Source organism: Quercus suber, unplaced genomic scaffold (assembly GCF_002906115.3).
Source record: "Quercus suber isolate HL8 unplaced genomic scaffold, Cork oak 2.0 scaffold_303, whole genome shotgun sequence".
NCBI lineage: Eukaryota > Viridiplantae > Streptophyta > Magnoliopsida > Fagales > Fagaceae > Quercus > Quercus suber.
The window spans coordinates 29652-101740 of record NW_027069759.1 but is presented as its reverse complement, the minus strand read 5'-3'; the positions used below and the strand labels follow the sequence as shown (position 1 = coordinate 101740).

The 72089-nt window shown below is 32.2% G+C and overlaps 3 protein-coding genes and 2 pseudogenes across 3 annotated transcripts in view; 2 read left to right on the top strand and 3 right to left on the bottom strand.

Moving 5' to 3' along the window:
- LOC111989611 (zinc finger CCCH domain-containing protein 22) overlaps positions 1-7994 on the top strand; it is a 19911-nt gene extending 11917 nt beyond the window's left edge. Inside the window, 7 exon segments of the mRNA XM_065782458.1 lie at positions 5653-5832; positions 5920-6017; positions 6228-6485; positions 6584-6719; positions 6907-7114; positions 7239-7285; positions 7401-7994. Of these exon segments, the coding sequence (XP_065638530.1) occupies positions 5653-5832; positions 5920-6017; positions 6228-6485; positions 6584-6719; positions 6907-7099 (865 nt within the window). The 3' untranslated portion in view covers positions 7100-7114; positions 7239-7285; positions 7401-7994.
- Positions 7995-14606: 6612 nt separating this feature from the next.
- LOC112015737 (glucan endo-1,3-beta-glucosidase) lies at positions 14607-17428 on the bottom strand. Its single transcript, XM_065782463.1, has 2 exons — positions 17310-17428; positions 14607-15761 (listed from the first exon to the last, which is right to left on the bottom strand). The coding sequence occupies exons 1-2, from the start codon at positions 17398-17400 to the stop codon at positions 14815-14817; spliced, it is 1038 nt and encodes a 345-aa protein (XP_065638535.1). The 5' UTR covers positions 17401-17428; the 3' UTR covers positions 14607-14814.
- A 15690-nt stretch (positions 17429-33118) lies between these two features.
- Positions 33119-34146, bottom strand: LOC112015582 (glucan endo-1,3-beta-glucosidase-like; annotated as a pseudogene).
- Positions 34147-43194: 9048 nt separating this feature from the next.
- LOC112001456 (glucan endo-1,3-beta-glucosidase-like) lies at positions 43195-53327 on the bottom strand (annotated as a pseudogene).
- A 7388-nt stretch (positions 53328-60715) lies between these two features.
- Positions 60716-62665, top strand: LOC112012546 (UDP-glycosyltransferase 43). Its single transcript, XM_024044920.2, has one exon. It carries the CDS (start codon positions 60842-60844, stop codon positions 62267-62269), a length of 1428 nt encoding a protein of 475 aa, XP_023900688.2. The 5' UTR covers positions 60716-60841; the 3' UTR covers positions 62270-62665.
- Positions 62666-72089: the final 9424 nt, after the last annotated feature.

Here is a 72089-nt window from a genome sequence, read left to right as displayed (position 1 = left end):
CCTTTCAATCTTTAACCTCATTCAAATATCAATATGCATATAGATGTTTTTATTTATTTTTTGGTTTATGGGTTTTGGTGTGTGTCCCTTGGTATGGGAGTAAAGATTATGCTTACTACTTTATTTTGCTGTGTTTAGTATTGGCCCCTCAGCAGTGAATATGTACCATCCAATAGTGGCAGAACCACCTTATGTGTTGTAAAATGTCCCAAAATTTAAATTCTTATTTCATAACATGTGCACTTTAACTTTTTTATTGAATTGGCCCTAAATAAAAATTTTGAGTTCCCCACAAACTTGAACTGACTCAAAAGCTCAATGTTAATGGACCCCATAGAATATTTAGCTACTTGGTCTAGCGGCCCCCCTTAACAAAATTTTTGAAAGAAAGATTAATTTGTTCTCAGAGATATGTTTCTTTTATATACATTAATGAGTAATGAATTTGATTTAAGGATGTATGTTAAATAGCATAAATTTTTTCTTCTTTATTTTTCAATTTGTTTGTCGACACTTGATTGAGACTCCAAATACTAAGTTCATTATGGTGCTTGAAGGATTAATTTAATATGGGAGATTTAATGTTATAAAATAACAGTGATTGAAAGGAAAATGGAATTTTTTTTTTAAAAAAAAAAACATTAAATTTGTTAAGAACTCTACTGCGGAGATGGTAATGGATGAGTTTGGAACTCTACATAACTTTGACTAGGGATGTCAATTTCCTTGTTGGTACAAGCTTAGCAACTACACAATTTTTGTATATTAATTAGGAGTTTAGTAAGATAATTGATTTTCTTCAATCTTGTGTCTGTTTTAAGTTTTTTTGAACTAGCGAATTGCTTCGGCAAGAGTGTTAGCGATTAGAGTCCTTGATGCAAGTCAAACTCAATCGTAATATGTCCATCTTCCACCAAGTCAAGGCACACAAAAAAAGTTCACCAAACATGTGTATTATTGAATCATTGATACAGTGAAGTCACTGTTGGTGGTTGTGGAGATCAATTTGTTTTTTAGAGCAGAAAATCCTCTTCTTCTTTTTCTTATTTTTCTTTTTTTAATGTAGAATCCAGATTATTCAAGTACAAAAGTTTTTCCATACAATTGAAATTGCTTACTTAAAGGGATTCAATTCGTTGCCGATGCCTTTGCTTATCGAGTAGACAAGCACCTGAACCACAATGAAAATATGTGGTGGATTACTATATAATTAGATATATTTGGGTGTTTGAGATAAAGACTGTATTAAACCCTAATGAAGTTAGGGTGTCAACATCGACCCTCATTTTTATGTGATATAGCTGGCCACCTCAATACAATTAGGAGGGTCTTATTGTTCCTGATTTAATTTGTTTTAGCAATACACTATACTACAAGTTTTATTATGTCAAGTGCAATGTCCAAATCAACCTATCACATGAAGGTCAAGAATCTATTAATCTGCAAGTGATAGATACCTTTGTTTGTGATAGTGAGCAATCTTATTGTTGTCACGTAGTCATTGTCACAAATACCTCTAGTCTATAAGACCTAAACCATAAGATCTTTAGAAACGTTGTTGTTATTAATGTATTACGGTTGGTGTCAAATATTCCTTCATGAGTGATTTTTCACATAAAATTTGATCAAACAATGATCCCCTCAATTTTAAATAAAACGGATAAAGAATTCATTTTACTATTAATATTGTATTTCTAGATGAAGCTTCATCTCTATTAATTATACGATTTTTATCATTCTTGTATTAAATTAAGTTCCTTCTCAAGTTATATTTTGATATTTGTGCCCTAGATTATGACCTGGGGAAATATTTACATAAACATGAAATTGAAAATTTGATAGCAAATTCCTAATAAAATTGTAACCCACAAATATGTCGTTGAGATAAAAGTGTTTGCTATTTTGAGTCATCAATTTTACCCATCCAACCTTACCTCCATGTAAAAAGAATGATGCTATAAAGCTACCTTCGTGATTATTACACTAAATTATATTTGCTAAAGCGCTGAAGTATTTAGATTTGTTAGATTTGAAGTTTTTACTAATGCACCAGAAAAAGGTAGAGGTGAGTTTCCTATGGTAAAGGATATAGTTGGAGCACAATAATGGCTAGGATTCTTAATTAAACCATAATTTCTTCTCTTTATAGTAGAGCCCTTCCAATCATCATGACAAATTCATTATTAGGACAAAATGATCATTGTGATAAAAAGGTTTAAGGGAAGAGAATAATATAAGTGAAACCCTTATATAATCATTGGAGGCACATAAAGAACCTGAACATTTTACTTTGTAGAAAGTATTGGTTGAGTAATCGCAAAGATATTGATGCAGTGCAGTAAACTCTGGTCCAATTAGCGAATTTGACCCTAATGGAGTGAGATCATCTAGAGCTCTTAACATAGAGTTTTTAAAATCTTATCCATCAATTTTAAAATTAGCGAATTTGATTTTACTTAGTCATCGATATTTTAAAATAAATACTAAAGTTGTAATAATCAACATTTGTTTAAAATTTCAAATGTGATATGTGATCAAATGTGACATATTTGCTTCAAAATTAATGAATAAAATTTTGCTATTTTAGAAATTCCATAGTGGAGTTACCAAATAATTTAAATGATATTAATTTAATCATAATAACTTATGCTTTGTTAAAAATATTAAAATAATAGTAAAATGATTAAATTTATTAGTATTTTATAACCATTTAAAATTTTTAAAATAAATGTTCTCAAATTTTTTTAAAAAATAAATGGTAATTTCTCAAAATAGATAGTATTGAGTCCGATCATATCTCTTCTTTAACCCTCTAACTCAACCAAATCTATTATTTAAAATGTTAAACAACTCTTAAATTTTTTTTTTAAAGTTTAAATAAAACACTCAAAATGGACAAGTTATCAAGTTATGCCCATTAAAAATTCAAAGCATCTTGTATATCATCTTCTCACGTAAATATGAATCTTTAAGTTAAACCCGAGATTGAGGAAAGTGTAAATGTAATTAATTTTTACAATAAATAATTAATTATAAAAGAAGATGATGCCCTTTGAGCGAAATAAGGAAGTCAAGGGGTCTCATTGGAAGGAACTGAATTTCAATTATTATTATTTTTCTTGGTACGGGATAAGAGGGACATCTTGACCAAACACTCAAATTGACTACGATTCCCTTCTCTGATGCGTACATCCACATCAAATCTACACCATCCGATTTTTACCTTTTACACAACTCACAAGCATCAAAGGGTCAAAAAGTTGGAAAACACACGAGAGTTGAAACTCGTTAGCAACACCATTTGGTTCTGTATTGTTCCAAAAAATCTAAAATAGATTACATCACAGTGTACTGGGGAAGAAAACTTATAACAGTTAAGAGAACGTGCAGTATTTTAGTAGCTAAAAAGTTGCGACTGCTTTTTATCACACGCGCTGTTCCCAAAGTTAAAAATAATATTATTTTATATGTTACTCATTCTGACACAGTATTATACGGTATCTTTCTTTTACATATATACAATACATTATTTTATGTGTATTTCTAAGATTCCTTTTATGCTTTTTTTTTTTTAAAAAGTAAATTACCCAACAGGCTGTTTAGACTTTAGACTTGGCACGTGTAAAGATGAAAATCTTATGATTAAGTGTATATTACAACTTACTCACATAGTTTAAAATTTGACACTTTACTTATTTAAAATTTACCAAAATTTAAATTATTTACCTGCGGTTTGAAATTTCATGATGCAAATGTTCTGATGGATAGATTTTTTTTTTAATAAATCTTATTTGATTTTATATTTTATATTTCTTGTGTTTTTGGATAAGAGAGACATAAAAGTATATCAAAATTACATATTTAGTTTTGTTTTTAACAGAGGTGAGTTATAAAAATCTAATTGAATTAACCTCAAGTGGGTAAAGTGTCAAATTTCAAATAACAGATAGGTAATTTAAATTTCGGCCAAACCACAAATAGATAAATTGTAATTTTCTCTATGTTTAGTTTGCCATACTATTGGTCTATAAAATTTTCTAAATATTTCGTAGTCTAATCAAAAGTAAGGGCACAAATTTCTTATATAAAAATAAAAAGTATTATTACTTTTTACTTGAAAGGCAGGGAGAGATATATCAAAGGGTTATTTGTCATTATCTCTAAAACTATAGGGTAGTTGTAAATTGTAATGTACATTTTAAATTTTTAAATCTTATGGTCAAAATTTTAATTCAAAAATAACTTATGATACACACCCACTTTTCAAATTAGAATATAAATTAGTAGTAGTATAAAAAAAAATGTGGGTATATAATTTCCTAATGTTCTATCAGTCTATACAACATGATATAAGGAGCTTCTCCTTATTTTTTCTTTCTTAAAAAGTTAAATCAATAGTTATAAACAATATAAAAGGAGGGTTTGAACCATGATCCTAAATTGTCACACAGAAGGCTAAATAGGCTTTTAAAAATGAGAGTGAATGATAAAGTAGCGTGGTCCATTTTCAATGGAGTATATATTAGATATGTAAAAGTAAAAAATGAGAAACTTTTTCCTTCACCGTACATAAAACTTTTTAGATTATCACTAATTAAAATGAGCAATTTTGAACCCACAAGCTTGTCTTTAACTCATCTTCTCCCCCTATTTATGGTTTTTTTTCTCTTGAGAGTAAGCTGTTTATGTATTATTAAGCCATATAATTGAACTCCATTATGTCCACTTATCAAAAAGAGTAGATATTACGACCAAGGAGTTAGCAAGCCACCTGTTGTGTACAGTCTACCTCAAACATGGAAATGGATTTGATTCCTGCTATTTTTGTTATCATTAATTTGTTGGGTGTGCCTTAGAATTCTTTATTATATCAAAAACCGCAAAACAAAAAAAACAAAAATATATATATATATATATATTTATATTAAACATATTCTAATCTTTACACACTTTTTCATAGATAAGGATATAGAAAGGCACAAATAATACAATATTTAAAGGATACTCTACTAAGCTAGGCAAAAAAAAAAAGAAAAAAAAAAACAATTACACAAGTGAAATAGATTATAAACATTAATTTATTAAGTCTTAGGCTACACCAATAGTAGGCTCTATCAATAAGGCCACAGGTTGGGGCGTCTTCATTTTTGTGTCTAAATCCATAGGTTTGTGTAATTCGAGGCTTATATCTTGTGTTCACACCAATAGCTGACTGTAAAGTTTTTAGCAAGTAGCATTCTCTGTCCATTTACTTTTTGCAGGAGAAGTTCACAGCTTGTTGGTTGTGATGTTTTTACATGTTTGCCTCTCAAGAATAGACTTGTATGGAAGTACTCCCTCAGCTGACTGTACATATTGGACAACCCTTTTCACTTGATCGAGTGTTCTTTGTATTTATGCTCTTCTTGAAGAATGCTATGAGCAAAAGCACTCAAAATTACTTCTGAGGATTGTCAGGAATGGGACCCATTCTTTAGCAATTGAAAGAATGGTTTTGAAAATGGCTAAGAAAAAATATTTTTGTTTATGTATATCAAGTTATTAAGCTAAATGGATGAATGTATGTGTTTTTTTTAAGATGCATGGCTGCATGCATTATTTTAAGTCAAATCAAGGAAATTAATTATAATTTTTCTTCATCTCTCTGTGAAGCAATTTTGGACCAGTTCAAGATGTAAGGATTCCATACCAGCAGAAGCGAATGTTTGGATTTGTTACATTTGTCTACCCAGATACTGTGAAGCTCATTTTGGCCAAAGGGAATCCTCATTTTATATGTGATTCACGTGTGCTTGTCAAGCCTTACAAGGAGAAAGGAAAAGTTCCGGATAAGTATGGGAATTTTTTGCTCTTTTTCTATCTATATACTTGTCTTGTCCACTCCTTGTTTAGATGTTATAGATTTTTGATGGAATGCAGGAGGCAACATCAACAACAGCAACTGGAGAGGGGAGAATTTGCTCCTTGTTTGAGCCCATCTGGGCTCGACGCTAGAGAGCCCTATGACCTCCATGTTGGTAAGCTGACAGCATGCACGCTAGACTGTTTCCTTTATCCTTTCTCTTTTTCTTTTCCTAGGTTCTTGAAGTGAGTGGTAGTACTGAAAAGAAAAGGCTTAAAATGGATTCTATTCTGTTCATTATGCATTTTGAACTTTTTCTTATTTGTAGTTCATGAATCAGGCATTGCTTGAAAATTAATCCATTGAGTCTGAAATATTTTTGTAGGAGCTAGAATGCTCTATAATACTCAAGAGATGTTATTGAGGAGAAAATTGGAGGAGCAAGTTGAACTACAGCAGGCCATTGAACTCCAAGGAAGGAGAATGATGAATCTGCAGCTTCCAGACTTGAATGATTGTACGCACCATCACCATCGCAGTCTGTCTGTTGGTTCTCCAGTTCCCTTACCCCCTCAGCCTGATGCTCACATCAATCAAAATGTCACAATTCCATCCGATAGCAGCACTCAAGAAATTGCAGAAGGTAAGCTGTGGACTGGTAGCCAAATGATATTAACTGTGGCTTTATAATTCCAGAAGACGTGGAAGGTTGGTAGCAATTGATGCTTTATGCTGTTACAGGCCACACTGACAATCCTGCTGCAGCTGCTGAGCATCTCCTTAAGCAGGAGGTGAATCCAGCTTGTCTTGACAACAATAGCAGTGGCAACAGCAAGGAGGAGAGTTTCAATCCAGAAGAGTTTGATAACCAGAAAAGGTATGGAGCTTTATAGTCACATAAAGAGAAAGGCTAGCCATGATAGCAAACACCACACTTTTGATTTTATTTGAGTTGAATGGAGTGCTTTAGTTTTTTATTTTTTGGTTCTAGCTAATTCATCTTTGTAATTTTGGGTTCTTCTCATTCTCTGGCCTTATGTTCTTATTTCTGTTTTCCCTTATAGTCATGGGAGCAATGTAGAGCAGGTCCTTCCTGATAGCTTTTTGCCTTCTCCTACAAAATCAGCGGGAGTTCTCTCTGACTTCTCTGCTGCTACGGTGGAGGTTAATGAGAGCGCTGCATTCTCAACCACTCAATCTTCAGAATACAACTCTTTACTGCCCACCACTTCTGCCTGTGACAAGGCTTTGCAATAATTTCTGAATGTTAAGGTGCTTCTCAATTAAAACTATTTTTCTCCTGCTATTGCCCGTAAGAGTGTAAGGTGGTTGATTCAATTTGAGATATATATTTTTGCCTTAGGTTTTTTATTGGCTTGAAGCTTTTGCCATGTAGGTTTTATAATAAGGGTCAACATGGCAGCAGGGATAGACTTTGCTAGGGTAAGAGATTCCTTTGTTTCTTGAATGCTATCATATAAAAAAGCTACAATTTGCAGATTTATAGTCAAAACTGTTTCTTTATGATCGGGATATTCATGTTTGTTTATCTATGCAGAGAAGTAGAGAAGCATATAGAAGGAAGAAATTTCTCTAAATGTATAGCAGAATTATACCTACAACAAAAGAGTAGATCCATAGAGAATATCTCAACCAGGTCACCACCATCAGCAGCAATACATACTACTAACAGCAAATACATATTCCATACATAAAGACAGATGAATTGATTTGAGAGTAGAGTAGGATGTTTTCTCTTTTCTACTTTTGTACCTTCTCTGTAGGTGTGTTTCTGAACCACACAGACTAGAGCAGAACAAAGGATTGTAACTTGTCTTACAATGCCATCTGCACCTTTCTTTCTTTGTAGTAGAATTGGATTTTGTGCTAAGAGAATCAAACCTATATGTACAAGCTAAATGTTTAGCACACAAAAGAAGTTTAGAGGAGCCTAAACAAAGTGTTTATTAAATGGACATACATGGAAGCTGGTTTTTTTTTTAGCTCCACTGTCACCGCTAAGCCTCAGTCCCAAAATGTTGGGTTTGTTCATGGCTCAACAAACTAATTAAGGTCGCTTACTTGATTTGTTTTCCTTTTTTTTATTTGAAATTTCTACTAATGTTATTTTAGGTTCTACATCTTCAAACTATGATTGATGATTTGTACTGATTTGAGCCTGAGAAATGAGATACACATTGACCTCAAGGGGAATGTTACATGTCTAAGCTGGGAGAAGCAATGTCACACGTTTGAGCCTGAAGTGAGGTCACATGTATGGACCTCAAGGTTCCTTGCTACATGTCTGAGCTTAAAAGAAGTGAGGTAACATGTTTGGACCTCAAGGGGAAGGCTACACGTCTAAAGCTTGGAAGAAGCCAGATTACACTTGGGGATCTCAACAGGAAGGCTACACGAGCCTGAAGAAATTCATTCTTGAACCCTTGTATTGATTGTCGATCGACTTGACTAATTTGTTTAAAGAAGTCGCTCATCTATTTGCTTAGAAAAATCATCTATCTATCAAGAAAACCATCATTCAGGAATTTCATCTAGAGATCAATCATTTTCTATTTATAAAGAAATTTATTAAAAGATTCATCATTATCTACCTTGATCAACCCATTTCTATTTTTTGTTTTAATTTTTGGTTCTTTTGATCCTAACAAATTTTATTCTATTCTTTGAAATTTCTTGAGTTCGTATGAATTTTAGATCTCAATTCTCATGTAATTTTGATTTTTTCCTTGAATTTATGGGTTTTTTAATTTCTCCCTAAATGTCATATTTCTCTTTATGACCCTATATTTGCATTATTTTGTTTTTGAAATTTCTAAATTACTTAATATTTTTGATATGTTGAATTTTCATTAATTCTTAAGTTTTCTTGAGTCTTTCTAAAGTTCTCATGACAAGTTTTGGTCACTTCGGTGAATAATATACGCATCAACCACACTTGATCAAGTCCAAAACTCACCAGGATGAAACCGTTAACACGAATTTAGGTGAGACAACTCGCATTGTGAGTAGAAGAGAGAAGTTCATCATGTGAATCCTTGATTTATTTTGCATGTAGGCTTATTTTGCAAGTCGATTCATTCTTGAATTTTTTATCTTTTCATTTTTTTTATTACTTTTATTTGAATTTCCTCTTCTTAAAAAAAAATAAAAAAAAATTGTCTTCTCATCATTTCAAGTGACTTATCTTATTATCAACATGGTTCCCCCATATTTTAATTATTTTGCCCCTTTTCAATTATTGTTTTTTATTGTGTTTTCAATTATTAACTTTTTACATTTTTTTTAGATACACTTATCAGTTAGGGGTGAAAATGTATTTTTCTCCATCCAATCAAAATTCACATTATTATTATTATTATGACTTTTTGTGTATTTTCTCTTCTTTTGGGTGTTTCGTCTATGGAACTCTTTGTCTCATATTGTTTTTTAGGCCCACATGTTGGGGAAGGGCAGCTCTTGTCACATGGGTGCTGACATTAAATTAATAAATGTTATCTGTGTATCACTTTCCTTTCCCTTTCAACATATTGAAATCTTCTTTTTTTTTGTATCTTTGTTTTATGGATTCTAGAGCCCCTTCATATTCATATTCTGACAGATTTTAAATTATGGTTGTTCTACATGGAGCCCATTTGCTATTGCTCAGGTGGCTTTAACTGTAAAAACTTTTTAAATTTTGACCCTCCACAAATTGATGGGTTAAATAGTTAATACTGCACTTATGGGATAGAGGAATAGAACTAGAAGTTCTTAGATCTTACCCTTTTAGAGCCTAGAAATTTTTAGATATTTTCGGAGTAGATTTAAGGTAAAATTTATTCATTAAATTTATGATGTAATCTATTATGAATATGAGAGAAGAGAGTATTATTTCACCGTACATAAAAAATACGTAAGTATTTTCCTATGCCACATCCTATAATTGATTCAAGAAAGGATTTTTTTTTTTTTTTGGAAGTGTTACCCCCTTATACCTTTGTCAAGGTTTTCTTGACATCTATGGCATATTGAAGATTTTCTAAGATCTGGCCTGCAAAATAAGGATTGCTTGAAAGCTTTCATGTTGTGCAACTCTCTAACTTGGTGTAATTTTTCTCTTCAAGTAAATAAGATCAAGTTATTATTGGGCTGTGTGTGTCTTTTTGCAACATGTTGAAGCACATGGTCGACCACTTTCGAATGGTACATCACTAAAAATTATCAATGTACAAACTCTTTTGGCTTCTGCTAAAGCGTTGACCCCCTTTGTGTTTGTGTTGTTACATCTCTCCATAGTTGTTACTTGTTAGTTAAAATCAGTGTATCTCATATCACATACCATATTCATATCATCAAATAGTTTTGTAGAAATGGTTTTGTTTCTAGTAGTGAGTTTGCCTTTTTAATTTATTTGTTAATGCACAGTTTTTAATGTTTCATTTTTTTTTTAAGTTATTATTGGGCTGTGTGTGTCTTTTTGCAACATGTTGAAGCACATGGTCGACCACTTTCGAATGGTACATCACTAAAAATTATCAATGTACAAACTCTTTTGGCTTCTGCTAAAGCGTTGACCCCCTTTGTGTTTGTGTTGTTACATCTCTCCATAGTTGTTACTTGTTAGTTAAAATCAGTGTATCTCATATCACATACCATATTCATATCATCAAATAGTTTTGTAGAAATGGTTTTGTTTCTAGTAGTGAGTTTGCCTTTTTAATTTATTTGTTAATGCACAGTTTTTAATGTTTCATTTTTTTTTTCTAAGTATAATATTAGTGTTTTTACTAACTTTCAATAAACAATCTTTTAACTAAAAGATAATCCAAAGGCACACTAAAAAGATTGAAATCATTTGGGTGAATAGTCTTTGGATTTTATGAATCTTTCCTGTTTATTAATGATGTTTAAACACCATAAAACGTATTTTCATATACTTTTTTATCTACACATATTTTCACAAAATTTAAATAATGTTACTAAAAATCTCTTATCAAACGGGTCTTACTTAATTGTAAACTAGTGATTGTGTATGTTGTGTGAATTGTGATTCGTTTGAAATCGTCCATTTGTTTAGCACTGTACAATTACTGAACTTTTTGTTTAACTATACGTAAGTCGAAGTAAAAAAACAGAAAGAAGAGACACCTTTGTTTTTTTTTCCCTTTTTCTCGGGCATTTCAATTTTTTAAGATTTCTATACATCTTCTACAGTTTTATGCCAAATATATAGCTTTCCGAAAGCTCTCTTCTTTTGTCTCTTTTCACCATTGCCTTTTATGTTTTTTGTTAGTTTCCTCATCCAATATATATATATATATATATAAAACCACAGTTTTGTTTTTGTTTTTCGAGAGAGAAAGAGAGAGAGAGAGAGAGTCCTCTTTGCAATTAAAGGTAGGATGTTTCTCTATAAATTTTATATTTTATACTTTTTTCATTATTATCTCTATATCTTTGTTCTTCATTTATGTGGTTTTGTTGAGACTTCAGATTGGCCATTTCATTTCTCTCTGTCTTAAACTTTATTGGACAATTTTTTTCCCCTTAAAAAAAATGTATGCTAGTTTTAGATAGTTTCTATTTTGGCAAGTTGATGAGAAAGAAGAATATATATACAAGCATTATTTATCACATGCCATAATTTTTTTTTTAGAGAAGATGCTATCATTTATTTGAAACAAAAGTTGAATTTATCTACTTTGTAGTATCTTAAAAATTATATGATAATTTACTAAATGATGGATATTTCAAATATGTTTTGTAAAGTTGTGATTTACAACTATGTTTTATATTAGCTTTATTTCATGACAAAAAATGTTGTATTTGCTTTAATTTTGTTCCTTGCATTTTGTGGGATTTTATTGTATTGGATTTAGTATTAAGTTGGTGAAGAATCGAGCATGAATTGAAGAACAAGTGGATTTCGCAAGAAGCTAACCTGCGAAAGAGCCACATGAGAAGAACATGCTGGAAGTTGAAAAGTCATGCCAGCCTTGAGGATTTCGCGAGTGTCTCGCGGGTAAGGTCTTCTCGCGAGATACCCGTGAAACTCTTTGCCTGTAGGATTTTTAAATGTGAGTTTCTTACCTTTCACCCATACTATATATACCCTCATTACCCACAACAGTATAAAGGAAGTCATTCAGAGCGAAAAATCCTAAATAGGTTTTCTACAATACATACACACACACACACACACACACACCAATCTTTTATAGAGAGAGAGAGAGAGAGAGAGAGAGAGAGCTACTTATCCTTAGTGAGAAATCATTCTAGCCTCTTCTCCTTCTCTCTCCCATTGTCATACCTTGAGAGGAGATTTGTACCCAAATATAACCCATACTCAATTTGAGTGTAGAGAGTATTTTGGAGCTTAATTAGAAGTTTTGGGGATTTGCCAAAAGAAGCCGGTGAGGCTTGGCGGATGCAATCTAGCGTATTGCAGGATTTGGAAAGTTAGAGAAGACATGATTCCGAGAATTCCGTTGGTAGCAGGAGTTTGGAGGGCTCAAGTATATTGGGTAGACTAGACTTGGAGGATTTTTTATTATTCGTGTACTCCAACTTTATTCTCTAGTATATCGATTTACCGCTTGGAGGGCGGTGGAGAGGTTTTTCACCGAGTTCTTTAGTTTCCTCTTCGATAACATGTCTTGGCTTTATCTTGTGGTTACATCTCTCTTCCCTTACTCTTGTGCTTTACATTTATTGTTTGTTGTTCATGTTTTTGCACTAGAGTAGTTATTGGTTTACTGCGCTTCATTTACTCTTTTCCCGCACTTAGATAAGTTAAAGTAAAAGTAATTAAGCCGTAACTTTTAATTTGGGATCTAAACAAGTTCTTGTGTTTTCACACAATTTCAAGCTTTCATACTTCATTTGACTTATTATTTATTAACTAGGTGCAGAACCATGCAATGCATGAGAATAAATAATAATTTTGTATTGCAATATAATGTATAAATTTTTCTCTAAATTTTTTTGAAAATAATTTGTTCTCCCTAAAAATTAAATAATTTTTATTCAGTCTATTTTGGTCCATTCGGATCACTTTGGTTCATTTTGGTCCACTTCGATCTATTTTTGTGCACTTACATAATGGAAAAAGACATGTTTGGGTTGAAAAAAATTTAATCTAAATCCAAATTTATTAAAAAATATATATAAGTCTCAAACTCGTAATATTTAAAATTTTAAGCATAGCATTTATAGTTGCTGCACTTTTGTTGAGCCACATTAATGTAGCATTTTAGTTCACTTTGATATGGCTAAATTTAAGCAAAAGTCTTTCTAAACATAAATGTTATGAATATATAAATGTAATCTTTATGACAGTTATTCATTTGTTTTAATGTTATTATTTTTAAATGAATTCCATTGAGATTGAATATATATTTAAGCAAAATAAATAAATATATACATATATGTATGTATGTATAATTTTTATATATAGACTAGTAGAGTCATGCTTAAGGCTTATTTGTTTAGAAAAAAAGGGTGGGGAATATTCGGCAAAAAATGGGAAAATGGCCCATAACCAATTGATTATGACTATAGTTAAGAACCTAATTCTGCTAAGGCATTGAGAGAATATAGAGCTCAAGTGAGTCACCAAAAATATTTAACGAGGCCTAGAGCAAGTATTTCATGATTATGGCATTTGCAACCAGCATTGTTATTTGCATAACCAAAAACTATTTAGGGGAAATGGATCTTTATTCCCTCATTATTCATGCAAAGGAAAGAATATGTTATTCTCTCATCGAATGTCCCAAAGGCCAGCTATTAATCATTGCTTCGATTGTGGTTTACTGATAATTCAATTTAAAAGTTTATTTAGCGGTTAACAAATTAGAGACGTCTGGGGGGGGGGGGGAAGGGAAAATGGGTTATAACCAATTGATTATGACTATAGTGAAGACCCTTATTCTGCTAAGGCATTAAGAGAATATAGGGCACAAGTGAGTCACCAAAAATATGTAACGAGGCCTAGAGCAAGTATTTCAGGATTATGGCCATTGCAGCCAGCATTGTTTTTCATGCAAAGTAAAGAATATGTTATTCTCTCATCGAATGTCCCAAAGGCCAGCTTTTAATCATTGCTTCGATTGTGGTTTACCGATAATTCAATTTAAAAGTTTATTTAGCGGTGAACAAATAGAGACGTCCACAGTGGAAGATCAAATAAAGCATTAGGTTTAAAGAAATAATCCAATCTGTAACCATGAATACTGAAAAGAGGCTTAATAAGGGTTCAAGATCAGATATTAATACTAGAACATCCCCTATAGATTTTGGACAGACCATATTGACAGAGTAGCCAGCAGTATAATTCTGTTTATGTATCCTTGACGACCACAGTGAGTCAGTTACAAAAGCCGCTATCAATTAGGTAAACATGGTGTGTCTACTGTAACGTTATAACTAAATTGGTTTAGAAAGAATGTGTACGTGTCTGATATATTGATATAAGGTTCTGCAACCTATTTTCTTGAACCTTGGAAGGCCATTTTACTCTTCTTTTTTTGGATAATTCCATAATTGAGGGAGGGGGATTTGAACCTAGATATTTTCGTTGGAAATATTAGGAGATACCAGCAGAGCTACATGACTTTTGATTAGAAAGTCCTTTTTTGTTAATGCTAAACAAATTAATTGTGTATAATTACTGTAAAACAAAACTTGAGATCAATGCTATATAATATGACAGTGCATGTAACTATAGAAACAAATGAAAAGGAATTGAAATAAAGAAACTAGAGACAGTTTATAAGCATGTTAATTAAGACAATTTGAATTACATTTTATAGCATTAGCACCAATAGTTTATAAATACTACCAAAATATGGCATCATCAACTTATTCTAACACAAATAATCCCATGTTATACTTGCCGGGTTAACGAAGGGACAAGATTATTTTCAAACAAAAACTGTATAAATTTTACCAAAAAAAAAACAATTACTCTTCTAATTGAATCTGATTTGGTATTTTGGCTGTTTATCAGGGTGGAAGAGACCAAAATGTCGCTCAGTTTCTTCAGGGCCTTTGTTGTTTTCATCAAACATAGCAAACAAATGAGTTTGTATAGCTTGTCCAGGCCTCTTTGGAGTCCCACTGTTCACATGATTGATCAAATTCTGGTAGTACGTGGCAGCATTATCAATTGTTGCAGCAGCATGACCCTCAGATGGCCAACCACTCTCTGATACAACAACCTTCACATTGGAACCACCTGATTTCTCAAGGGCAGAATAGAGAGCATCCAAGATTGCATCAAAGAGATTTTGGTATCCATACTCACCATCTTGTACCACAACCCCTGGTGATCTTAATAAGGCATAGTCTAAACTGATGCTTTGTGAGTTGCCAATGTAGCTAAAGTATGGGTACACATTGGCAAGAAGTGGTGCCCCATTGTTTGCTAGGAAGGAAATGACTGAGGCCATGTATGAACTTGCACTGTCACTGAATGAGCCCGCTGATGGAGGGTATGCATTGCCCAACAGTGACATATCTATTGATGTTGAAACCTTAATTTGGTCTTGTAAATTGGCTGAGACAATTGCATTGTGAATGTTCTGCATGGCTGGTACAACATATTGGGCCCTTCCATCATTAGGCTTTATTTCATTCCCAACAGCAATGTACCTATATGTGACATCTGGGTAGTTCAGTACATTTTGCCGGACCCAATCATTTGCAGTTGCAGCATCAGAAAGGGCTTGAAGTTTATCATTAGTGACATCCAGGATCAGTTCTATGTTGGATCCTCTAAGGGCCTCCAAGATTGCTGGATTTGGACCATAAATTCGCATTTTTCCTATGCCATTTGTTCGAAAAAGATTTATAACTTCCTGTTCAGGTGGTAAATTGTCTCCTATTTGTCCATAGCAAACACCTATAGGTTGTGCACCTGCATCAAATTGAATCAAGATCTTTTAGTTTTCAACAACAGGACAAAATTCATATTTTTAGTTTTCAAAGACAAGATAAAATTCATATAATTTACACTGCTAGAATTTTGGTTAAAATCTAATAAAGTTTGGAATGCTTAAAGTTAAATAGTAAGGTGAGGTGCCCAAATTTTGGTAAGTTAAAGAACTTATTGCAGTCTTTTATTCTCACCTACTCAAAATTCAAGAGGGTAGTTTCTTTTTACAATAATGATTACCTAATTAATATATTGGTTTTCCCTAAGAACAGGCAAAATGTAATATATGTTGGGTACGTGAATATGGATAATTGTGCCTTTTTTATTATTATTAAAACATGAGTTATTTGTTTATTTATTTATTATTATTATTATTTTTTATTTTTTTTTTATGTAAGAAACTTGAGTTGTCTTAATATGTACAATCTCATCCTAATCCGACATGTTTACAAAAGAAACTCCATGAACCTATTTTTTTTTTCTTTGAAGCCAACTCCATGAACCTATTAAAATACTTAAAACAGATAAAACAAATTCTAGTTAAAGACCAACATTCGTTCGACTTAAACCCTACAACGTTACCAAATGGGTAAGGTACGAGTCAAAGGTTTTTCAAATTATACCTTAAACCCAACTTGTGTAGTTTATACTTTATAGTTTAAATAATAATATAATATATGTATTTTTTTAAATATGTTAGCTTGATATTTATTTTATAGTTTGATACTCAGTTTTGATAAAATTAGAATATTATGTTCAATTGTGTGAATCATAATCATTTATTGAATAATAAGCTTTAATAATTAAATGAAAGTTTTATTTCTATTTTGGTAGATGAAATTAGAAGAATTAATGCTAAGTTAAAAATTTGGCAGGACACACTAGAATCTAAAGACTTTAAATTATGTAGGACTCAAGGATATGACATGTAGACTTAGCAAAAGTAAAAAAAAAAAAAAGAAAAAGAAAAAGAAAAAAAAAGTAGTGGTAAGGCTCAATGGCCAAGAGATACTAAAGAGAGAAAGCTTTTGATATCTTGAATTAATAATTCATAAAGATTGAGAGATTGAAAAGGGTGTGATCCTAGAATACATATTAGGTCCAAGAGAAAATTTTGTAAAACTTTCATAAGACTAACTATGCACATTAAGAAGCAACATATTTATAAAATGAGCAAGGCTAAAATGAAAATGTTTGATTGATAAGTGAAAATGCATGGAAATATACTACCAAATATGAGGATCTTCCTTTAAAAAAGGGCTTGTTAATTAAAAAAGTAGCAGAGAGTATGATTTGGATAGAATAAAAAAGTCGAAAAAGAATGCATATGATTGACCTTAACTAATATGTTGAGGATTCATAACTGACTCTAAAAATTTGGGGCTAAGATTTGTATGTTGATATATTAAGCGTGACAAACTAGTGTCAACCAAATACGTCCCATGCATACTGCTAATTTAGCTACATGAGATGATGATAAATGTGTACGTACATTGATAAAAACAAATAAATAAGGCCCAATAAACATACCTATTTTTTCTAGGGAGGACATGAACAACCCAAGAAGCATGAATGTAGCAAGTATTAAAAATTTATTATTCATCTCAAAGAAATAGGCCATTGGGGATAGGAAGCAAAAACTACAATGAATTTTCTTGCCCTTTGGATATCTCTGCCTTGTGAACTCCGACTATATAGGGAAAGGGAAAGAGGGTCAACCAGTCAAGTACTCCCATGTGCATGCATTGGAATAAGTCTAAGTCAGAATTATGAAGTTCAGAAAGTCATATGGTCTTTATATGAGCTATAATCGATCTATTGCCCAGTAGTTACGTAATTCTAGGAGGTGGGAAGAATAATGAGTAGATTCTAGAAATACTTTGACATTTGAATATTATATCTTATATTTATTCTGTAATTTAGTAGTAATTAAAAAAAATCGATAGACATATTTGTATACAGAATTTTTTTTTTCTACTAAATTGTATGTTATAAATTTGACCAAACCTTAATCTCAATTATTGGGATCTAGTATGCAATAACTAATCTTTTATACGACGTCATAGGTTGAAACTCCCAAATATATATATATATATATATTTTGAGAGTTTCATGTTTATTTTAGAGAGTTTCAACCTTTCGTTCCTGATAATAGTTTTTTATCATCAGGCCAAGACACCAATTAGTTTTTGGTATATGCGAAAATTGAATCTCAGATTTCTTATTCAATCATCGGAGACTTTATTAGTTAAGCTAACTGGAACTTACAAATAATCTTATATAATGCTAGACAACTTGTTAGAATCCCCATAACAATTTTGATGCATGATTTTTGCTACGTGTGTGTGTAAAAAAAAAAAAAAAAAAAAAAAAAAAAACTATGACATAGTTGTAATGTTCCTGTTAAACTTATAAATAAATAACATCCTCTCATGACCATTGGTAATAAACATTTTATCTATGCGGTTAACAAAAGGTTAAATCTCTATTAAGCTTTTTTTTTTTTTTTTTTTTTAAATGTTGATTTTTATTCCTGTTAATTTAGCAGGAATTCTAAGGATATAAATTAAAGTTTTATTACTAATAGGTAATGAGAAACATATATTGTTAAATTTTGATATTTTAGGGAAAAATTACACCATTTTCTAGGAAAAAAAGTGAAACCAACCCAATTACTTTTTTTTATTTTTTATTTTTTATTTATAAGAAGGGTACATTCAATATTAATTACCATATGTGGGTTCTAGTTAGCTCAACTGGTAAAGTCTCTGATGGTTGTATAAGAGATTTGGGGTTCAATCCCCGCCTACACCAAAAACTGATTGGTCTCTTGGTCTAATGATAAAGAGCTATCATCAGGAGCGGACGCTATAGGTTGAAAATCTCTCCAAAAAAAAAATATTAATTACCATATAGCTGCCTAGCTGAGCATTGTTTTCCTTTTTAATTGATACATTTTGTGAGCCCGCCTATAGAAGTGGAGGTAAAATTAGGAATATAAGCATTAAAATCAGGTCAACTACCGAAATAATTCTAGTAGGTCAACTAACAAGACTTACCTAGACATCAGAACAAGCAAACCCAATTACACGTTGTTGTAATGGAATCGTTTATGTTTGTTTTGTTTATTTATTTTTTAAATATGATAGGATTTAAACCTATTAGGTTATTAGCTTCATTCTGTTTGTTCATTTAGACCCCTTAAACCAGATTGTTTTAACCTAATATATTAATCAAGTGATTACTTAAATTAATTATCAGATCTAGGTTAAACACAAATAAATCATATCATATAAAGATGCGGAAAAGGAAACAACACACAATATGATAACCCAGGAAAACTAATGAAACAAACCGTTTCAAGGTAAAAACCTGGAGAGGATTTAATCTAACTATCTTCAAGGTAAACCAAATCCACTATAAGAGAATTGAAATTTTTACAATCAGATTTAACCATAAATTTATTGCTACCTCCAGTAGTAACTTACTAACACGACCACGTGCAAGCTCTAAATCCATGAATTCCTTCTCGTTTTGGATTTACAGCAATATAAGCACCCTTGCTTGTGACTTTGAGATCCTATTCAAAGGTTTCAAATCACCATCACTAATTAATCTTGTATGTTACAACTTCTACAACATTGGATATTGAGGTTCTTTAAGTAATATTGTCGGTAGAAGACTTTAGAGAGGTTTGGGTACAAAAACCCTAGATATACAATTAGAGGCACAAGATGCACTCTTTTCTCTCTAAACCCCCCCTCTAGTGTTAGCTTATAATGTCCTTTAAATATTGGAAAAAACAAATTGCGATTTGGGCTTCAAACGGATATGTTATAGGCTTTTTACGTTTGTTGATTTTCGCTAATTTGCAACTTCCGATCGATTGAAAAATTTTCTTGATTGATTGAACCAGTCTGATTTTGACTTTTTGAACCTGCAGCTTGTATGTTCTTTGAATTTTGACTTGAAGCACTTTGAGCATTGTCTAATATGACTTCATAGACTCTAAGATCTATATTTAGACAAGTTTATATTCACGATTTGCCAATTATTCTAAACTTTTAGAACCTAACAATCTTTCCCTTTGGTAATCTGTGACAAAAATTACATACAATATGAAACGCTCAAATAAAAGAATAACCCAATTACAATAATATGCCCAATTACATCAGAAATTCCAATCTAATACTTCTAACTCAAAAGTTGCTAGAAAGGTAGAAGATCTTGATTAGAATGTACCTGTCTTTTCTGAAACACTCAAAAGAGCACAACACCGCATGTGTGGAAATAAAGACAAATAAACAATAAATAACAAATATAAAATCAAAAGCAAACTAACTCTCCCCCTAAGTTAGATACATCAAAAAAATTATTTTCTCCCTCTTTCAAAAACAAATTCATCTCCCCCTAAACAAAAACAGTTTAAAAACCTTCTTCTTTTTCTAAATTTCATCTTTTTCCCCCCCTTTTGTCACGTATTGACAAAGACAACTCAATCAGAAGGTAGATAGAAAACATACACAACAAAGGATAAGAGAAAACAGAGAATCAAGGGAACACAAAATAATTTAGCTCTATAGAAAATAGAGACAACTTCCCCTATGAAGAGCAACAACTCCACCTATGAACAATATAGATTTTAAAAACAACTTTCTCCTCCTATAAAAATAGGAAAAACAAAGCAAGTTTTGGGAAAAAACAATTTTTGGGGAAAATTTAGGAGGCTGAGAAAAACTAAAAAGACACAAACCTAACAAAAAAATAAGTTGAGGATACATATGAAGAAAAATACTCTCTTTCAATATATGCAAACTTGACATTATGTGACCTATAAACAAATCTCAATAGTAGAGAAAATATTTGCACATTTATTATCCACCATATCTCAAAAAAAAAAAAAAAAATCCAATTTTCACACATACTAAAATGTACAGAACTAAAAAATTTAATAAATCAAATTTTAAATCAAGTTGAGTACCCAATTTAACAAAGTGTATGCGTGTTAGGTGTGAGCAAAAATGCATGAGGGATAAAGAAAACAATGCAATGCATGTGAATCCTAACAAACATGATGCGTGAAAAGATAGATTGATCAAGAAACTAAAAACCAAAAATTTTCTAGTTTTGATTGGCTGAAAGGAATCGAGCCAAGAATAGAAAAACACTTGAAAACATGCTTGACTGATCGAAAGGAATTAGGTAGGAATCGAAGGAACTCGAGAATTTAAATTAAAAATATATTTTTCCTCTTCACTTTTCGATTGGTTAAAAAATAGACTCGATCAGTCGAATTATAAAGAAACAGAAACTTTGAAAAATTTTGCAAAATTTTTTCTATAGAATCATTTGAAACACTGTTTTTATGATATGACATGTATGTTCATGAGTTCAAATAATTTTCAAAACCAAACTTTTCAAAGAAAAATTCAAACTTTATCAAATTTCCTCAATCTTTTCTTTCCTCACTCCCCAAAATGCATTAAACACATCAAGAAGTTTAATTTTGGAAGGCCACAAAACTTAACAAATAATTACATGTACCAAATTTAACAAAGTTTTGCTTGTGGTGTGTGCAACTAGTAAGTGTATGAGATATTTACACGGTGATATGTAAATAGAGAATAAACACATTTTCTACATTATTCATTACATAAGTTTGAAAGTGACTATCTCCGAAAGAGTTACATCATATTCATTACATCATATAACTCCCACATCTCTTAGAAAACACGCTTGCAACCATGCAATTTTTTTTTCCTTAAATTTTAATTTTGATTTTTCTTTTGAAGTACATTTTTCTTTGTTTTGCATTTTGCATTTTGCTTCTTTTAACTAATGTACAATAACACCTTAAGAATTTTGCTGTGCTAGTGCTACACTTTACCGAGCACGACTTTTATGATCTGCACACAAGTGTTCATGATTGGCGAGTAACAATGATGAGATGATTATTTATGCCTTTCTCGTATAATTTTTTAATCCTTACAATCAAACGAATGTGACTTCAAAATCAAGAGCATGTGATTAAAAACCATAAACAGCTCACACAATATGAGCACTACATAGCACCTTGAAGATGTATAATACAAAAAAATATTTTTGGATTTTCAAATTTTCATAATGACCAAAAACAAAATGCACATATTATGCTAAATGAATAAAATGCAAAACAATGCATGACAGTACTCAACTAAGCTATAGATGGTATACAAACAAGAAATATCAATTTCTTAATTAACCCATGAGTACATGTACAAACTAGTACATACTCATACAAAATAGTATTTATTTCAAAATAGTCTTGCACTTAGTTATGCAATGCACACTTTTTATGTTTCTCCACAATATCAGACATGTTCTAAATTAAGAAGAGATATCATAATTCATGTAATCCTCAAGAAAACAAGACAAAAAAAAAACATTTTTGTCTTTTTGAAGTTTTTCAATGTTTTTGGATTTTTTTTTTGAATAATTAATCAAAACAACCTAAAAAACAAGACAGCCAAAAATAGAAAGGAAACATGTTCGCGAATAATTGAAAGAATTAAATCATGGACAAGTAAATAACACTCACCTGAGAGAATCTTTTCTCACCCATATAGCACGAGTCTTTGGCTTTGTAGGTGAAAAACCATGAGAACCAGAGTGTATTTGAGGGATTACACACTTCTTCTGAGAGAGATTGAAATTCTGCAATTTCCTTAATTTCACAAGACAACAAGCTTAAATTTTTCAAAAGCATATGAAACAATTTATCATGACTTATGATAGGAGAGATAGCATCACATATCCTAGACTGAAACACAAAATGCTTAAGTTTCAATCTATGACAATTAGGACGAATGTGACCGGAGACACCACAAAAGTTATAACACAGGAACAAATTTAGGAACATCAGTATTCCTAACAACAAATCTAGTCTTAGATTTTGGTTTTTACCTCAACAAAGAACAATTTGGTCTAATAAGACTAACAACACCACAAAGGCGACAGGTAGGCACAAAAATAGATTTCTTAAGCAATCTATCAATAGGTTTAGATTTAGGTTTAGAAACTTCTGCATTATCAGAACTTTTACCTTTGTTTAACCTAGCAAAATAAGCATTTTCTTTATAATTCCTCATGAAAGGAGGAACATAAACTTTATTATTAGGCTTAACAGGAACAGAAACAGATTTGTCATCAATAACAGCCTTGGCACTAGTTAAATTTTCAAGTTTAGCTTCAGACTCAGCTAACTTTTGTTCCAAACTTTTCATCTTTTCATCTTGAGAGGAAATTTGATTTCTCAAAAATTCATTCTTTTTATTAGATTCATCCAATCTCACAATCAATTCCTCTTTTTCAAGATTAGTCAATTTTAACTCTTCCTTGAATTTCTTAGCAATTTTCATAGATTTAGTTAATTCCTTATAAAGAGTTTTACAGGCATAAAAAAGATCAACAAAAACATTAGTGTCATTTTTATCCAAATCATCACAAATATGACTAGATAGACACTTAAAATTATCCATGATAGCAGGGATTAAGGATCAACTCTAGGTCTAAAAACCTAAAAACAAGAGCTAACTTGCTCTGATATAACTTGTTTGTTTGTTTAGACTCTTTAAACCAGATTGTTTTAACCTAATATATTAACCAAGTGATTGTTTAAATTAATTATCAGATCTAGGTTAAACACAAATAAATCATATCATGCAAAGATGTGAAAAAGGAAATTACACATGATATGATGACCTAGGAAAACCAATAAAACGAACCATTTCAAGGTAAAAACCTGGAGAGGATTTAACTTAGCTATCTTTAAGGTAAACCAAATCCACTATAAGAGAATTGAAGTTTTTACAATCAGATTTAATCCTAAATCTATTGCTACCTCCAGTAATAACTTACTTACATGACCACGTGCAAACTCTAAATTCATGGACTCCTTCTCTTCTTGGATTTACAACAACACAAGCACCCTTGTTTGTGACTTTGAGATCTCATTCAAAGGTTTCAGATCAACATCACTAATTAATGTTGTATGCAACAACTTCTACAACACCAGATATTGAGATTCTTCAAGGAATATTATCAGCAGAAGACTTTAGAGAGGTTTTGGTACAAAACCCTAGATCTATAATTTGAGGCACAAGATGCACTCTTTTCTCTCTAAAAATTTCTAAAATCCCCCTCTATGTTCTTTAAATACTAGAAAAAAGGGATCGTGATTTGAGCTTCAAATGGATAAGTTATGGGCTTTTTACGTTTGTTAATTTTTGTAGATCTGCGACTTTCAATTGATCGAAAAATTCTCCTAATCGATCAAACCAGTCTGATTTTGACTTTTTGCCTGCAGCTTATATGTACTTTGAATTTTGACTTGAAACACTTTGAGCATTGTCTAATATGACTTCATAGACTCTAAGATTTATATTTAGACAAGTTTATGTTTACGATTTGCCAATTGTTTAAACTTTTAGAATCTAACACATTCCATGATGATTTTTGGTGTAAGTGAAATTTAAACCTAGATCCTTTATTCGAGAATAAAAAAAAACTTAATTAATTGAGCTAACAGAAGGTCGAAAATCAACTGTATATATATAGATTTTAAAGAAAACCAATAAAAAATTTAAATTACTTAAATTCACATTATCAATGAATCACTATTAATAAAAATTAACATAATTTCTTAAAAAAAAAATCAATTAACATAATAAATTGTGACTAAAACCTCTCTAAACCCCCCAAAAAATTATTCCATGTGAGATATAAGTATACTACATGAGAATAGTAGATTTACGTAACAATTCATTTAGTTATTTTCACTAAAAACATTTACAATAATGTATTATATAACCTCATCTTCAAATTATATTATTTATTATAATAAAAGTTGTGTCATACAAATTGATGCCCTCTCATTCTTTATTATTATTATTTGATTTTTTTTTTCTTTATATTATGTAACACACTATAATTATATAAAATAATTAATATATTTGCTTTAAGTGAAACACTGTTGCCTAAATTTCAAATTAGTTACTCCAATTAAAAATGTTCCATTATCAAAGATTTTCAGAAAATCAGAAAAATTTATTATTTATTTTATATTATTTTAATAATTTACCATAAATCCTTTTTTTAATAAATCTAAGTTTTATTATTTATTTAAAATAATTTTATAATGTGTTGTACTTGTAATATATTTTATTTTAATTTTGACCAGAATGTATTGTAATATTTAGTTCATTTTGCATAATTTCGATATATAAAAACTAAAAGTCTAAAACACAACCTAGTCACATTGTGTGCTTTCTTTTATGATTCTTATACAGAGTGGCCTTCAAGTCGGGCAAATTGACTTGCGTGACTTTGATTAATTGACTGGAATACTTGACTTGCCCTTTGACCATGAAAATAGGAAAAAGAAAAAAAGAAACGGAACATTAGAAAATGGGCGAATTTGTTGGAGAGAATTTTTACTTTTAGATGTTTTTTTTTTTTTTTTTTTTTTTTTTTTTTTTGTGTTTGAAGATACTACTTTGGGAAAAATTATAAAGTTATTAGTGTTTGTTTCTCTCCACTAATCTTAAAAAATTAGGTTAGTTTATCCTTTTATATTATTCCTGGTTATAGCTAGGGCGAGGGAAGAAAAAGAAAGATACAATGGAAAAAGAATTATTTCCCTTTTGATGTGTTTAGAAATAGAATACAGGATCAATAAAGAGGAAAATGGAGAACAAATTATCTTACCTTTTTTTTGGCTTGTGAAGGAAGGGGAAAAGAAAAATATGAGTTTTACCTTTGTGCCCTTGTTTATGAGAAGAAGTTAAGGGTATTTCAATAACGTTAGTATGTTTTTTATTTTTAAAATTTGAGGTTGTTTTTATTTTAGCATTTTATGTTTTAAAATTTTCATTTTCATGAAGGGCCAAACAGAAAACTTAATTAAATTTGATGTTTGGCCAACTAGAAAACTCAACCAAACCATGGAAAGCCAACTCTTCAACTCCTCATCTTTCCTTTCCCTCCTTTTCTTCCCAACCAAACATAGTAGACCTACAACTTTTTAAAGCTACATTGTTTCTTAAATATACTTAATTAAATCCCAATTAATTTCATCTTACAAACATATATCATAACACACAAACCCTAAGACGAAGTCTTGAAGGATGAGTAGGGTCTATTAGGATAGTGAGTGCTATCTTATTATGATCATTATAATTTTTAAAAATAAATTGAATAATTTTATTTTTGAAAATTTGATAGTTATAATAATGAGTAAAGGAGATTCGAACCTTTGTTCTCTTAAAAAAGAGAGGAGGTTATTCCATTAAATTACAAGGTTCTTATTAAGAAACAAATTAAAAAATTGGTTTTGATTTTTATGTATTTAGTTTTTTGCTAAACATAAAAGTATAAAACAATTGGCTGTAACGCAATAAGAATGCGAAAGAAAACGTACTTGTTAATTTTCTACAATTGTTAATAACTAAGAATCAATTAGTTGAGAACCTACTAGGAAACTTTAAGGAAAGAAAGGAAAAAGAGAGAAAATTTTAGGAATTATTTATTTTAAATTATTGAAAGTCGTGTTGGCTAGAATTCTAGACTCATTCCTAGACTCATGCCATGATTGATGAGTATTTTCAGAAGGTCCTTTAGTCGTCTCTGACCATATGGAATAATGGAACAAGACCATATTTTTCCCAGGTTTGGAACACAAATGATTCAACCAATTCCTTGAAAATTCAACCAGACTAAGCCCATTAAAGACCTGTTCTTATTGCACTAATTAATGAATCTAGAAAGTTAAAATGAGAAAAATGACTGTAGAGTAGTACCATTTTTATCTGATATAAAAATGGATCGGATTCCTTAATTGATAGAGTGCCATCTTACAGATCATTGATTATTGTAAAATAAAATTAATCAAGTCTTCTTCTGTAATTTAGAATTCTAATTATTTCTAAATTTAATTGTTTGAATGGAAAACATATCACAAGACATTCATCATGTTATTCAGGTTGATTTGACATTCCTTAATTAATGAATACATTGTCTTTCTTCTAAAAAAAAAATTCCAATTTTTTTTTTTTTGAGAAATTTTCAACCTATGACGTTCGCTCATGATGATAGCTCTTTATCATCAGACCAAGACACCAATCAATTTTTGGTGTAGGCGAGAATTGAATCTCAGATCTCTTATACAACTATTAGAGATTTTACTAATTGAGTTAACTGGGGAAAAAAAAAAATTCCAATAATTGGTGAACCCATTCCTACAAATGCAATCTGACCTAACCCATTGAACACCAACTCCGAAGACCGAAATGCACTAGTGGCATCTGAGCCAGTTTCTGATGATGACCTTTCCAAGAAATGGGTTCAATCCAAATTGCACTACGGGATACACGCTTTAGCAAAAAGGGAAAAAGTGGGTCTTTGATAATTCATGGTATGGTCCATTGTCATAGCTAGCAGATACCATATTTGGTTAAGGGTCAATGCTAAGAAGTAGTCCATATATTCTTTTGGTCTTTTATTCAAGAAGTCCAATTCTCAAATGCATTTTAAGTTTACAAATTGCTCATTCTATAGGCCCAGAACCATGCAAAGATATCTAAATTATCAAATTATATGGCCCTTACTAAGGACCCTCATAAGAAGACAACAAAAATTATGGTCCTTCTTTTCCTAGATGTAACAAAAGTACTCAGTATGAGCTAAGGTTGAATCACGTGCATGTCGGTCCTAAACATGCAAAAATATTCTGATTCCCACTAATGGACGGTAAAGGAAGGCATGGTGTGTGTGAGAGAGAGAGTTTTACATCAATGGCCAGCAAATCTATGTACCAATAGATTTACAGTGGAGATCTTTTATCCATCTGAGAAAGTTGCCCTACATCATGGATTCTGTCTTCCTTAGCTAGCCTAGCTATAGGTCTTGTACCATTGCCACTAGTCCATTCATCATTCAGCTCAAATTCATATATAAATCCTACAATTCGTGGGTCATGAAGGTTGAAACACCATAGTGCAGGGGCACCACAGAGAGAGAGAGAGAGGCAAGCAGTGCTCGGTGGAGAAAGTTAAGGTCTGTTTATCTAGTATTACTGTTGATGAAATTTTACAGTTTAATTCATTTCAGAAAGATTTTTACAATTTTTGAGTATTTTTCTTGTCTGAAAGTTCTCTTTCTTGCATCCCATTAAAATTTAGTAAAAAAAAAAATTTGAAGAAGATTTGCTATAAGAAGAAAAAAAGAAAAAAGAAAAAGAAAAAAAAAGAGTTGGTTACACATACTAAAAATTTCATTAAGTTGCAACACTGTTTATCTTCTCATTCTTTCTCTTTTTGTCTCATTTTTTTTTTAATTTTGTTTTTCCAAAAAAGAAAAAAAAATTTAGTAAGTTTTATATTATTATGAATTATCAAATGGGAGGGGATCTTATCTCGTAAGTTTCGGGATTAACATGCTAGAAATGTGTCTAACTGAATATCTCTAACTTGACACGTTAGAGACATGCAAAACCATATCATTAAATGGGCCAATTTTTTAATTTTTATATTTTTGATTTTTTTTTCTTGGACACATCATTGATCAGGTATAAAACACAATTTTTCAGCCTAAACTGCAAAATTCACATTCCCCAAAATATAGTAAGAATTTTTATTTTTAAAATGAAAAATGTAATTTATCATGTTATGGTTATGAATAGGCTCATGCATATTTCACATCCAATACATTAGTATATTATGAATAGGGGAAGAAAATAAACTAACCCATTGTCAATTTTTTAAGGTTTATATATTTTTTAATGATTTTTTTAGTACATTTATTTTGTTATGGTATACTTTCTGAGATCTTTGACTCGTTAACTCTTTTTTTTTTTCCTTTTCTTTTTAAGAAATTCGTGAAAGTGATGGAAGGTGGCAGTTCAAACATTTTCGCAGGTACTATATTGAGTATATTCCACTTTTGCTCCCTATTCCATTTTGATGTGTAATCCCTTTGTGTTTTTAGAATGGACAAAAACAAAGATATCCATAAATTTTTAGAATGGACAAAAACATAGATATCCATAAATTTCTTAATTTGCCTGAGATTTTGATGTAGAAATTTTATTTTCTCATATCTACTTTTTCTTTTCCACATCCACAATATTTTAAATGTGAAATTTTTTTAGATTTTTCAAATTTGTACATTTTTGCATCAATTGTGAATATATTAATTGAATAATTAGTATAAAAGAATGTGAAAGAATATTTAGTACTTACTAATTACATGCTTCTTCCTAAATAATAATTTCGCTAAAAAAAAAAAAATACAAGTTTTAAGTTATAACTTGTATAAAAAAGTCCCATCTATATATCTCAATATACTAATTTCCTAATATTATCATCTACTTTTATATTGATAAGTAAATAATCACTCGTACTTTATTGTAATAAATATTTAAAATTGACAAAATTTAATTCCTGTTTTTGGCAATGGACTATTATTTAGAGGTAACCAAAAAGGGAAATTTTGATTGTTTTATAGGGAGGGTGAATAATATCTTAAAATTTTTTATTTGATGTGGTTCATTTCTTCTTAACATGGCAGGTTGAGCCCTACATTTATTGTAAAAACATGTAAAAACGGGTTAAATAGGTTGTTAGTGTAGGGTCTGTAATACCATCAATTGGGACACAGAAATTCAGAAATCCCAAGAGGGGATTCGTACAATTTTTTTTTTAAATTTTTTTATTGAAAAGAGGGTATTGGTACCTTTAAACTTTGGTTTCAAAGTATAGGGTCTTGATTAGGTCTAGTGCTTCAAGTGCACTGGACCTAATCAGATGGTAACACGTGTCCAAAAATGGATATGTGTTACAATTTCAACAGGTTTAGTATCACTGGACACTGGACCCAAACCTCCCCCCAAAGTATATATATTAGTTGTGATCAAATAAAATTTGGACTTCAAGATAGCTTTGTTTTTCACATTAATTGTTAACATTAATTATATGAGTAAACCTTACAATTTTAGCTACGAAAACACCGGACTTGGAGGTGCTTCGTAAGCAGCTGGAGGAGAAAAGTGCAAAGATTGAAGGGCTCAAGAAACAAATTGAAGAAACTAAGCATCTTCTGGAAAATAAGAAGAAGAAAGTCCCGAATCAGGACCAAATGGAAGCTTTCAAGAAATTGTGCGAGAAATATAATAGCATGAGAGAGGAATATAATGCATTGCTGGCCGAGAAGTCAAGGAAACAAGAGACTAACAATCCTATCTAGTCTCAAAATTGCAGCTATATATACGACTTAGCTAGCTAGCTGGCTAGCAAAAATACTATTATGCTTTATTAGTAATTATCATATGCTTTCTTTTAAAAAGGAGAGGTGGAAGTAATGTGGGGTAACATAAATGATATATATTCTACTTATCTTTTTGTACATGTTTGTTGCTAAGCTTGACTAATATTAGATTTTGAGGGAATATTATAATTTATCCCTTGTGGTTTTTTTGAGCATATAATTTAGTCCACAAACTTTTAAGGGCGTGGATTGTATAGATTGTGATGATTTTTGCGTAGATCCACATGATCATTCTGTTGAAACTTGAAAGGTATATGGAAAAGAGTGATGAGGTAATGTACCAATTTTTTTTCTTCAAGAAAGTGATGAATGTTTTGTCATTGTATTCCTGAAAATTTCCAATCAAAAGATTTTAATGGTACCGGAATATTGTGTTTGAACCATTTCTGAAAATGTTGATAAATATGAGTGAGTTTATAAGAGATATATTCTAATATTCTAAGAGATATATGCATGTGTATTATGAGTAATCATAAAAAATGATAAAATACTAGGATCCTGCCTCAATAAGGACTGAAATCAGACCCTAATAAATATTAGAGTGAGCGAGATTAAAAGGTGTAGAAGAAAACGAGTTATTTTTATAGAAAGGTAAATTTGTTTGTTTTACAAGATAATAGGAGGTATAATCGAATTTTCAGTTGTATATAGTTTGTAGCCAAGTTGCTTGTTTTTCATATATGCTAACTCAAAATTTCCTGCTCTCATACTATGTTAAATTACTAATTGTCTCAAAAGTTTAAACTATTAAGATATGATAAATTTAATTATTTAACCACAATTCTATCACACACCCTTACATTTGTGTCCAAACTCCTCTTAATAGGTAAAGTCCAACACGAGATTTTAGTCTGTAATCTTGAAATGAAAGATTACCTAAATTCCAACACAATTGGGACTCTCTAAAAGAATGAAATCATAAGTTTGTTGTACGTCATCGACTCATCAAGGGGAAGGGTGTAGAAGGTGAAGATAGTGAACACAATAATTTTAAGCTAACAAGCAATTTTAAAACCAATTAAAGTTTGTAGCATTCCAACTAATATGTTGGTTCCGCGTTTCAAAAGTAATAATATATAATTTGACAACTCACATTGATATAACAAACTTGAAACAAATCAAAAGAATTAAATATTATTGTTTTAATAATTTTAAAATGAAAAATAACAAAATTTAGTGTCAATGTTTATAATAGTAAAAGATTAAGAAAGATAGTATATCACTGTTATACAGGGATGGAGCCAAAATTTTGAGTTAAGAGGCGGCTTTATTGTTGACTGTGTGCAGCAGTTTCAATCTTTGACTTTGCTACTTAGCTGCTGAGGTTTTTTGTTTTTTGTTTTTTTTTTTTTGGTAAGAATAAAATTATTTTTGCATATAATTTTTTAAAGGACAGAGTTATTTATTTTGGTTAAAATTAGTTAATTGAGCTTAATTGTTTTTTAGTTTTACTAGTAATTTTTGTTGTTGAGCTATTTTTTTGGGCTTATATATTTTGTTTTAGATTTTAGATCTATAAATTTTTTTATACTAACTAAAATAAGGAAAATGCTAGAGTTATAAGTTTTTTTATAAATTACTGCTATGATAAGTGGTTACTGGTAAGTAAAAAAATGATGTAAGTGGTAGGCCTATATGTAAACCAATAAGAATTTGATACCAAAATAGTTTGTAAAAATGTTATAAAAAAGTTTGTGATTATAACATTACTTTTAAAAGAATTAATGAAATTATTAAAAGGAAATAAAATGTAATTTTATAGAACAAAATTGCTAAAATTAGCACACATATATATAATAATATTTTTTTCAAAAAAATTTAGGAGGACCCTCCCGCCCCCCCCCCCCCTAGTCCAATGGTGGTTTCGTCCATACTGTAATATGACTTCGCTAAGGAACATATATTTCACTCTCTTAAGGGTGTTTCTCGCCACTGCAGGAGAATATTAAAATGTACATCTTGTTAAATTAACAATTGTCCCAAAAGTTGAAACTATTGGGATATGATAAATATAATTATTTAACCACATACTTCTAACACTCTTTCTCATGTGTGGGCTGAAACTACATTTTAATAAGTAAGGTCCAACATGTGGGAATTTAAATAGGAGGCAGAGTAGAGGAGACAAAGATTGAACTCAGGATCCCATGCTCTGGTACCCAGTTAAATTATCGATTGTTCCAAAAGTTTAAACTATTGAGATATGATAAATTTAATCTTTTAATTACATACTTCTAACACATCTCAACTATGTAGCAAGTTTATCAGCGTACCATTTCAACTACGTAGCAAGTAATATATTCAAATAGAGTATATTACATCAAAGTAAATTTTGTTAGAGCAAAATTATAAATTTATTTACATTTATAAAATACACCAACACAATATAGATTACCAACAACGCAGCTAGCTTCTCCAACCTATCTAGTATCATATATACATATTTTGCATGCGTGGGTGCACACACACACACGCACGCGCGCACACACACACGCGCGCCCTCTCTCTCTCTCTAAACTAAGGGCGTGTATGATATGTTGTAACAGGTTTTGTAATAAGATGACTAGTCTTGTGAAATAATCATTTGATTATTTGGTTGCAAATTTATTATAAGTAACCGTTATTCCATAAATTGAGGAACAACTATTTCTTTTTGGAAATATTGTAATAATTATTTCTTAGTATGTACGTGTAATAACTTTTAAAATTGATATATTTACTAAATTTACACTTTCGATATGTACACAAAAATTATAAAATAAAAAGATAATCTCTCTCAAATTTAAAAAATATTCATTTTTAGGAAAAAAATTAAATAAAAAAGATAATTCATAAATATAGATCTTGAGTTCTATTCCAATGTTACAATTAAATTTATAGTTTTAGTTCTTCCTTTGTAACATCTTTTATTTCATGATTCTTAAAAAAAAAAAATATATTTTGTTCTAGTAATAAAGATTACAATTCCTACTGCAATTATCTTAAAAAAAACTGAGTTGGTACTTGGGTTGCTTGGTAAGTGAGAAGAGGCCAAAATGTTTCTCAGTTTCCGCTGGACCCTTTTGGTCTTCATCAAACATAGCAAACAAGTATGTTTCTAATGGTCCAGGCCTCTTCGGAGTCCCATTGTTCACATGACTAATCAAATTCTTCTAGTAAGTGCCTGCATCGTCAACTGTAGCTGCTACACCACCGTCGGATGGCCAACCGGTCTCTGTTACAATGACAATCAAATTGCCCGCACCAATCTTCTCAAGAGCAGAATAGAGAGAATCCATCATTGCATCAAAGAGATTTTGGTACCCTAAGTTACCATCTTGTACCACAACCCCTGATGAATTTAATAAGGCATAATCAAGCTTAATGTCTGTTGGGTCACTTAAGTAGGCAAAATATGGGTACACATTGGCAAGAAGTGGCGCCTTAGTGCTTACTAGGAAGCTAGCGATTGCATTTATGTATGCACTTGCATTGTCACTAAAGGAGCTTGAAGATGGAGGGTAAGTATTGCCCATCAATGACATGTCTATTACTGTAGAAACTTTGATTTGGGTTGGAAAATTAGAAGATGTAACTCCATTGTATAAGTTTTGCATGGCTGGTCCAACATATTGGGCTAATGGATCATTGGGTTTTATTTCATTCCCAGCAGCAATGTAACTAATATTGACATCAGGCAACTAAGGACTTATGTTTGTTTGTGCCCAATCATTTGCAGCTGTAGGACTAGTGCAAGGCCTTGAAGATCATTGTTGACAACTCCAACAATGACCGATATGCTGGATCCTTTTAGGGCTTAGAGGGTTGCTTGATTTGGATCGAAAATCCTCATTTTCCCTATGCCACTTGTTTTGTATAGGACTATTACTTCAGTTGCAAGTGGTAAATCATCGGCAATTGTTCCATAATTTACACCTATAGATTGTACAGCTACAACAAATAGCACCAAGATAATAAACAAGTTAATTAACACCAAAGATAAATTTGTTTGAAGGAAATGTATAGGCATCCAATGGAGCTGCAACAAATAGAATCAAGATAAAAAAAGTAGTTATATTTAACACCAATGGTAAATTTGTTTACGGAAATTTATAGAGCTTGGTTGATATGCAAGCTCAAACAAAAGTTTTCAGTGTTTAAGCACTGAAAATTGTAGCAAAAAAGAAAAGAAAAAAAAAGATAAGTGTTTGGCAATAGTGTTTGAGTCACATTTTTCAATTTAGGATGTTTAAATATTGTATTTTTTTTGAGAAACAAATACACACACAAGGAGAGGGAAAGAGGTTCTAACATAAAGACACACTACAATCCCACTCAAAAGCCATGATTACTTTTGAGAATGCATCCAAAGTAGTTTTTAGTTTTTGAGTAACATTGCTTAATAACATTGTTGTAAATATTTTGGAAATCATGAGATCTACTGATAATTGGCTGTAACACAATAAGACTGCGAAAGAAAATGCATTTGTTAATTTTCTACAATATTTAATAACTAAGAATCAATTAGTTGAGAACCTACTAGGAAACTTTAATCAATAGAAAGACAGGAAGAAAGAGAAAATTTTAGGATTCTTTTAAATTATTGAATGTCGTGTTGGCTGGAATCCAAGACTCATCCCTAAACTCATGCCATGATTGATGAGTATTTTCAGAAGGTTCTTTAGTTGTCTCTGACCATATGGAACAAGATCATATTTTCCAAGGTTTGGAACACAAATAATTCAACCAATTCCTTGAAAATTCAACCAGACCAAACCCATTAAACACCTATTCTTATTGCACTAATTAATGAATCTTGATAGTCAAAATGAGAAAAATGATTGTAGAGTAATACCATTTTTATCTGATATAAAAATTGATAGGATCCCTTCATTGATAGAGTGTCATCTTATAGATCATTGATTATTGTAAAATAAAATTAATTGAGCCTTCTTCTATAATATAGAGTTCTAATTACTTCACTCAATTTAATTGATTAAACGGAAGACGTTACATGTACCACCAAATATTCATCATGTTATTCAGGTTGATTTGGCCTTCCTTAATTAATGAGTACACTTCCTTTCTTTCTTTTTTAAAATCCAATTAAAACCTGTATAGAAAAAAAAAAAAAAATCCAATTAGTAAACCTTTTTTTTTTTTTTTTGTTTGAAGATACTACTTTGGAAAAAATTATAAAGTTATTAGTGTTTGTTTCTCTCCACTTATCTTAAAAAATTAGGTTAGTTTATCCTGTTATACCATACTTGGTTGTAGCTAGGGTGAGGGAAGAAAAAAAAAGATACAATGGAAAAAGAATTATTTCCGTTTTGATGTATTTAGAAATAGGAATACAGGATCAATAGAGAGGAAAATTGAAAACAAATTATCTTACCTTTTTTTTTTTGGCTTGTGAAGGAAGGGGAAAAGAAAAATATGAGTTTTACCTTTGTGCCCTTGTTTATGAGAAGAAGTTAAGGGTATTTCAATAACGTTAGTATGTTTTTTATTTTTAAAATTTGAGGTTGTTTTTATTTTAGCATTTTATGTTTTAAAATTTTCATTTTCAAGAAGGGTCAAATAGAGAACTTAATTAAATTTGATGTTTGGCCAACTAGAAAACTCGACCAAACCATGGAAAGCCAATACTTCAACTCCTCATCTTTCCCTTCCCTCACTTTCTTCCCAACCAACCATAGTAGATCTACAATTTTTTAAAGCTACATCGTTTCTTAAATATACTTAATTAAATCTCAATTAATTAAATCTCAATTAATTTCATCTTACAAACATATACCATAACACACAAATCCTAAGATGAAGTCTTGAAGGATGAGTAGGATCTATTAGGATAATGAGTGCTATCTTATTATGATCATTATAATTTTTAAAAATAAATTGAATAATTTTCTTTTTGAAAATTTGATAGTTATAATAATGAGTAAAGGAGATTCGAACCTTTGTTCTCTTCAAAAAGAGAGGAGGTTATTCTAGTAAATTACAAGGTTCTTAGCAAAGAAATTAAAAAATTAGTTTTGATTTTTATGTATTTAGTTTTTTGCTAAACATAAAAGTATAAAAAAATTGGCTGTAACACAATAAGAATGCGAAAGAAAACGTACTTGTTAATTTTCTACAATAGTTAATATAACTAAGAATCAATTAGTTGAGAACCTACTAGGAAACTTTAATCAATAGAAAGAAAGGAAAAAGAGAGAAAATTTTAGGAATTATTTATTTTAAATGATTGAATGTCGTGTTGGCTAGAATCCTAGACTCATGCCATGATTGATGAGTATTTTCAGAAGGTCCTTTAGTCGTCTCTGACCATATGAAATAATGGAACAAGACCATATTTTTCCAAGGTTTGGAACACAAATGATTCAACCAATTCCTTGAAAATTCAACCAGACCAAACCCATTAAAGACCTATTCTTACTGCACTAATTAATGAATCTAGAAAGTTTTTTTTTTTTTTTGGGAGAAAGATGAATCTAGAAAGTTAAAATGAGAAAAATGACTGTAGAGTAGTACCATTTTTATCTTATATAAAAATGGATAGGATTCCTTAATTGATAGAGTGCCATCTTATAGATCATTGATTATTGTAAAATAAAATTAATTGAGTCTTCTTCTGTAATTTAGAATTCTAATTATTTCGCTAAATTTAATTGTTTGAATGGAAAACATATCACAAGACATTCATCATATTATTCAGATTGATTTGACCTTCCTTAATTAATGAATACATTGTCTTTCTTCTAAAAAAAATTCAAATTATTAAACCTACATTAAAAAAAGAAAAAAAGAAAAAAAGAATTCCAATTAGTGAACCCCTTCCTACAAATGCAATCTGACCTAACCCATTGAACACCAACTCTGAAGACCGAAATGCACAAGTGGCATCAGAGCCATTTTCTGATGATGACCTTTCCAATAAATGGGTTCAATCCAAATTGCACTCGGGTATACACGCTTTAGCAAAAAGGGAAAAAGTGGGTCTTTGATAATTCATGGTATGGTCCATTGTCATAGCTAGCATATACCATATTTGGTTAAGGGTCAATGCTAGGAAGTAGTCCATATATTCTTTTGGTCTTTGATTCAAGAAGTCCAATTCTCAGTACCCTTTTAAGTTTACAAATTGCTCATTCTATAGGCCCAGACTCATGCAAAGATATCTAAATTATCAAATTATATGGCCCTTTCTAAGGACCCTAATAGAAGACAACAAAAATTATGGTCTTTCTTTTCCTAGATGTAACAAAAGTACTCGCGCAGTATGAGCTAAGGTTGAATCATGTGCATGTCGGTCCTAAACATGCAAAAGTATGCTGATTCCCACTAATGGACGGTAAAGGAAGGCATGGTGTGTGTGAGAGAGAGTTTTACATCAATGGCCAGCAAATCTATGTACCAATAGATTTACAGTGGAGATCTTTCATCCATCTGAGAAAGTTGCCCTACATCATGGATTTTGTCTTTCTTAGCTAGCTTAGCTATAGGTCATGTACCATTGCCACTAGTCCATTCATCATTCAGCTCAAATTCATATATAAATAATAAATCCTACAATTCGTGGGTCATCAAAGTTGAAACACCATAGTGCAGGGGCACCTAACAGAGAGAGAGAGAGAGAGAGAGGGAAGCAGTGCTTGGTGGAGAAAGTTAAGGTCTGTTTATCTAGTATTACTGTTGATGAAATTTTACAGTTTAATTCATTTCAGAAAGATTTTTACAATTTTTGAGTATTTTTCTTGTCTGAAAGTTCTCTTTCTTGCATCCCAAAAAAATTTAGTAAAAAAAATTTGAAGAAGATTTGCTATAAGAAAAAAAAAAAAAATTTAAAAATAAAAGAGTTGGTTACACATACTAAAAATTTCATTAAGTTGCAACACTGTTTATCTTTTCATGCTTTCTCTTTTTGTCTCATTTTATTTTATTTTGTTTTTCCAAAAAAAAAAAAAGATTTTAGTAAGTTTTATATTATTATGAATTATCAAATGGGAGGGAATCTTATCCCGTAAGTTTCAGGATTAACATGATAGAAATGTGTTTAACTGAAAACCTCTAACTTGACACATTGGAGACATGCGGAACTATATCATTAAATGGGCCAATTTTTTAAATTTTTATATATATATTTTTCTTGGACACATCATTGATCAGGTATAAAACACAATTCCCTCTCAAAAAAGAAAGGGGGGGGGGGGGGGTAATAAAACACAAATTTTCAGCCTAAACTGCAAAATTCACATTCCCCAAAATATAGTAAGAATTTTTATTTTTAAATTGAAAAATGTAATATATCATGTTATGGTTATGAATAGGCTCATGCATATTTCACATCCAATACATTAGTATATTATGAATAGGGGAAGAAAATAAACTAACCCATTGTCAATTTTTTAAGGTTTATAGATTTTTTAATGATTTTAAGTTTTTCTTTCAATGAACTTTTAGTACATTTATTTTGTTATGGTATACTTTCTGAGATCTTTGACTCTTTACTCTTTAACTCTTTTTTTTTTTTTAAGAAATTTGGGAAAGTGATGGAAGCTGGCAGTTCAAACATTTTCGCAGGTACTATATTCTTCTTTTGCTCCCTATTCCATTTTGATGTGTAATCCCTTTGTGTTTTTTTGCTGAATAATCCCTTTGTGTTTTTAGAATGGACAAAAACAAAGATATCCATAAATTTTTAGAATGGACAAAAACATAGATATCCATAAATTTCTTTGCCTGAGATTTTGATGTAGAAATTTTATTTTCTCATATCTACCCTTTTTTTTTCAAATCCACAATATTTTAAATGTGAAATTTTTTTAGATTTTTCAAATTTGTACATTTTCGCATCAATTGTGAATACATTAATTGAATAATGAGTATAAAAGAATGTGAAAGAATAATTAGTACTTACAAAATACATGCTTCTTCCTAAATAATAATTTCGCTATAAAAAAAAAAAGAAAAAAAAAAGTTTTAAGTTATAACTTGTATAAAAAAAAGTCCCATCTATATATCTCAATATACTAATTTCCTAATATTATCATCGACTTTTATATTGAAAAGTAAATAATCACTCATACTTTATTGTAATAAATATTTAAAATGGACAAAACTTAATTCCTGTTTTTGGCAATGGACTATTATTTAGAGGTAACCAAAAAGGGAAATGTAGATTGTTTTATAGGGAGAGACGGAGGGTGAATAATATCTTAAACATTTTTATTTGATGTGGTTCATTTCTTCTTAACATGACAGGTTGAGCCCTACATTTATTGTAAAAACGGGTTAAATAGGTTTTTAGTGTATGGTCTGTAACACCATCAATTAGGACACAGAAATTCAGAACTCCCAAGAGGGGATTGGTACTTTTTTTTTTTTTTTTTTTAATTTTAATTTTTTTAAAATTTTATATTGAAAAGAGAGGATTGGTACCTTTAAACTTTGGTTTCAAAGTACAGGGTCTGGATTAAATCCAGTGCTTCTAGTGCACTGGGCCCAATCAGATGGTAACACATGTTCAAAAATGGACATGTGTCATAATCCCAATGGGTTCAGTACCACTGGACCCAAACCTCCCCTCAAAGTATATATATCAGTTGTGATCAAATAAAATTTGGACTTCAAGATAGCTTTGTTTTTCACATTAATTGTTAACATTAATTATATGAGTAAACCTTACAATTTTAGCTACGAAAACACCGGACTTGGAGGTGCTACGTAAGCAGCTTGAGGAGAAAAGTGCAAAGATTGAAGAGCTCAAGAAACAAATTGAAAAAACTAAGCATCTTCTGGAAAATAAGAAGAAGAAAGCTCTGAATCAGGACCAAATGGAAGCTTTCAAGAAGTTGTGCGAGAAATATAATGGCATGATAGAGGAATATAATGCATTGTTGGCCGAGAAGTCAAGGAAACAAGAGACTAACAATCCTATCTAGTCTCAAAATTGCTGCTATATATAGACGACTTAGCTAGCTAGCAAGCTAGCAAAAATAGTAGTATGCTTTATTAGTAATTATCATATGCTTTCTTTTAAAAAGGAGAGGTGGAAGTTTTTTTTTTTTTTTTTTTGAGAAAAGGAGAGGTGTTATGTGGGGTAACATGAATGATATATATTCTACTTATCTTTTTGTACATGTTTGTTGCTAAGCTTGACTAATATTAGATTTTGAGGGAATATTATAATTTATCCCTTGTGGTTTGAGCATATAATTTAGTCCACAAACTTTTAAGGGTGTGGATTGTATAGATTTTGATGATGTTTGCGTAGATCCACAAGATCATTCTGTTGAAAGGTATATGGAAAAGAGTGGTGAGGAAAAGTACCAATTTTTTTTCTTCAAGAAAGTGATGAATGTTTTGTCATTGTAATTTTGAAAATTTTCCAATCAAAAGATTTTAATGGTACCAGAATATTGTGTTTGAACTTTGAACCATTTCTGAAAATGTTGATAAATATGAGTGAGTTTAGACTAATATTCTAAGAGATATATCCATGTGTATTATGAGTAATCATAAAAAATGATAAAATACTAAAATCCCGCCTTAATAAGGTCTGAAATCAGACCCTAATAAATATTAGAGTGAGCGAGATTAAAAGGTGTAGAAGAAAACGAGTTATTTTTATAGAAAGGTAAATTTGTTTGTTTTCCTAGATAATAGGAGGTACAATTGAATTTTTAGTTGTATATAGTTTTTAGCCAAGTTGCTTGTTTTTCATATATGCTAACTCAAGATCTCCAGCTCTGATACTATATTAAATTACTAATTATCCCAAAAGTTTAAACTATTGAGATATGATATATTTAATTATTTAACCACAATTTTATCACTCATCCTTACATTTTGGTCCAAACTCCTCATAATAGGTAAAGTCCAACACATGAGATTTCAGTCTGTAATCTTGAAATGAAAGATTATCTAAATTCCAACACAATTCGGACTCTCTAATAGAATGAAATCATAAGTTTGTTGTACGTCATCAACTCATCAAGGGGAAGGGTGTTGAAGGTGAAGAAAGTGAACACAATAATTTTAAGCTAACAAGCAATTTTTAAAACCAATTAAAGTTTGTAGTATTCCAACTAATATGTTGGTTCTGCGTTTCAAAAGTAATAATATATAGTTCAACAACTCACAGTGATATAACAAACTTGAAACAAATCAAAAGAATTAAATATTATTGTTTGAATCATTTTAAAATGAAAAATAACAAATTTAGTGTCAATGTTTATAATAGTAAAAGATTAAGAAAGATAGTATATCACTGTTATACAATGATGAAGCCAAAACTTTGAGTTAGGGGGGCAGTTTTACTGTTGGCTGTGTGCTGCAGTTTCAACCTCTGACTCTGCTACTTAGCTGTTGAGATTTTATTTATTTATTTATTTTTTTTTTTGGGGGTAAGAATAAAATTATTTTTGTTTATAATTTTTTAAAGGGAAGAGTTATTTATTTTGGATAAAATTAGTTGATTGAGCTTAATTGTTTTTTAGTTTTACTAGTAGTTTTTGTTGTTGAGCTATTTTTTTAGGCTTGTATATTTTGTTTTAGATTTTAGATCTATAAATTTTTTTATGGTAACTAAAATAAGGAAAATGCTAGAGCTACAATTTTTTTTTTATTATAAATTATTGATATGATAAGTGGTTACTGGTAAGTAAAAAAATGATGTGAGTGATGGGCCTATATGCAAACCAATAAGAATTTGCTATCAAAACAGTTTGTAAAAATGTTATAAAAAGAATTTGTGAATATAGCATTACTCTTAAAAGAATCAATGATATTCTTAAAGGGAAACAAAATATAGTTTTATAGAACAAGATTGCTAAAATTAGTACACGTATATATAATAATATTTTTTTCAAAAAAATTTAGGGGGGCCCATTGCCCCCCCTAGTCCAATGGTGGTTCCGTCCATACTGTTATATAACTTTGCTAAGGAACATATATTTCACTCTCTTAAGGGTGTTTCTTGCCACTGTAGGAGAATATTAAAATGTACATCTTGTTAAATTACCGATTGTCCCAAAAGCTGAAGCTATTGAGATATGATAAATTTAATCATTTAACCACATACTTCTAACACTCCCTCTCATGTGTGGGCTGAAAATACCTTTTAATAGGTGAGGTCCAACATGCGGGAATTTAAATAGGAGGTAGAGTGGAGGAGACAAGGATCAAACTCAAGATCCCATCCTTTGATGCCTAGTTAAATTACCGATTATCTCAAAAGTTTAATCTATTAGGATATGATAAATTTAATCTTTTAACCACATACTTCTAACACATCTCAACTATGTAGCAAGTTTATCAGCATACCATTTCAACTATGTAGCGAGTAATATATTCAAATAGAAGAGTATATTACATCATAGTAAATTTTGTAAGAGCAAAATTATAAATTTATTTACATTTATAAAATACACCAACACAATATAGATTACCAACAACGCAGCTAGCTTCTCCAACCTATCTAGTATCATATATACATATCTTGCATGCGTGGGCGCGCGCGCGCGCACACACACACACACACACACTCTCTCTCTCTCTCTCTCTCTCTCTCAACTAAGGGCGTGTATGATATGCTGTAATATAGGTTTTGTAATAGGATGACAAGTCTTGTGAAATAATCATTTGATTATTTGGTTGCAAATTTATTATAAGTAATAGTTATTCTTTAAATCGAGGAACAACTCTTTCTTTTTGGAAAGATTGTAATAATTATTCCTTAGTATGTACGTGTAATAACTTTTAAAATTGATATATTTCCTAAATTTACACATTCAATATGTACAAAAAAATGATAAAATAAAAAGATAATCTCTCTCAAATTTTTTTTTAAAAAAATATTCATTTTTAGTAAATAAAATTAAAATAAAAAAGATATTTCATAAATATAGATCTTGAGTTCTATTCCAATGTTACAATTAAATTTATGGTTTTAGTTCTTCCTTTGCAACATCTTTTATTTCACGATTCTTGAAAAAAAAAAAACATAATTTATTCTAGTAATAAATATTACGATTTTGTTCTAGTAATAAAGATTACGATTCCTACTGCAATTATCTTAAGAAAAACTGAGTTGGTACTTAGGTTGCTTGGTAGGTGAAAAGAGACCAAAATGTTTCTCAGTTTCCGCTGGACCTTTTTGGTCTTCATCGAACATAGCAAACAAGTATGTTTCTAATGGTCCAGGCCTCTTCAGAGTCCCATTGTTCACATGACTAATCAAATTCTTGTAGTAAGTGCCTACATTGTCAACTGTAGCTGCTACACCACCGTCAGATGGCCAACCGGTCTCTGTTACAATGATAGTTAAATTGTCCACGCCAATCTTAAGGGCTGAATAGAGAGAATCCATCATTGCATCAAAGAGATTTTGGTACCCTAAGTTACCATCTTGTACCACAACCCCTGATGAATTTAATAAGGCATAATCAAGCTGTGGACAACTAAATTTCTCAGTCCGAAATAAGTCAAACAAGTAAAATAGTTTCACAAATGCGAATTTGTATTGATAAATGTGTGGTACAATTCTCTGTGATTACAAAAGAATGATCTTCTGATTCGATCTCATTGAAAGATTTTGTTAATTTGCAATTGTGGTAATATGATTTTGATTCGAACACCAAATATACTTCAATTTGGCTAAAGAATGGATCGAAGATCTTTGAAACAAAATTACAATGAATCTCTGGCTATGAACTTGTTAGAAATCCTTTGTTCTTCATGTTCTTCGTGTTCTTTGTGTTCTTCATGTGTTCTTTCCTTTTGAGGGTTTGTGGTGGAAGTTTTTCGGGGCTTTAGAGGCTTGAATCCATAAAGCTTCACTGGTTTGTGGTTTGTTGAGGTATCTGGAGGCTTTTGAGCTTGATTCCAGTGAACTTTGAGATCTAGGAATATGATTTGGATGATTCCTCTTCGAATGTTCTTCGTATTTGAAGGTTTTGTGGTGGAAGTTCTTCGGTGCTTTAGAGGCTTGAATCCGTAAAACTTCGCTGATTTGTGGTTTGTTGAGGTTTCTGAAGGCTTTCGAACTTGATTCCAGTAAACTTTGAGATCTAGGTAGGTAGTTTAGATGATTCTGCTTCGAATGTTCTTCGTATTTAAAGGTTGAAGTTCTTGAAGTTGCTGGAGGCTTCAGGGCTTGATTCTATCAAAGCTTCTGGACTTCTGAACTCAAGATGTCTTCAAGGTCATTCCTAAGATGTCTTCGTGTTCTCCTAAATGTCTTAGGAATGCTTCTATTTATAGGAGTTTGGGAGTGGATGAGCGACACGTGGCAAAGTCTGATTGATGACACATGTCACAGCCTGATTAGTCCGCTTATGTTATCGTTTACACGTGCTGGACTGATTATGTCATCGCTTACACGTACAAGGCTGCTTATGTCATCGCTTACATGTGCGAGGTTGCTTATGTCATTGCTTATATGCGCTGATGCGTGATTGGTTTTTTGCATGACACTTGACAAATTTCTGTTGTTTTTTTTTTTAGTAGTGATAGCAAAACCTAGCAGCAATACATAGTGCTTTGTAACTGGCTGTATTTTGTGGACTTAGTAGTGTGACGTGCCAACTTGTGATAGGTCAGGAATTTTCCCTCTCTACACAAGCTTAATGTCTGTAGGCAAAATATGGGTACACATTGGCAAGAAGTGGTGCCTCAGTGCTTACTAGGAAGCTAGCGATTGCATTTATGTATGCGCTTGCATTGTCACTAAAGGAGCCTGAAGATGGAGGGTAAGTATTGCCCATCGATGACATGTCTATTATTGTTGAAACTTTGATTTGGGTTGGAAAATTAGAAGATGTAACTGCATTGTATAAGTTTTGCATGGCTGGTCCAACATATTGGGCTAATGGATCACTGGGTTTTATTTCATTCCCAGCAGCAATGTAACTAATATTGACATTAGGCAAGTAGGGACTTATGTTTGTTTGCACCCAATCATTTGCAGCTGCAGGACTAGTGGCAAGGCCTTGAAGGTCATTGTTGACAACTCCAACAATGACTGATATGCTGGATCCTTTTAGGGCTTGGGGGGTTGCTTGATTTGGATCGAAAATCCTCATTTTCCCTATGCCACTTGTTTTGAATAGGGCTATTACTTCAGTTGCAGGTGGTAAATCATCGGCAGTTGTTCCATAATTTACACCTATAGATTGTACAACTACAACAAATAGCACCAAGATTATAAACAAGTTAATTAACACCAAAGATAAATTTGTTAGAAGGAAATGTATAGGTATCCAATGGAACTGCAACAAATAGAATCAAGATTTAAAAAAAAAAAAAAATCTAGTTATATTTAACACCAATGGTAAATTTATTTACGGAAATGTATAGAGCCTGGTTGATATGAAAGCTCATACAAAAGTTTTCAATGTTTAAGTACTGAAAATTGTAACCAAAAAAAGAAAAAAGAAAAGTGTTTGGCAAGAGTGTTTGAGTCACATTTTTCAATTTAGGATGTTTAAACACTGTATTTTTTTATTTTTTTTGGAGAAACACACACACACACACGCACTCACAAGGAGAGGAAAAGGAGTTCTAACATAAAGGCACATTATAATTCTACTCAAAAGCCATGATAACTTTTGAGAATACATTCAGAGTAGTTTTTAGTTTATGAGTGACATTGTTGTAAATATTTTGAAAATCATGAGACCTACTGATAAGACTACACACTTACTTTTTCTTTTCTCTAACCTGCATGGCTCTTTTTTTATTTCTTAAAATTATGGGACCTACTAATAATTACCCACATAAAAAAATTAAAAAAAAAACAGTAATACCAAATATACAATTACATATATATATATATATATATATATATATATATATATAATATATAATATTAATATATATATATATATATATATATATATATTCATATTTTAAAATATGTTATCTGAAACATGGGATCAAACACATTTTTTGCATTATAGATACTTTAAATGTGTTTTTACAAAACCTTTTATGCTACAGTTTCATATCATTTTGAACAACAATTCTTGAGCGCCACAAGCAAATAGGTCCATAGGTATATTTTTTTAGAAGAAAATGTATAGGTATTCAGTGGATTAAAATCCTTTGGAGTTCTTAGGATAACATATGTACTTTATAAAATCTTATCTATTTGTTTTTTGCCATATGATCAATAATTTAAATAGATACAAAACCTTTGGTTAAATAGTACTTAAGTTATAAAATCTAATCCATTTATTTTTATAAAGGTGGATAAAATTGTAAGAGTTCCATAGTGGAGTTACCGTAAAACCTCTAATAAAGGATTATAAATTTGTAATTATGTACGCAATAATTAGAAGTCTACAAAAACTTGGTAAAAACCATAGTTAGTAAGGAATGTGAGAACATGGAGCACTATATTACTGTACTTTAAGAATACCTAATAATTAGACAATAAATTACTAATATATTTAGAGTCATTTAGGAAATCTAAAAGAGTTCAGCTAGTTTCTTAGATTACCTCAAGGACGTATATTTGGCCTATGGATTTGTAAGATTTTAATGACCATTAATTGAAAAACACAAAATTTCCTCTTCAAAAAAAAAAAAAAACACAAAATTTCCCTTCTATCATACATATATTTTACATCGCAAAAAATATAATGCAAACAGTAGCAATACAAGTAATAATACCATACAAACAACCAATCTATCATACCTGATTTTCCTTGGCTTGTTATCAACAGCAGTAGCAATAAGGCAGCCATAACAGGTTTCTTACTTAAAGCCATGGTGGAAAAGGAGAATTGGTAACAGATTTTTATTTAAGATGTCTTTTTTTTTTTTTTTTTGAGGAAAAAATTAAGATCTCTTTGGGTTACTATCTACACCCTATAACTCTCTATACATAATATATATAGTTGTATGGAATTTGATAATTATAGAAATGATTAACAATTGATTTTTTACGTAAATTTTGATAGGATTATAATGGAAAGTTTAAATATAGAATAAAATAGAATTGGGATAAAACAAAATATAAAATAGAATTGAAGAATAATTAAAATATAAATATTAGAACAATGACGTGTAAAATTGTGAAGTCTTAAAAGCTTATATGACAAAATATTATAATGTCAACCTAAAAATCAAACGTCTATAGTTTGATATTATAACAATTTGAAAGTAAAAGTCAAAAATTGGATAATATTTACAATTTTTCAATATTAACAATAGACTTTTTTTTTTTGTCTAAATATGAAATTTGATCATTATAATAGTCATTAATAAGTTATGATGGTAATTATTCATAATTTTTTTATATTAATTTTGAAAAAAATATAATGGGAGGTTTAATATAGAATAGGAATTAAACTCAATTAAAAAATTTATATCAGAAATGTGACATGAAAAATTGTGATGCTTCAAAAGTTTATAGGACAAAAATATTATAATGCCAACTAAACATCATCTACAATTTAATTTGAAAGATAAAAATGATAACTGGATAATATTTACAATTTTTCAATGTTAATAATATACAATTTTTTTATAATAAATTTGAAAGTTACAACTTATAGTTTACAATGGGGATAAAAATTTGAATCCTAAATACCTTAATTGGAAATATTAAAAGATGCTAGTTGGACGGGAAAACTTGTGGCTAATAACATCCAGTTCTATACAGATAAACTTAGGAAAAAAAAAAAAAATCCAACTTGACTTTCCTTGTCTTGTTATCAACAGCTCAATAACAAGGAACAAGGCATCCGTACAAGTTTTCTTACTTATGGCAAAAATTGATTGTAATAGTCATAGTGCAAAAGGAAAATTGAGAATAGCTTTATAAAGACAAAGTTTGACTTCGAACATTTTGAAGTTTTGGGCTCCAACATCCAATAGAAAGACAACATTAGTCTTTATCATATATAATAAACGTGACTCCCTTAACCTAATTAACCAAGTGAGTCGTGCGCAATGCGTATGACAAAATATATGTTATATTCATATTTGTAGTTGGAGTCCAAGACTCCAAATATGTTTAGAGGCAAACCTTTTTCAATTTATAATTAATGCTCTATTTGTTTTGATATTTAACTTTTTCCAAAAGCATTTTTTAGAAAATTATCTCATTTTTCTATATTTGGTGCCAAGCTTCAAATGAGTTAACTCATTTTTCTTAACACTCTTACTTCCCATTTTATCTCATTTTTCTTAACTTCCCATATTTAGTTTCGTGTGAGATATATTTGTTTTCCTTATTTAGTTTCGCATGAGATAGAGTTGTTTTCCAGGATTTTTTTTTTTTTTTTTATTTGGAAAACAACTTTATCTCTCACAAAACTAAATAAGAAAAGCACATGCCAGGCTAAATAAAGGAAGTTAAGAGATTTTTTTTTTCACATAAGGTTTCCATTGAAACAAACATAGCGCTACATATCTGCTTTGGTATCTACACTTTATACTTCTCTCTCTATACATAAAGTTACAAGTTTGTTAGAATTGAAAAGTTTATTAGGTTTCAAATAAAAAAAAAGGTTTAAAGGGGCCTATAACCTAATATAAATGTATATATGTGTGTGTGAAATTCCTTTTTAAAGACTTAAATCCAGGCCCGTGTCCTCCTCGCCTCACAAGAACTAGTACTTATGGTAGTTATCACTATTTTATGATTTTAATTATAACAAGATTATAATGGTGGGTTTAGATATAGAATAAAACTTAAACTTTATATATATATATATATTTTTTTTTTTTTTTTTATTTGGAAAACAACTTTATCTCTCACAAAACTAAATAAGAAAAGCACATGCCAGGCTAAATAAAGGAAGTTAAGAGATTTTTTTTTTCACATAAGGTTTCCATTGAAACAAACATAGCGCTACATATCTGCTTTGGTATCTACACTTTATACTTCTCTCTCTATACATAAAGTTACAAGTTTGTTAGAATTGAAAAGTTTATTAGGTTTCAAATAAAAAAAAAGGTTTAAAGGGGCCTATAACCTAATATAAATGTATATATGTGTGTGTGAAATTCCTTTTTAAAGACTTAAATCCAGGCCCGTGTCCTCCTCGCCTCACAAGAACTAGTACTTATGGTAGTTATCACTATTTTATGATTTTAATTATAACAAGATTATAATGGTGGGTTTAGATATAGAATAAAACTTAAACTTTATATATATATATATATATATAAAGGTTTAAAGGGCCCTATAACATTTTGTAGTGGGCCTTTTTGATATATTAGGCTGGGCTGCCTCCTATGGTACTAGACCTAAATATTCTGAGTAAAGGAGTTGAGACCGGTCCAACTGCAACTCAATTTGGTCCAGCTTGTGCACAAACGTTGAGTCCAAGTTCAAGGGAAGACGTTGCAAAGTGGGCTTATCCTCTATTTCTATCGTAGAAGGAACTTTTCTCCAGTTTCTGTCGTAGGATTGACTTTTCTGTTTCTGTCGCTGCCAGTTTCTGCCACAGGATTAACGTTTCTGCCGTAGAGGGAACTTTTCTCCGATTTCTGCCACAGGTTTGACTTTTTTGCTGTGCAGCAAAACCTTCTGCCGCGTAGTAAAACCGTCTGTTGTGCAATAAAACTTTCTGCTGTGTAGTAAAGCTGTCTGCCGCGTAGTAAAACTATCTGCTGTGTGATAAGTAAAGCTTTTTGCAACGTGAATGAATACTCTTCATTTTTCTTACCGCAGAAATACTTTTCTACTTCCTGCACATAAACAAATCTAAAACCCAAAGAAAATACCCATCAAACAAATGTTAGTTTAAATGGGTTAGCATATTCTCAAATATATATACATACATATATGAGTATATATACTTATACGTATTCACATATACATCTATAAAATATATTCTACAGAGCATGAGAAACAAGATATATGTATATATATACTTATGGTAGAATAATGATTAGTTTGTGTCAAAAGTAAAACACTTAATAACAAATAAAGAAGAAAACTTCGGCAAAAAAGGTTTAGCTAGTAAAATAGTTAACATGGTAAATATAATGAAAAGTGCTACGGCAGGATCTAGTATAGCAAGTAAAGACACCACAGCAGGACAACTGATGCGGCAGACGTGATAAAAACATGCTACAACAGAATGAGTAAATACGACAGATATAAGTTATAATGAGAGAAATCAAATATATTTGCAATTAAAATCAAGTATTGAATTCTCCAATAGGATAAGTAAACCAAGAAAGAACCTAAACCCCAACTTAAACAACCTTGTCATAGGCTTTTGCCATTAAAGTTGTGTATTTTGGAGAATAGGCCTAAATGACTACTAGCTATTACTTTTAGAGATTTCAAATAGTGGGTTTGCTAAAAGGGAGGGAAAAGATAGTCTATTGATGCATGCCTCTACTCCTGCCATGTTTTCTCTCTTCTTCTTTTTTATCACTTTCTTCCTTTCTTTCTTTCTCTCCGTTCTTTTTTACTCTTAGTTTTCTTACTACTCTCTTGCTATGGGTTGTTCCCCTTTTTGGTCTTTCCTTTTCTTGGGTTCCTCTTTTTGGGTACTTACTACTCTCTTATCATGGGTTTCCTCCCTTAGGTGTTTCTCCCTTCCGAGTATCCTCTTTCATCCATGGCTACCTCCTCCTTTTATAGTGAGCTAATTTAATGAGATTTCTCCCTTTTATCCTTAGGGCTTCACCAACTGTTTTTGGTTTGTTGTGGGCATCCCTTTAGGACTACCCACCAACTTATTAGTTGCCCCAACCACTGTCATTGCTCAGTACATGTTTGCTGCATGACAAAATTCCCTTTTGCTTGTTCTTGCTGTATACCTCTACCTCTAGGTTCAAAGATCAGGATTGGGCTACCTCACTACCTAGCTCTATGGCATGCATCAGATGGTCCCAACCATTTATTACTTCTTTTGGGTAAGATACCATCCCATCAAGATATATTCTCAAAAGAAGTCATGGTAGGAAACCAAATATAGACCCCCTTTTCCCCCCACCACCAAACCATGCCCTTTGAATCCCTTTGACCGTGGGCCCACCTCCCTTGTATTGGCTGGGTACAGGTTGGTGGTGCTCCGGCCCCTCTGTTTTTGTTTTCTTTCGTTCCCACGTCGTTTCTGTAGTAGCAGATTAGTTCTGTCTACTGCGTGTTTTTTTGTCTTATTTCCTCACGCGTTTCCTGCTGCGCTTGTCATTTCCTTTGGTTTGACTTTTCTTTCCTTCACGTGATTCCTGCTGCTGACACTTCCTACTATTCCTTGTTTCTTTTCATCGTGCTTCTTCATATCATTTTTCATGCCTGTCTTTTTTATACAAAAGGATTTGGGCTTTTGTAGGCCAAATAATGTTGACTGGATCAAAAAGGTCTTAGGCCCAATTTATCTTCATCTGTCAAAGTCATTCTGCCAGAGAACTGTATTCTGCGGTAAAGCTGTATTTTGCGATAGATTTGTATTCTGCTGCAGATTTACATTTTGTTGTAGATTGCTTTCACTTGCACTTCTTTCTTTGGACCTTTCTTGCTCTTCAGTCTTCTTAGTGGGTCTTTGGGCCTTACTTTTCATTGGGCTTTCCTTCGTATAGGCTTTTGCGTCTTGCAACTTACTGGGCTTTCTTCCTCATGGGCCTTTGGATAAGGATTTGCAAAATTGGGCATCAACACATTTTTAATTAAAAACCTTGTACTTGGTCATTATCTGAGATGCCTCCTTTTTTCTTTTTCACTCTCTCACTCTCACTTCTTTCTATCTATCTCTTCATTCGAACTGCAACTCAAAATGACTGAATATCTCTCTATGTTTCTTACTCACTCTGTGGAACTCACAATATTTCAACTCTCTCTCTCAGTGTGTTTCTTCTCACACTCTCTCTGGCCGAATGGCCTTTGCTTCTTTCTTTTCTTCTTTTTCTTTTTCTTCAATGTGTCCAATACGTCTTGCATCACTTCTCATTATGAGAAGTCAGACCTCTCCCAAGCTTTGGTCATTTCTCAGTAAATGAGAAAGCTTGTTAAATGAGCTTTGACAAGGCATGTGGGTTGGACCCACACGGTGCTTTGCACCCAATAATCTCCCTCTTCATCCCACTATAGAGGAGATCTTCAACCTAAGTCTTCAATCAGAATTCATGCCAGCCAACACAAAACTTTAGCTTTTATCTAGACACAACCTTGGTCAACATGTTAGCTGAATTTTCATTTGTGTGAATCTTCTCTAATTCAAATAATCGATACTTAACAACTAGTCTCAACCAATGGTATCTCACCTCAATGTTCTTCAAGCTTGCATGGTACATAGAATTCTTGCTCAAGTTTATAGCACTCTGACTATCACAATTTACTACATACCCATCTTGCTTCAAACCCAATTCTTAGAGAAACCATTTCAACCAAAGCATCTCTTTACCTGCTTCATTAGCTGTAATGTACTCAGCTTCAGTTGTAGATAAGGCAACACACTTCTGCAATCTTGATTGCCATGATACAGCTCCCCCTACAAAAGTAAATGAATACTCTGTTATAGATTTCCGACCATCAAGGTCACCTTTCCAATCTGCATCTACATAACCCACTAAAACTGGTTTAGAATCACCAAAAGTCAAGCAAAATTTAGAGCTACCTCTCAAATACCTGAAGATCCACTTCATTGCTTCCTCGTGATCTTTACCAGCATTAACCGTGAACCTAATGACAACACCAACTGCATGAGCAAAATCTGGTTGTGTGGAATCCATAGCATACATCAAACTCCCAACTGTTGAGGAAAAAATAATTGATGCTATGTTTCCCTTCTCTTTCTTTGATGAAGAACAAGATCTCTTTCTCAACTTGAAATGAGAACCAAGAGGTATACTAACTGACTTGGCATGTTTCATATTGAACATTTCAAGAATCCGCTCAATATACTTCTCTTGTGATAACCACAACTTTTTAGCTTTCTCGTCACGAAGAATCTGCATACCCAAAATTTGTCTTGCAGGACCCAAGTCTTTCATATCAAATGACTTGAACAAGTCCTTCAAATTTCCAATGACACCTATATCTTGTCCTACTATGAACATAACATCTACATATAGCAAAAGAATAACAAGTTTACCATTGCGAAATTTTCTGACATACGCACAATGATCTGCATTTGTCCTTGTGTACCTGTGATCCAGCATGAATGAGTCAAACTTCTTGTACCACTGTCTTGGAGCTTGCTTCAAACCATACAAACTCTTCTTTAGCTTGCAAACCATGTGTTCTTTTCATTTCACTTTGAATCCTTCTAGCTAATCCATGTAGATTTCTTCTTTCAAATCACCTTTAAGAAAAGCAGTTTTCACATTAAGTTGCTCAAGCTCAAGTTTCAAGCTAGCTACAAATCCCAGAACTATCCGAATGGAACTCATCTTGACTACTGGAGAAAATATCTCATCTGTTGGGTTAAAATGAATTGACCCCTTGCAAATTAATTAATTACCCAAGTTAATTAATTAGTCAAGTTACATGCAATAGCATGGTAGCACAAACAAATCACGAAATAACTAAATGCAGCAGAAAATAAATTTGATACAAGTGATTTGTTTACAAATGAGAAAAACCACTAAGGTAAAACCCCACCAGGTGAATTTAAAGTCACCACTCCCAAGAATCCACTATTATCAATTATAAGCGATTACAAGTATAAGGAATCTTACCAAACCCTTTGGCCTATCCCGAAATACCAACCTACAGTTGAATCTTTAACCCAATACCCAATTGGATTTGTATTGTTGCGGCAATTTCTCCGTTCAATGCACGAATCTCAATATGTGACTAACTAATGATGCACGGATCCAAATACGTAACTAACTCCACCAATTTGAAGAAGATATTAGCTGCAAAGTTCTTCAGTTCATCAACAATGAAGATCAGGAATCTCCTTGGTCACAAAACCCTTAGCGTAAAGACAAATAATCATGAGAGAAGTCATAAATCACGAAACTCATAACCACTTGTTGTATTACAAAATAAATCTATCCCTACTACTAACTCTTGAAAAACTTTGCAAGAAGAGAGTTCATGGCAAGGTAGACTTTTCACAACCTGTCTTTCTGAAACACTTAAACAAAACTCATTAAGACATCATATGTGAAACAGAAATAAAGACTGCGTACATAAAGAAACATGTGTATAAAGAGAGAAAAGAAACAACACATGTAGAGGTAGGTGAAGAAAAAGAACATACATCATCATCATATATAAGAAAATAAAGTACAATGTATGTCATAATAAAAATAGTGGTCACAAGACCTGTATACAAGAGGCTAATGTAACTAAAAAGAAAGAAAAGTACATATAAACCTCACTACATCCCTCAAAACTATATACACTCCCCCTATTAAAAAATATCCTATACTAACTCTCCCCCTAAATACAAGACTACTCTTAAGCCCAAAACTACCCTCCCCCCCCCCCCCTTTTTTGTCACGAATGACAAAGGGCAAGTCACAGAGAGATCATCATCTCGTCATCACTGGAAGAGCTAGCATCATCCTCATCATCATCATCGGGCGAGGCCTCTAGAGAAGGAGAGGGAGAAAGAGCAAGACTTGTCATGCAAGCATTTTGGCGGGCAATTCAGCCTACTTAGGTGTTCATCTGACACATCACATCAGTGAAATAGTCAAGACGACCACCAAAGTCAGCCTGCATCTGCTGAAGCTACTCCATGATGGCCTCGAATGTCACACCACCACCTACAGAGGAAGAAAGAGTNAAAAGTAGAAGTAGAGTCCATTTATGAGGTATTAGTTCCATTTAAATTTGTCTTCGTCTTACATTTGTTAATTAAACTATGGGGATCACTGATAAACTTTGTCAAGCTTTGCAAAACCAATTGCAAGACATTTTAAATGCTACGCATTTAGTTTCATCGACTAAAAAACTTGTCCACCAATTTAGAGATGAGAAATGGGATGACTTACTTGCTACTATGATATCATTTTGTAAGGAACATGGTATAGATGTCCCTGATATGAATGCTCATTATCTTACAAGATTTGGCCGAGCTTGTCATCAACAAGAGGGCTTTAGAAATGAGTATTATTATAAAGTGGATATTTTTAATGCAGGAATAGATTCTCAATTGCAGGAACTAAAGCATTGGTTTAGTGAGCATCCCATGGAGTTACTTATGCTTAGCTTAATTCTAGACCCTCGAGAGGCATATGAATCTTTTCGAGTTAGTGATACTTGTTTATTGGTAGATAATTTTTATCCAATAAACTTCACAAATGATGAAAAAAAAAATGATTTGAAAAAGGAACTTGATCTTTATAAGTATGATGTAGTTCAACATTCAGGGTTCAAGAATTTGAAAAATATTTCTAAATTGTGCCAATGGATGGTGAGAACTAGAAAATCATAATACTATCCGCTTATCTATAGAGTGATCAAGCTTGTGCTTACTCTTCTCATGTCTACTGCAACTATAGAGTGAACATTTTTAGCTACAAATGTCATCAAAACTAACATTCGCAAACAAATGGACGAAGAATTTTTGTCAGACGCTATGATGTTATTCATTGAAAAGGACATCGCTGCGACAATTAGTACAGATTCAATCATAGATGATTTCGAATATTTAAAAAGATAGCGAGTTCCATTTTCATAAATAATTGCATTGCAATATCTTAAAAACAATAATTTTGTGTATTTCTTTGTTGATGTTTATTAAATGAATGTTTATTTTGAGATTTCAATTTTATTTTATTTTTTATACTTTTGCCCCCTAACTCCAAGTCTCGGCTCCATCCTGTGTAACATCCATGCAGAATACTATGCAAAATTGCAAATGAATAATATATATTCAAAGCATATATGGTAGATTGACTAGTTAGTTATCTTAATTAGACTGGTAAAAAGACCAATTTCCTGATTGGCTGCATGAATTAACTATGTAATTCTCATGTCAAAACAAATGTTTCAAGCCAAAATAATCAGGCCAAGACCGATGGAATACAATATAATTCAGTATTGTGTATATTAATTATTTATTCTACGTAGGACAAAATATGAGGTATATATATTGTACCTTGTCATTTATCCATATTTTCAAGAAATGCTACATTTACAACATTGTCACAACAAATTATAGGTGGTAAGTTGTTATTGATTCTAATTTGGATTTATAACTTAAATTATTTTTTTGCTCGCCTGTAAACTAATAACAACATACCACTTAAAATTTGTTATAAAAGTATTGTAAAAATATTGTGGATATAGCATTTCTCTATTTTTGTATGCTCATTCTAGTTCACATGCAATTATGCATGCTTGATATTTCTTTTCTAATTTTCCTAATTTACATCTTTAGAATAGGGTTCTCATACGGTGGTATATTAATTAGGGTATATATTTTAGAAGATTCTTACTTTGTTAATAGGTTTTTAAAGCTTTAAATATTTGTGTAATATGAGTTTATGCAAGATTAAAGAAGAGAGATAAAGACAAAAATCAATACAAAGAATTTATATTGTTTGGCATAGTGTATATGTCCACAAGAGTGAGTAGCTAATAATCCACTATATGAAAAAATAGAGATAAAGCAATGTTTTTTATATAACATAAACCTAGCCGATATAAACTCTCCCCCACAACCTATTTTTTAAAATTTTTAGGTCTATTTTGATCATGTTTAATCAAAACTTATTAGTCGCAACTTGTTTATCAACTTATTTAAATGGATTCTAGAGTGCTCAAGAGATAAAAGTATCCTGAAAATTTTTTGCATTTATTAATTAGTTGCAAGTTGTTTATCAACAAAAAGCAAAGATATAAATCATTTGATTTTTAAAGTACATAGAAATTTACAATAATCAAAAGAGATATTAATTTTAAGAATTTTGGTTTTATGTTATAAAAAGTTAATTTCATTCGTATAAGAATTTGGATCACACACAAAGTCAAGATAGCTATTTAACATATAAATAGCTATTTTACTATAATACTTTTTTAGTACCTATTTGCTAAAGGCAATATATCCACTCAATAAAAAATTTTGAGAATGATAGCGAATATCATCATCTTCAAAAGACACTACAAGAAAACTGATCTATTGTGGTGGGTGCGAAAAACGTTGCTATATGTCACCTATTGCGGTGTTTTTGCGGACTGCCACTATACATCAACTTTATTGCGACATTCAATTGGACTGCCACTATAAATCTGGTCTTTTACGGCGTACTACAACGGCGGGTTGATGAAGTGCCGCAATATGTATGTTTTAGCAGCGTTATACCTAGATATAGTGGCGCCCCATAAACCCGCCACTATAGCTAAGATTTACTGGCATTTGTTTTGGTCTATAGCAGCGGTTTTGTGACCACCACAATAACCTTTGAATTGCCCATAATTAGTCCATTTTTTCTCATTCCCCCCCCCCCCCCCCACCTAAATCTATCAATTTAGACCCTAACCTTTTCATTTCTCATCCAATTGTATCCCTCTAAAAAACACACACACACACACACACACACATACTCTCTTTCTCTCATTCTCAAATTAAAATCTCACATCGTTGATCTCAATACCCAAAGATCAATCATCCCACCACCACCATGCATTCTCACTTTCAAACCTAGATTAGGCCTTTCTCTATTAGCATTCACTATCGCCGCTAGCCGATTGAAGCCCCCAATGATCAATATTTGAATTTTAATTTCACTAAGTCTAGTGGTGTCGAGACTATCTATTAAGTTTGACTAGTTTTGACCAACTTAAAATAAACTTTGACCACGTTTTTCTCTAAATCCGACCGTTTGATTGTGACCATAATTTATCAAAATTAACTTTTCATTACGCTCTTCAGATCTAAGAGTTAGATTTCAAATCTAAGTCTAGCGCGTGATAGACATGTGCTATGTACCTGTATAGTTATGTTTTCTCAATCTGACCATCTAATTGGTCTCAAATTTCACCAACACTAATATGTCACCATATTCTTCAATCCCAATGATGAAGATTTGAATATGATTTCACCAAGTCCAGTGGTCTCGAGAACATTTATTAAGTTTGACAACTTTGACCGTGGTTTTCTCTAAATCTAACTGTTTAATTATGACCATAATTTACCAGAATTAACCTTTCATTACACTCTTCAAATCCAACAGTTAGATTTCAAATCTAAGAATGGCGCATGATGGACATGTGTTATGTACTATATGACTATGTCTACTCAATCTGACCATCCAATTGGTCTCAAATTTTACCAACACCAATTTGTCACCATACTCTTCAATCCTAATGATCAAGATTTGAATATGAATTTCACCAAGTTTAGTAATATCTGGACCATTTATTAAGTTTGATCGGATTTGACCAACTTTGACTAAATTTTGACCGCGCATTTCTCTAAATCCAACTGTTTAATTGTAACCATAATTTACCAGAATGAACATTTTATTAACTCTTCAAATCCTACGGTTAGATTTCAAATTTAAGTATGACACGTGATAGACATGTGTTGTATACCTATATGGCTATATATATTCTATTAATCTGACCATCCAATTGGTCTCAAATTTTATCAACACCAATATGTCACCATACTCTTTAATCTTGATAATCAAGATTTGAATATGAATTTCACCAAGTCTAGTGATATCAGGACCATCTATTAAGTTTGATTGGGTTTGACCAACTTTGACTAAACTTTGACCGCGCCTTTCTCTAAATCCAACCATTTAATTGTAACCATAATTTATCAGAATGAACCTTTCATTATACTTTTCAAATCCAATGATTAGATTTCAAATCTAAGTATGGCATGTGATGGACATGTGTTGTGTACCTATATGGCTATATATATTTTCTCTGAATCCGACCATCCAATTGGTCTCAAATTAATAGATATTAATGTTTTTTTTTTTAAAAGAGAATTAAAATAGTTGTATTGTTTGTTGTTTGAAATCTAAAGTTAATAATTTTTTAAAATTTTGGGATTTGGATATTATCCTTTTGCAGTTTGATTACACCTAAACAATTTTAAATTTTTTTTTTTTTACTTGGCAACACATTTTATTTTCTAATGTTGAGAAACTAAGGTTAAATACTCTCTCTCTCTCTCTCTCTCTCTCTCTCTCTCTCTCTCTCTCTCTCTCTCTCTCTCTCTCTCTCTCTCTCTCTCTCTCTCTCTCTCTCTCTTCTCTCTCTCTCTCTCTCTCTCTCTGTATATAAGATTGTAGATGATGGAAAAACAAACTACAATATTTGACTTTTCTAGACATAAATATTATCAAAACTCGGCTTTGTAACAAAATGAAATATGATTTTTTTAATAGAATTTTTTATTTTATAAATTAAAAAATTGCAGTACAATTTATAACAAAATCAATTACAGATAATTTTGGGATTCAAAATAATATCGAGTTCTACTTTAATAGGTGATTGTTTTGAAATATATTATGATTTTTTTTGTTTTTATTAATATTTTGTTATTATTGAATATATATTACTTTAAATTTTTATATATTAATCACTTTTGTATCTTAGTATATTAATTGTTCTTTTAAGTTGAAAATTTTTGGTTCATTTAGAAATGTATTGATAAACGGCGTTATTTTGTTGGTATTGAATAGATAATACTTGAGATTTTTCATATATAATTTAATTTTGAATAAAGGTTGAAATATTTTGTTTCATGTTATGGCCAAAGATGAAATCCCTGTTCTTTCGGTGACCAAAACAAATGTGCCTATGTATGTGTTTGTATTGCGTGTTTTGCGCGTCTGCATTCAGCTTTTGCGTTTCCTTCTTCTTCTTCTTCTTTTCACGTATTTCAGGGATACTGCGGCTAATGTTCATGCATTGTTTAAGAACAGTAGTCGCAAATGTTGACTTTTTAGCTATAAATAGTGCATCCGTGCACTGTTTACGGACCCACAATCTCACTTTTCAACAACTTTTTCATTAAAAATAGGTCTCACGGCACTATTCACACATTTAAAATTATTTTGCTACAGTATTTTCAGTTTTAACAAAATAAGTTCTATCCAAATGGACCCTATGGGTGTGTTTGGATTGAACTTATTGTTGCTGAAACTGAAAACACTGTAGCAAAATAATTTTTAAATGTGTGAACAGTGTCGTGGAACCCACTTTAATATATTTTATTATATGAACAGTACATGAACAGTGCGTAAACAGTACACACACTATTCATGCACAGATTTTTTGTCTTCCAAAGTCAAACATTGCGGCCAAAAAAAAAAAAAAAAAAAAAAAAAAAGGGAAGGAAAACGTGTTGCTGAAACGCAAACGCGGAATCCAAACCCCACCTATATCTCACATTTTAAAAAAAGATGGGCAAATAAAAAGGAAGAAAAAAAAAACTTCATTGTAATGCCAAATTAATGAACAAGTCAAATAAAAGAACCATCGTATATCCATTAGGAAATTCGAGGTTATCTACAAGACTACAATTGTCTTCATCATGGGTCATATAGTCACGGCACTATCATATTATAACTTCCAAAAGTCATTCTCGATAAGGAAAAACAGATGGGCAAAGACAAAAGTAATTATAGATAAGCCAACTAACAACCACAAGTTCAAAGAGTCCAAGCATGTGCATTAGAAAATTGGAGCTTGTCTTCATCAAAGGTCAATATGACTTCCTATTCCTTTTCTATATAGTCATAGCACTACTTCACAATATTATTATACCCCCATTCTCCCAAAAGCCATTCTCGATAAAGCCAAATAATCAAGTAAAAAGCTCAAAACAGCCATGACCAAATTCGAGGTGGTGTTCATCACAACCCCTGTAATCGGACACCTCGTTCCAATTGTTGAGCTTGCACACCACCTTATCAATTGTGACCCTCGATTCTCTATCACTCTACTCATCATCACCATTCCCCAAAGACCCCTTGTCAACACCTATGTCCAATCATGTGTTGCCAAGTCTGCCTCCTCCACAAATATCAAGTTCGTTCTCCTCCCTACTGTAGACCCTCCCTCACCTGATCAATTCCAATCTTCCACAGGTCGCATGTCATTATTCATTGAAAGACACAAACCCCATGTGAAGCAAGCAATCACAAACCTCATGGCAACCGAGTTGGACGTGGACTCGGACCGACGGCTCGTTGGGTTTTTCATAGACTTGTTTACAACTTCCATGATCGATGTAGCCAACGAGCTTGACATCCCTTGCTACCTTTACTTCCCATCTTCTGCTGCGTTTCTTGGCTTCATGCTTCATCTTCCAATCCTAGACACCCAACTCACCACTGGGTTGGCTGAGTTGGACACTGAGTTGGTCATTCCGAGTTTTGTCAATCCGGTTCCTCCGAGTGTGCTGCCTTCTAGAGCGTTGGAGAAAGATGGGTACTCTTTTTATTTACAAAATGCACGCAGGTACGTTGAAACCAAGGGTATAATTATAAATACATTTTCTGAGCTTGAGCCTCATGCACTTAACTCGTTCTCTGCGAGTCAAGTGCCACCGCTTTATCCCATTGGGCCTGTTCTTGACCTTGCTGGACCGGCCCAGTGGCACCCAGATCGGGCCCAGCATGAAAGAATCATGAGGTGGCTCGATGATCAACCTCCATCAACGGTGGTATTTTTGTGCTTCGGTAGCATGGGAGGTCTTAGTGGGTCCCAAGTGAGAGAGATTGCACTTGGACTTGAACTAGCTGGGGTTCGATTTGTGTGGGCTTTACGTGAGCCACCTAAGACCCAATTTGCCTTCCCGGATGACTACATGAGTCTTGAGAAAGTTTTACCAGACGGATTCTTAGAACGAACTAGTAAGATTGGATTGGTGTGTGGGTGGGTTTCACAAGTGTCGATTCTAGCCCACAAAGCAATAGGAGGATTTATATCACATTGTGGTTGGAATTCAATTTTAGAGAGTTTGTGGCATGGTATACCAATTGCCACCTGGCCAATATATGCTGAGCAACAAATCAATGCCTTTGAGATGGTTAAGGAGTTGGGATTAGCTATTGAGATTAGGTTGGATTATAGGGAAGGTAGTGATTTGGTGTTGGCAAATGAGGTAGAGAGAGGAATAAACTGTTTAATGGACTATGACAATGAGGTTAGGAAAAAAGTAAAGGAAATGAGCAAAAAAAGTAGGGTAGCTATGATGGAAAATGGCTCCTCATATGTGTTACTAAGAGCACTAATTCAAGAATTAGTGATTTGATAATTCAAGGTGGACCCAGTTAATGTTTTGACCACCTTCACTTTTTAATCAAAAAATAAAAATAAAGCTAAAGATGGAAGGAGCTTTTCAGAGGATGCCATACCAGCCAAGCTTGAAATACAAGATCTGTAAACCTATTATGATGTAAGGGAAAATCTACAATTTGATTTTTGTAATTTATTATTTTTAGTATTTTTATATAATTTTCGTTATTTTAGGTTTATGGTATTTGTTTCCTAGTTTTTAGGTGCTTTTAATGTTGTTTATTCAAAATAGGATTTTGGGGGGTTTTCATAGCCGCTCTAGTTTTTTTTTTTTACTATTTGAACACATTGTATCCTCCAAAAGCAATTCAATTTTTAGATTAATAAAATTTAGACTTTGTCTATTTCTTTCTTTGGAGGATTCCATAAAATTATCACCTTGTGGATTAAGGAATCCGTCGTAGATTCAAGGTTTACTAATAAAAGCTAACAACTTAATTTTTGTTTCATCTAAGAGAGTAATGTGTGTGCTTTTTTCGTTTTTCCATAACATCATACTAGCAACTAGAGAATTGTACCAAGCAGTTTCCAAAGGCTTTAGCAAGATAATTATCCTAACAGATTGTAGATACACTTTCAGTAACGGCAAGGAGAGACATTCATCCATGGTACCTTAATTAGTAGTGGCTAAAGATCTTTCACAATGGAATAAACAGGGCATATATTTTGTAAGTTTGAAACCCATATTAGGCAATATGGGCAAACAAGCAGCCAACGTGTTTTGTTATTTTGTTATTAATGTAGGCCGCCGGTCACCTATTCCTTTTTTTTTTCTTTTTTCATTTTTCCTCTATTTTAGCGACTTTAGAATGTTGTTCCCTCCGACATGAAGCATGCATTTGCCTAACGCTTAGGTTGCATTTTGCGTTTTAAGTGCTGGGTTTCACAGTACTGTTCATGACCCAGCCAACAAATGAAAAACGCAGGAAACAGACCTTACGTTTTAAAATTTATTTCGTTACAGTATTTTCAGTAATAAGCTTTCAATTTTCAGCAAAATAAGCGGTATTCAAACAGACCCGAAATATTTGGCTAAATTACTAATATCTAATGATATCCATAAGATATCAGTTCAAAATCTTTATTGTTTATCAGCATCTTGATTGCTAAAGCTTTATTTCACAAAAGCTCTACTAGCTACTGAAATATTATAGTTAAAACTTACTTCCTACAACAATGCTAAACATTAAGGTTTTCAAAACTGGACTGGACTGGACTGGGAGGTCAGACCATGAAAACCAAAAATCGGGATGAAAATCGGTTTTTTAAGCATAAAGAACCAGATTTTTTGTTAATTCCGTGAGCTCCTAAAACAGGGGTTGGACCACACGAACCAGTGGCAAGAACCGTGCGGTCCAACCCCTTAGCAATTTTTATTTATTTATAAAGAACAACTTAAAACAATTTTATTCTACTTAATTAAATTATCCATCTCTTACAAGGAATAAAAAAAAATTATAATTAAAATCCTTCAAAGATATTCAACTTTACTTCAAAAATTAATTATAAATTTTAATGTTTTCATGGTTATTATTTTATTTTATTAACTTTTTTATTTAATTATTAAATATATGCTTAAGCTAAAAGTTTCTCTCCACTAGAGAACGTGAGTCTTCCCTCTTCTCATAGGGTGTAGAATTCGCTGTCCCTTTCTTTGGAAAGTGTCGTAGTACCTCTAGGTAAGAAGTTACCTGTGAGGCTTAGTGGGTTCTTTTTCGTGGGATACAAGGAAACATAGTTCTTAGTTTTATTTACTCTGAAACAATGGAAGACCTAACAAAATCCTGGAGTTGCCTTACACTATCGAAAAATGAAGGTTCTGGCCTTCGCTTGACGGAAGAACATGCAGAGATAGAACACGTGTTGGCTGTGAAATTTTTAACCAAGCGCGCTCTTAATATAGATGCTATCGCGAAAACTTTCACACCATTATGGAGAGCAAAAAACGGCTTCAAGATACAGAAAGAAGGGGAACAAGTAGTTCTCTTTACCTTTGATGATAAAAGCAAGATGGAGAAGATCGTAGCAACAAAGCCTTGGAGTTTTGACAAGCACTTAATGGTGCTGCAAAGCTATGATAAGGAAATAGACCTGACTGGGATGGAGTTCAAGTGGGTTACATTTTGGGTGCAGATACATGATATACCCATCCGTTTCAGAAATAGACGAGTGGATGTGAAGATTTGTGAGGCCATTGGAAAGGTGAATGCGATGGCTAATGAAAACGAGTCAGAAGGGGATGGTTTTATTAGAATTAGAGTTACCATTGATGTATCAAAACCTTTGTGCCGTGGAAGAGTGATTTCTCTGGACAGTGGTAAGGAATTATGGGTGTCTTTTAAATATGAAAGACTCCCTAACATATGTTACCGGTGTGGCTGCCTTACGCATGATGAAAGGGATTGTGAACAATGGATTGAATCAGAAGGAAGCTTGTCGACTAAATCCCAACAGTTTGGACCATGGATTCATGCTCCGCCTTTTTTTCCATCGAGGAAAAACGTCATTAAGGTCCCTGGTTTTTCCACTCGTCGGGGAAAATACTCTTTTGCTACACCGCCACCAGCAGCGAGGAAGCCACCGGTGGTTGTTGTTCGTACAGGGAAGCTGTCGCCGGAGGTAATTAGATCAGAAAAGGAAAGTACAGATACTGAGCGACAGGATAATAATGAAGCGGATTCTCAGGAAAATAATTTGCATGATTCACGTTCAACTTCCTATAATTTGGGGATATTAAGGAATTTGAATTTGAAGTCAATGGATTTGGGGGAGACACGTTCAGCTGATGAGATATTTGAGGAAAGGATTGAGGAGATTGATAAGGAGCTAAAAAGGTTTGATCCAACAATAGATACTACTGCCAAAAATATAACTGCCACGGGTAAGGAAAATTTGCTAGAATCCCTATCACTCAATGATGACCAAACCGTGTACACTCAAACCTCACGTGCATAGCAACCTCTTCCTTCAACACCACTACCACGTGCACCACTATCAGTTATTGATGAAAACACAGTGCAAAAAATAGAAAGGGTTGCAACGTGGAAAGACTTAACAGAACAGAGACGGGGACAAATGTTGTTATGGAAGACATTGTAGGGGAAAAAACTAGGAAGGATAGTAAGGATGACCAATCTGAGTTACTTAAGAAGAGAAAGGTTTCTCAAGGGGGTAAGAAAAACAAATTGATATTAGCAGAGGCTGGTTCCCAGCCCTGCCAGAACCAATGAGTATTTTATGTTGGAACTATCGGGGGCTTGGGAACTAATGAATAGAAAATCAGCTTGCAGAGATGGTGTGGGCAAAAGATCCATCTATTGTATTTTTAGCCGAAACATGGACGGATGAAGCAAGGATAATTTTTGTGAAAGAACGTTTGAAGATGAAAAATAAATTTATGGCTCCTAGAAGAAATAAAACAGGGTGTTTGATGATTTTTTGGAAGGAGGATTTTGATTTAATAGTAGAGACTTTCTCGGAGTACCACATAGATAGTACAATAAACAAGAATAAGGAGGGGGAATGGCACTTTACAAGATTTTATGGGGAACCGGATACTCAAAAAAGTAATGAAGCATGGGGAAGGTTGAGAAGTTTGAAAGCAAGAGGAAAGGCGCCTTGGGTGTGCGCAGGAGACTTCAATGAAGTAACTAAGCAATCAGAAAAAATTAGAGGCAGAGTACGACCGCATGGACAAATGCAAGGGTTTAGAGATGTATTGGATGAATATGGATTTATGGACCTGGGTTTTGTGGGACCTATGTTCACTTGGCATAAGCATTTTGAGAACTATACAGTATGGGAGAGGTTGGATAGGGCTGTTGCAACCAATGATTGGTTCTCAATGTTTCCAGATACAAAAGTGTACCACTTAGACACAACGGCTTCGAATCATAAAGCCTTATTAATTCGGCCTGAAGGTATGGAGTGTAATCAACAAAAACCTTTCAGGTTTAAGCAGATGTGGATGGCAGAGCAAGGGTGTGGTGCAAGCATTGAAGCAGTGTGGAAAAAGGATATTGAGGCTACAACTTGCAATAGAATGATCAAAAAAAATTCAGCATTGTGGTGAAGCACTTTCGAAGTGGAGTAAGACAATTTTTGGGAGTGTGAGGTGTGAACTAAAGGAAAAGAGAAAACTCTTATCCAAGGCTGAAATGGCAACAAGCAAAGGAGGAGATGTGGCACGGGAGAGAAGGCTTGAACAGGAAATTAATTTACTGTTGGACCATGAAGCTCAAATGTGGTCCCAACGGTCTAAGATACAGTGGCTTAGGGATGGAGACCGAAATACCTGGTATTTTCATAGCAAAGCTTCTGAACGACGACAGCGAAATTACATTAAGGGATTATATAATAGAGAGGGCAGATGGTGCACTGATCAGAGTAGCATGGTGGACACGGTGGTGGATTTCTATCAAGATTTATGTACCTCCTCAAATCCAACCAGCTTTGAGACAATTTTGGAGCAAATCCCACATATAGTTACAGAGGAGATGAATTCAAATTTGATGGGGGAATTCACAGCACAGGAGGTGGAGGTGGCTCTCAAACAAATGGCACTCTTAAAATCACCTGGACCAGATGGTATGCCTCTAATTTTTTATCAAAACTATTGGTCTTTGGTTGGTAATGATGTGACAGATGCTATACTTATGTATTTGAATACAGGTAATTTTCCACCCTCACTTGGCCACTCCTTTATTACTTTGATTCCAAAAGTAAAAAACCCGAAATACATTTCACAATATAGACCTATTTCCCTTAGTAATGTCCTATATAGGGTATACTCTAAGGTTCTAGCAAATAGGTTGAAAAAGATGCTGCCTAATATTGTGTTTGAACATCAAAGTGTTTTTATGATAGACCAATTGAATTCTAATAATATCATGGTTGCTTTTGAAACTTTGTATTATATGAGAAATCATAGCACAGGAAAGACAGGTTTTATGGCACTCAAACTAGATATGAGTAAAGCCTACGATAGGGTTGAATGGTTGTACATGGAGAAACTGATGAAGAAGATGGGGTTTTGTGAGGCTTGGGTGAAGCTAATGATGGGATGCATATCTACAGCCACTTATTCAATCTTGATAAATGGGGAGCCACAAGGAAACATTGTTCCAACTAGAGGCTTCGTCAAGGAGACCCTTTCTCCCCATATCTTTTTCTTCTATGCACTGAGGGCTTTCATGGGTTGTTGAAAAAACCAAAAGATATGGGAGAAATTAAAGGAGTTTCTATTTCTCGAAATGGTCCAAAACTAACCCATCTCCTTTTTGCAGATGATAGTCTTATTTTCTGCAAGGCACAAGAGAATGATTGTCAAAAATTGCTTGAGATTTTAAATACATATGAGAGAGCTTCTGGGCAGTAGATTAACCGGGATAAGACCACTCTTTTCTTCAGCAAATCCACATCCCCAGCTATGCAAGAATCTATAAAGCATGCTTTGGGAGTTCCGGTGGTCCAACAATACGAGAAGTACTTGGGGTTGCCATCCTTTATTGGAAGGAAGAAAAATGAGAGTTTTGACAACATAAAGCAAAAAGTGTGGAAAAAGTTGCAAGGATGGGAAGGGAAGTTGCTCTCATAAGCGAGAAGGGAGGTCTTAATCAAGGCGGTGGCTCAAGCACTTCCTACCTACACGATGTCATGCTTCAAATTGCTAGTTGGGTTATGTCATGAAATTGAGGCCCTCATCAAAAAATTCTTTTGGGGCCAAAGGGGAGAGGGCCAAAAGGTCCATTGGATTAAATGGGTAGGGCTTTGTAAACCTAAGTCCCAAGGTGGAATGGGGTTTAAGGATTTATCAATGTTCAATGATGCATTATTGGCGAAACAAACATGGCGGCTTTTACACGATAAAACATCATTGTTTTATAGGGTGTTTTAGTCAAAATTCTTTCCAAATAGTGCAGTGATGGCGGCAGCTAACCCAAGCTCAGCTTCATATGCATGGCGTAGTATAATAAGAGGTAGAGAAGTCATAAAAAAAAAAGGAGCAATATGGCGAATAAGGGATGGACAATCTGTAGACATATGGGCAGATAGCTGGTTGCCAAGAAAATACTCTCCTAGGGTATTATCACCTCGGCCTGAGGCATTGTTAAGTGCCAAAGTGTGTTCATTGATAGATGCGGAGCAGAGACAATGGAAAACAGAGGTACTGGAGAACACCTTGCGTAGTTTTGAAGTGAAGATCATAAGAATAATACCCCTATGTCGCACTAACCAGCCTGACGTACTCACATGGCCCTATAATCCTAAAGGAGAATATACGGTGAAATTCGGGTATCAATTTCTGCAAAAGGAATTTCAGAGTACACAACCTGGACAATCTGATATTTCCAGGTTAAAACTTTTGTGGCAAGCTATTTGGAACCTACCTGTGCCGAGCAAAGTGAAGAATTTGGTCTGAAGGGCAACTAAAAATTCCTTGCCTTCTAAGGACAATCTAGTTCGACGAAAGATCATTCAAGATGCTGGTTGTGAAGCATGCCGAGAGCATATTGAATATGTGTAACATGCTCTATACAGTTGTCCAAAGCTTGAGGAACTCTGGAAAAAAAAGCCTATATGGAACCATGAAAATTTGAGAAGAACCGAGTCTTTTGTTGACCTTATCGGGACTGTATTCGCAGAAAATAGAGAGCCAACTTTGTTTGCCATGGTGGTGTGGGCATTATGGACCCGGAGAAACAATCTTAGACTGGGTAAAAATGCAGAAAATTTGGATCACTTACTGCAGCAAGCCAAAGAAAGGGTGAGTGAATTTTCACAGCACAGCATGGCACGGGTAGCACCAGTGGGAAGTCCAATAACAAGTTGGCAACCTATAGGTTCAGGTCAGTACAAGTTGAACGTGGATGGGGCTCTTTTTGAGCAGAAAATACAGCTGGTTTGGGCGTGGTCATCAGGGACGAGCATGGGCAGGTAATGGTCTCCCTATCTGAAGGCATCCCTCTGCCCTCGACGATGATAGAGGTGGAAGCGCTGGCAGCTCGACGAGGCATGGAGCTAGCAGTGGAAACGGGTTTCAGAAATATTGTACTGGAAAGTGATTCTCAGATCCTCATCATAGCACTAAGGGAAGACTCTTACTCTTTAGCAAGTTTTGGCCACTTAGTGAAGGATATTCAGTTCATAGCCTCTTATTTATCATCGATTAATTATACTCATGTTAAGAGGCAATGTAATGGTCTAGCTCACTCTTTAGCAAGGCAAGCTAAGAACCTCTCTCAATTTCACCTCTGGATGGAAGATGTACCACCAGAAAGTTCATCTGTTTTACAGGCTGATCTTTTAGGTCTTCTTTAATATAAAGCACCGTATTGATTCTCAAAAAAAAAAAATTTAAATTAAATTAAATATATGCTTGAAAATCATTAAATTTCCCTCACATATATAGATATATTAGTCAATTTTGCTAGTTTTATAAATTTAATATCTATATTTAGGCACGTATTGATTCTCAAAAAAAAAAAAATTTAAATTAAATTAAATATATGCTTGAAAATCATTAAATTTCCCTCACATATATAGATATATTAGTCAATTTTGCTAGTTTTATAAATTTAATATCTATATTTAGGCTTTAATTAATTATTAAATTAATTATAACGTCATCACAATTCGACCCCAGTTCGACCTCAAAAACCTTGAACCTCTCCCTTTTACGGTTCAATGAACGATCCGGGTCTGAAAACCTTACTAAACATGTACCTAAAGCACTTTTCTAATATTGTCAAACAAATGATATCATATCTAGAAGCTCTTTTGAAGACATTGACTTTAAGCTATTTCATTTCATCAGAGGGCGAGTTTAAATTTTCCTCAAAATAGCGTTTTAGCTCAAAAAAAGACTTAAGGCTTTGCTTAATGCAGAAGAAACGCTTAGAACTTTCGCATGATGCCTAAAACTCAACTATAAGTCTATAAAGGTTTGCTTGTGTAACCCAATCTAAGTTTTTTCAAAGTATATATATATATATATATATTCCTAATTGTGATAATGTCATTTTATAAATATTATGAAAAAATTTTAGATACAATTCTTAAAGTGATGTCTCTAAGCAGTAGCAGACTCTAGGAATTTTTTTTGGGTGGTAACTAAAAAATTTAAATTATACAAAATTTAGTAAAATGATAACTTGAATATCTGCTACAACTGTGAGTCGAGTCGCTAAGGAGAGCAAAATTGTTGCAACTGCAAAGCCAAAAAGAGTATAATTGTCGTCATCATCAAGGAGAACTGGCAACTACAATATTTTTCTTGGTACTATTTTTTGGGGAAAAATGAAATTAGAAATTATTTTTATTGAATAGGTTGAATGAGCTACAAATTTGAATATTTAGTGATTTTTATCTTTTTGTTTTATAATAAGCTTTTTGTTGAATAATTTGATCACTTGATATTGTTTGGTCTTGTCTTGTTTTTGTTTGATTTATGTTTGTTGTTATTTGGGCTAATATTTATTGTTGTTATTTAAGCCTTTTCTTTTTAATTTTATAAAAGGGATTAAGGATTATTTTTGGGGGGCAAAATTAATTTTGGAGTAATACTATGTCCACAACATTTTTACAATAAATCTTATTCAAAAAACTGTTATTAGTGAGAAAAAAAATAATATCATTATTGGACCCAAATTAGAATTAGTAACAGCTTACCACATTGAATTTGTTGTAAAAGTATTGTGAAAATGTTGTGAATGTGGCATTATTTTTATTTTTTGTTGAACCCAACTTTTTGTAATTCTCAAGTCAGGGTGTTCAACATTTTTATTAGGGTGATCGCAATATGTTACGTTAACATTTAATAATTTTTTGGCAAGTGTATATATGCATTTTTTTGCAATTCAGGGTGGTCATATGACCACCTTGGCTTGTATGTAGAGCTGCCAATTTCTTTAAATAAATTCAAGTACACGGTTATAATGACAAATATAACACAATATATATATTTTTTTTCAAAGTCAATTAAATTCCATGCAACTCCTATAGAACTGCCTAGTTTTTTTTTTATTGGGAAGAACTGCCTAGTATTAGAATAGATGAGATAAGTTAAGAGTTTTGTACTTTAATGGACAAGACGTGGAGCATTCAAATTACCCCTCTCATTTTAACTAACATTTTTATTTTTGTAAGCATTTTTTAGAGAACTTAACTCCGGAATCGAATATATATAACACAATTCTTTGGCCATACCATTGGCAACAACTTTTACTAAAACTTTGATGAAGTTGTCGATAATAAACGGTGGACCATTATTTTCACATAAATCTATAATTTCTTTTTCCACTATTCACAATCAATCACCTTTTTATTTCACACTCAAAAAAAAAAAATCACCTTTTTATTTTTTTTTTCAAATATTTTAAAATTTTTATTTTATATTGGTTAGGGCTAATTACAACTTATCCACTTGTGGTTTAGCCGAAATTTTAGTTGACTACCCGTGATTTGAAATTTGGCACTTTACCTACTTGAGGTTAGCTTAATTAGGATTCTGTCACCCAGCCCTGTTAAAAATAAGGCTAAGTATGTATTTTTTCTCTCTTTTATGTCTCTCTCCTTTCAAAACATTAAAAAAAAAAAAAAAAATTAAAATTTCAAATTTGTTGAAACTCCATAGCTGATTTAAGAAGAAGGCTGACCGAGTTTGTTCCTAGAGAGATAGTATTCGACTAGTCCATGATAAATTATAATAGGTAACAACATCATCACCATCATCATGAATTAAAAAGCCATAACAAATTAGCTGGGTCAAAATCTAA

What these genes read in the sequence shown, in the direction of transcription:
- LOC112012546 (XM_024044920.2), top strand. Translation starts at nt 60,842, where the DNA reads ATGACCAAATTCGAGGTGGTGTTCATCACAACCCCTGTAATCGGACAC.
- LOC112015737 (XM_065782463.1), bottom strand. Translation starts at nt 17,400, where the DNA reads ATGGCCTATTTCTTTGAGATGAATAATAAATTTTTAATACTTGCTACA. An exon ending in GTCCTCCCTAGAAAAAATAG is followed by an intron (nt 15,762 to 17,309) that starts GTATGTTTATTG and finishes AATTTGATGCAG; the next exon opens with GTGCACAACCTATAGGTGTT.